This window comes from Abrus precatorius, unplaced genomic scaffold (genome assembly GCF_003935025.1).
Source record: "Abrus precatorius isolate BTA unplaced genomic scaffold, Abrus_2018 Scaffold7, whole genome shotgun sequence".
Taxonomy (NCBI): domain Eukaryota; kingdom Viridiplantae; phylum Streptophyta; class Magnoliopsida; order Fabales; family Fabaceae; genus Abrus; species Abrus precatorius.
This window is the reverse complement of record NW_020874417.1, coordinates 13,129,058-13,201,146: the sequence shown is the minus strand read 5'-3', so window position 1 is coordinate 13,201,146 and position 72,089 is coordinate 13,129,058. Positions and strand designations below refer to the sequence as shown.

Here is a 72,089-nt window from a genome sequence, read left to right as displayed (position 1 = left end):
GCAAGATCAATAGCTATAACGCCAACCCATGCCCCCAAGTTGAAGCTGCTTTGGATACTTGTTAACAATCATATTTCACTTTAAAAATGAGCAAGGTTTGTAACATGCAAAGTTCACCAAGTAGATGGATCTTGACTTCTTCGTGATGTAAACAGTGATTCTAAACACAAGATAGCGCAACAAATGACAACACATTGACTAGGTTGTTCAACAAATTGTATTGCATCACGTTGGAGGCTTTGAAAGATGATGAGGGCTGAGAGGAATCAAGCACAGAGTGAAGAAGTAGGAAATCAAATAATGGTATCAAGTTTTTATATACGTCATGTTCAGATTATGTAGGAAGTTAGGGAATCTGCGAGGGTGGTTGATGAGGAGGTCTTGGTTGTCATTGGCCTTCGTGGTGTTGGAAAGCATGGTGTATGTATGCTTATGAATGATGAATATGAATCATGATTGATCTTTGCTGCATAGCTTTTTATATCCTTTAACTGGCTAGCTAAGGAACAGAATTGAACTGCATGTGTCGTGAGTTTGGAGCTGATTTTTGGAATTTTGATCATTGCATGCACACGATTGAGCAAGTTACTCGTATAAATGGCCCCCAAATTTGAGATGCAATTCACTAGTTAACCACACAAACCAAATATGAGAGGATTAACTTGAACTTTTTGATTTAAGGGATTTGAACAGTGTTCTTGCTAATCACACTAACTTGCAATATGTTAAGTATGGACTTCCAAAACACATCTGACCACCTTGAACCTCTGCTTTATACATTGGTTATTGAAAAATGTTAAAGATATAAAAGTTTGTATAATTTCTGTTACAACTTAGAAAATAAAAAAAATATGATAAAGTAGTGATATAATAAAAATAAAAATAAAAGAATTTGTTATAAAACTTTACTATAAAAATATAGTAATTTCTTTTATTTTGTTTTTTTATTCTTATATTTATAATTTTTAATAAAATTTGTTTTGATAAAAGATAATCAGTAAGTACTATATTAAAATAGTTAAATAATATTTTTAATAAAAATTAAAATGCCAATAATTTTTAATTTTTGTGTAAATTTTCAAATGAAAAAAGATAATAAATAAATAAAATAAAAATTAGTAAAAAGTCATAATTTTAACACACTTATTTTTCATAAACACACTTTATTACTAATTAATATTAAACTTTGAATTAGTTGACCAATTTCTATGTAAACTAGCTAATTTAACCCACTTCTAATAATTATATTTATTAACTTATTATTGTTGGTGAGATAATAAATCAACTTTAACTTGAAATAAATTTTATATATAACATTAATAAATATGTTCGTGTGTTGAACGAGTTTTTTAATTAAAATAAATAAATAAGTTAATTTTAAAATATAAAATAATTTTAAATAATTTTTTATTAATTCAATAATAATAAAATAAAGATAATATTTTAAAATTTTAAAAGTGAAAAATTAAAATAATAATAGAATTAATAATATGTAGCATCTTAAAAAATACTAAAAAAATAAATAAGTGAATTTTAAATTTAATTTTTATTATGATATATATTATTAGGTATTTTAAAATAATATTAATAAATAAATGTTAAACGATAATAACTATAATAAATTTTAAAAGATAAATAAATATTAGCATATCTAGAATATTAATATTATTATATAAATTTTTAAAAAATTCTTTAAATTAATTAAAAAAATTTAATAATGACATTAATAAATATTTAATTTTATCAAAAACTGCTTTTATTATACATAATAATTACTCAAGACAACGATTTATAAAAAGTATCAAAGGTGGTTGCATGACACACTAGCAACCCAATACATTATAAATGCCTTTGACTGACTCGCTGAACGAGACATTGTTATTCTCTTATTACTCATAACAGAACTATGGAGCAACATCAATAGGGTACTTATCAATGCAATCATTCTAAGGTGGTGAGGGCTCCACATTGTTCAGGGCCTTCCAACCTGCACTATTCCACTTGAATCCATTGTCAAATACAATCTGCCAAACTGGGTTTTCCTTCTTCATTCTGCTTTTTGCTTCCATGTAAGCTAACTCAAACCAAATAGAGCTAGACGAAGTGTTCCCAAACTTGTGCAGAATCATTCTAGATCCCTCAACATGCTCACTCTTAAGGTATAGATTCTTCTTAAGCTCATCAATCACAACCCTATCACTAGCATGAATGCAAAAATGATCAAAAGCAAGTTTGAAATTTGGAATGTAAGGCTTAATTGCACAAAATATCTTCCTGATCATCAAATCATAAAATAAGATAAGCTGCTCCTTTGGGTAACACGAGGAGACCCAAAGTTGTAAGGTTAGTCTTGAGGCTCCACAAGCAATAACCATGAGATCCTTTGACAAGGACATGCCAATTTTTCCATCATCTAACTCCTGATAAACACACCTGAATGCCCACCTTTATGAGTCCTCATAGTATGAAGAAGCTCATATTTAGCTTGAAGCTTATCACAAGTCTTGTTAGAAAGCAGAATGTTGTCCCACCAACGAGAAACAGACAATTTGGTATCAAACATGTATTTCTTGTCTCCAAAGTACCGGCTTTGGGTGATGTATTCAGTGCTAACCATCACAACATAATTGTTCCCATAAAGTGAAGCAAGTCCTTAGCAAGATCAATAGCTATAACACCCGCACCTTAATCCATACCCCCAAGTTGAAGCTCCTGACATTGCACTCAGTACTTGTTGATAATTACAGAAGCTAGGGAAGGGGTGGGATTGAACAAGCTACAATTCACAACAAGGATCCCAATGTCCTTTGGATTGACCTTGGGGTTGGAAAAAAGTTCATCTCAACCTCATCTCTTGAAGCAGCCATGGATGGTGTTGGTGGGATGTCGTGCATTGCTTGAGGACATAAGGTTCCTCTCTGCAAGGCCAGAGCGAGAATCTTCCTTTCAAAACATAATTGAAGAATCGTTGAAGTCCCCTGTGTGATCCATGAATTGGTCATATTTCAGCAGGGGGTTTGTAACATGCAAAGTAAGTCACTAAGTAGATGGATCTTAGAGGTAAACATTGATTCCAAACACAATGACATTGTAACAAATGACATACCAAGTTGTCCCAGCAAGTTGACCTAAAGCTGGTGAATCTGAAAGGAACTGATTGTATTATAGAATTTAAAGAACAAACTCAAGAAATAACCCTGGTAGTTCAAACAAATAGAATTAGATAGCAGAAAGGAAACTAGCTGCTAGAGAATGAGATTCCTCCTATTGCAGCAGCCACCCTAAATAACCTCCTTGATAATCCCTGCCTCTGCCCTCTGTCCAGCCTCCATATATTCCCTCTCCTCAGTTGCCTCTCTCTTCCCTCTTTCTTTCCACGTATGCTAATTTGTTAGGCTGTTAGAATCTGGCCTAACAGCCTCCTTGCTCAACTTTCCCTTTTTACCCCTCCTTTGATATGTTTTTAATGGGGGTCCATTTGGCTTAGACCCAACAATACCGCCTCCATTGAGGGGAACCTTGTCCTCAAGGTTGAAATGTGGAAATATAGCCTGCAGCAATTCAAATTCCTCTCAAGTACTATCTTCCTTAGGTAAATTCCGCCATTTAATCAAAAGCTCCCAACATCCATTCACTAATTTCTTGGTATCTAGCACTTCTTCAGGCTCAACCTGTAGCTCCAATTCCTCTGTTAAAAATGGTGGTAATGTTTGGCTAGCTTGGTTGGTAGGGGGCCCTCTTAAGCTGTGATACATGAAAGATGGGGTGCAAACGAGATGATTATGGCAGCAACAGTTTATAAGCAATAGCTCATATCTTTTCTTCTACTCGGAAAGGGCCATAAAATCTGGGACTTAATTTTTCATTGATCCTCTTGGCCAGCGTTTTCAGTTTGTATGGGCGGGCCTTCAAATATACCATATCCCCAATCTAGAATTCCACTTCCCGTCGCTTTTTATCTGTCTGCTCCTTCATTCTCATTTGTGCTTTAATCAAATGTTGCTTGAGCCCCCCTATGATATTATCCCGGAGCTGGAGCAACTGATCCACCTCAGCAACAACAATGTTGTCTCGACAGTAGGGAATAACCATGGAAGGATCACGGCCATATAGTGCTTTGAAGGGGGTCATCTAAATGGAAGCATTGAATGATGAATTAAACCAAAACTCCCCCCACGGTAGCCATTTCACCCATTGACGAAGGTGGTCATTCACAAAACACCTTAAATATGACTCAATAGTGCGGTTGGTCACTTGGGTTTGGCCATCCGTTTGAGGATGGTAAGCAGAACTGAATTTCAGCCTTGTGCCGGAGAGACGAAATAGCTCCTTCTAGAATGAACTAATAAAAATTCTGTCTCGATCCGAAACTATGGAACTGGAAAATCCATGTAATCGCACAATTTCTTTCACGAACACCGCTGCTACCTCCTTTACTGAGTAGGGATGGAGTAGGGGAATGAAGTGGGCATATTTGCTTAATCTGTCCACTACTACCATAATGTTGTCTGCTACCTTTGCTTTTGGTAATCCGCCAATGAAATCCATTGAGATGTCTTCCCACATATGCACCGAAATTGGTAGAGGCTGAAGGAGCCCGACTGGCTTCCAGGTTTCGTGTTTATTCTATTGACACACCTGATAATTAGCCACAAACCTCTCTATATCTTGTTTCATCCCAGTCCAATAGAAAATCATAGCCAATCGCTTGTAAGTTCTTGTCACTCCCGAATGGCCACCCCAAGGTGATGCATGAAATTCTATCAGCAATAGGGGAATCCTGGCAGATCCCTTAGGTAGGACCAATCTCTACTTATACCACAAGCAGCCTTGAGACACTGAGTAGTGTGGGTAAGAATCAGGGTGTGTTACCACCTGTTGCATGATCCCCCTTAAAAGCTCATCTCCCAGAACCTATCCAGCTAGTTCTACTAAGTCAGAATTGGTGACCATAGATATGGCACTATAATTCATCACTCAGGACAATACATCTGCTGCCTTGTTCTCCAATCCAGGCTTATACTGAATTTCAAAATCCAATTCCATTAATTTAGTTACCCACTTCAGTTGGTCCCCCTCCAATACCCGTTGCTCTAACAGGAATTTCAGACTTTTTTGGTCAGTCCGAATGATAAAATGATGGCCTAGCAAATATTGTCGCCACTTTTGAACAGCAAAAACAATTGTCATTAATTCACGTTCATAAAACGATTTCACCTTGTTTCGGTCTGAAAGAGCTTGACTAATAAAGGCCAAGGGGTCTGCCCTGTTGCATTAAAACCGCCCCTAATCCATACCCTGAAACATCAGTTTTGACCATGAATGGAAAGTCAAAGTTTGGCATTGCTAAGGTTGGCAGCACCTTCATTTCCCGCTTGAGCTCCTCAAATGCTGCTTGTGCTTCCTCTGACCATTTGAAATTATTTTTCTTCAACAATTACGTTAGGGGTTTAGCAATAATTCCATAATTTTGTACAAAACGCCGGTAATACCCCGTCAAACCCAGGAAACCCCTCAAACTACAAAGGTCTTTAGGTTCTGGCCACTGTCTCATAGCAGAGATTGTTGTAGGTTCAGGTGAGATTCCAGCGGAGGAAATTATATGCCCCAGATATTCTAACTATGATTCTCCAAAACTGCACTTCTTGTCGTTGACCCACAACTCTTGGCTTCTCAGTTGTTGAAGAACCAGGCGTAGGTGACTAATGTGTGATGCATAATCTGCGCTATACACTAGAATGTCATCAAAAAACACTAACACAAATTTACGTAAATACGGCTTAAAAACCTGATTCATCAGCGCTTGGAAGGTAGAGGGAGCATTGGTTAGTCCGAAGGGCATGACCACATACTCGTAGTGCCTCTCGTGTGTCTGGAATGCAGTTTTGGGGATGTCTTCAGGTCTCATACGTATCTGGTGGTATCCAGATTTCAAGTCAAGCTTGGAAAAAATTGCTGCCCCTCCCAGCTCATCCAAAAGCTCCTCAATAACAGAGATTGGAAATTTATTTGGAATGGTGATGCTATTGAGAGCGCGATAGTCCACACAAAAACGCCAACTTCCATCTTTCTTTTTTACTAGAATAAGAGGACTAGAGTAGGGGCTGGTGCTTGCCTGATCATCCCTGCTACAAGCATGTCCTTTACAAATTTTTCAATCTCCTCTTTGTGATGATGCGGGTGTCGATAGGGCCGAATATTAGGGATGGTAGCTCCTTCCTTCAAGACTATGGCATGGTCTTTCTCCTCTTTGGTGGAAGAGAAGTTCCTTTCTTGAATAAGTCTCCAAACTCTCTTAATAACTTCCTCAAAGCCTCAGGTGCGGTATCCGAAAATGGAGTAAGCTTTTCAGTGCAGCCCACAATCATCATGCCCAATTCTACATAATAAGCTTCTGTTTCACCCCTCGACTCCTTTCTTATAACCTTGAGTGAGGCCACGGTTCGGGACAACCCCACATCCCCTTTGATCTCAATGATCCTTCCATCCTTCTGCACCTCAATCAAGTGCTGCCGCAAGTCAGCACTGAACTTCCCTGGACTTTTAAGCCATTCGTACCCCAAAATCATCTCTACCCCCACCAAATCAAACAGAAAAAAAATCTTGGATTACTTGAAGGTTTGGCAGTTCTAGTACAATGCCCCTGCACACTCCGTGACTTCCCAACCTTTGACCATCTCCTACCTCAACGAAATATCCCCTTGTAGCCTCTGTTTGTATTTTCAACTCCTTTACCAGTCCCGGGGACAAGAAATTATGGGAGGCGCCAAAATCAACCATGACTATCACTTTCTTACCCAAAATGGTGCCCTACAGCTTCAGAGAATTTTTGGAAGTCATTCCCGCGATGCTGCTCGCGTTCAGCTGCAAATTCATCTCCTCTACATCATTTTCCTCACCGGAATCTTCGGCCTGGACCACCACGTCCTCTCCCAGCAAGACCACATGAAGCTGCTTGTTGCGACACACATGTCCAGGGGTGAAACGCTCGTCGCAGCGGAAGCAAAGCCCTCTCCTCCTCTTATCATTTTCTTCCTCTTTAGTCAGTCACTTGAACCCTAACCCTCTCTAGTTTGAACTCGATGCAAATGAGTCTCGTGTGTTATTGCGGTTGCTTTGGGTCTCAACCCGATTCCCGTTAGGTAGGCGAGCTGGGATTCTAAACATTGCATATGGGTTGGGTTCATTTTTCCCAGCCCAATTTGTCTTACTCACTTCTTGGGCTCCTCCTCTTAAGGCCCAATTTGGCTTTAGACCCGTTGACCCACCAGCTCTTGCATTTGACCCATAAGTGAGGCCCAACACTCTATTCTTCTCCTCCACCTTCTGCGCCAATTCCATGATGGAACACAAGTCGCCGGAATCCCCTAGTCGTACCTCCGCCTTGATCTCCTCCCGAAGGTCGTTGAGGAATGCCCCTATCATAAACTCCTCGTTAGCAAAACGGAGTGGGGCTAAGTACAACTCGAACTGCTCCCTGTACTCGATCACGGTTCCTTGCTGCCTTAATCCCATCAAGGCTTTGTAGGGATTTTCTGATGACGACAAACGAAATCGGCCCAACAAAGCTTGTCGGAAGACAGGCCAGGTGGACGTTGGAACTCTTGGTTCCCACCATTGATACCAATTAAGTGCCTTCCCCTCTAAACAGACCACCGCTGTGTCCACCTTCTCCACCTCCGGTATGCCGTTGATCTCAAAGTATCTTTTTGCTCTGTACACCCATCCATAAGGGTCCTCTCCCGCAAAATAGGGCACCTCTACTCTCCTTACTCGTTCCTCCCTCCTCTAAGTGTCGCGCCTCCATTACCCCCTTCTTGGTTGATATTTTCCCCTTCCCTCTCCTCTCGTACTACCCGCAAGGCCGTCTCGAACCTCGCTGTCATCATCGTCAACACGTCATCCATCTGCCTCTGAAATTCTTCCTGAATGGCAGCTTGCATGCCCTCCAATCGACACTCCACACTTTCCAATCGATTCTCCATTCGCGTGGTTACCATCAAGCACTCCCAAGATCTGGAGCTCTGATACCAGCTTGATAGGAACTGATTGTATTATAGAATTTAAAGAACAAACGCAGGGAATAACCCTAGTAGTACAAACAAATAGAATTAGATAGCAGAAAGGAAACTAGTTGCTAGAGAATGAGATTCCTCCTATGGCAGCAGCCACCCTGAATAACCTCCTTGATAATCCCTGCCTCTGCCCTCTGTCCAGCCTCCATATATTCCCTCTCCTCAGCTGCCTCTCTCTTCCCTCTTTCCTTTCACGTATGTTAATTTGTTAGGCTGTTAGAATCTGGCCTAACAGCCTCCTTGCTCAAATTTCCCTTTTTACCCCTCCTTTGATATGTCTTTAATGGGGGTCCATTTGGCTTAGACCCAACAGAATCTCTTCTAGAGTCATGTTGGAGGGAGGATTCAAGCACAGAATGAAAAGATAGAAGATCAAGTTATGGTACCTAAGTTTTATATATTTCATGTTGAGGTTATGTAAGAAGTCAAGAAACAAGTGGTTGTTGAGGAGGTTGTCATTGGAGTTTATGGTATTAGAAGGACATGTGTATATTATGTGTATGAATTATGAACTATCAACTATGATTGATGTATTTGCTACACAACTTTATATATAGGAATTGAAAGAGTGAGAAACCAATATAATTGAACTGCATTTGTGTAATGAGTTTGGTGCTGAGTTTTCGAATTTTGATCCTTTCATTCATGATTCAGCAAATGACTGAGGCTCTAAATTTCAAAACAAGACACACTTTTACATTTTGTTGTTTATTATGCTGAGATTTATTTGTATGTATATGTCTTAACTCTTTGTGATGTCGTCCGTGCAAAACAAATAATAGAGAATTAATCGTGAACTAAGTAATGTTCTTGTTAATCAGCTAATTTGCAGAATGTTACAAATGAAGTTCAGTTCTGTTCCTTAGCTTGATACAATTACAAAGACATTATATGCCACCTTTTTGTTTGTCATTTTCTTCCCAATACTTTCTGTTAACTTGTGCAGCAAACTTATCAATCATTATTCATAATTCATAGACACTAAATTACGCCTTCTAATACCATAAATTTCAATGATAATAGGCCGATACCATTTTTTGGATCCACTTGCAGTATAACTTAGTCAGCATTGTCCTTTTTTGCATTATCATTGGGTTTGGTATCAACGTGGAAAGCATGAGGAGGCCAAGATCCATCATCACTTGGACAAGAGCCTTTATGTCCCTCCAACAATGCACGGACAGTGCACAGAAAATAACAAGTTTAAAATTAAAAGTGACTTGGACTAGTCTAATCCGTTCAAATAGAAATTCAATAACATTTATTAATTTTAATTAGGATATATATTATAATTAATAATAATAAATATTTTATTATTTAATAAATTTAAAAAATTAAATTATACAAAATTAAATTTTAAATTTATATTACTTTAAAAGTAAATATATAATATTAAAAAACACTTGACATAAAAAATAATTAATCTCTAACAATGTTCTCTATTTGAAAATACTCTAAAAATATTTTAACTTAAAAACAATGCTTAAAAATGCTATAGTACAACAATTAGTAATTTATATTGTATATAGAGGTTGATTTATAGTAAATATAAGCTAGTTAAAATGTTTTGCTCAACATATTATAAATTGTATACCTTAATGAAAAATAATATTAAATAATTTTATTTAAGAATAATAAATATGATTTATAATATAATAATATTTTACTTAATTATACTTTGTTTATTTAATAGTAATAAATAGAATAATATAGTAATAAATGATAAAAAAAAATAAGACAGATTATATATAAAATACATTTAAAGTAAATTAAAAAAAATTCATTACCTATTATTTATATTAAAAATAAAATATTTATTCATTTATATACATTTTAAATATTTAAATTTATTTTTTTTTTTAAATACCTCAACGAGATAAGATAAGAAGATTAATACTTTTATAAGAAATTACGATGACTTTAATTCAAAATTTTGATAAAATATTATTTGGGAAAAATTTTAAAAAAAAGAGAGGATGACATTTTTTAATTAAAATAGTTATATATATTAATATTATTTTACTTTAAAATATAAAAGTTTTATTCTCTTCTTTTTAAAAAAAAAAAAACCAAACAAAATGTGTTTGGAATGTGAATTCTAACTAATATTTTATTTTACTTATTTATTCTCTTTTAACTTAAGAAATTCATTCAACATATTTATTGTTGCACGATTCTTCTGGCTAATCACTTGTATTTAAGTCATAACATTTGCTATTGTGTTGATTTTCTGAGCTCTTTTTCTTTCATGTCAAAATTTTAAAAATAAAAATAAAAATTACTATTCTAAATTTTATAAAAAAATAATTACATATTTTTATTATATTTTCTATCTATTATATCAATTAATATATTACTTATTTATTATATTTTATAAAAATATTAATTATTAATTAACTAATTTTATAAGATAAAAAATTAAACATAATAAATTATAATATTTTTACAAAAATTATAACAATAATGCTTTTTTTCTTTTTTATTATATCACCTACTTTATCATTTTCTTTTATCTTCCTATTTTTTAAGTAATAAAAAAATTATACAAATTTTTATATAAATAGGATTTTCCAACAAATTTTTTGAATTATGAAAAGAAATTACAAAAGTAATATTAAGACTGATGAACCGGACTGACACAACTCAATTCAATTATAAATTAATGGATTAATATTTGAATAGATGGGTAAAGTTGGGTAAAAATATTTAAATTCAATTAAGTACGAGTTGATTTATGGATTGTTAATGTTAAAACTCAACCCAATCTAATAACCAAATATCCATTGCATTTGGTCTCATAATATTGAAGGCTCAATTACTTTTCAATCTTTTATTTGTGAACCAAAAGCCTAATTTTTATTTAGTAGGTGAATTGAAATCTTTATTTTTAATTTTTATTATTTACTTATTTTCTCATCTCACATTTTTAACTTTCCCTTTTCTGCATTCCATTATGGTATTGCAGCCGCCACCTATTAAATCCTCTAGTTCTAAGCTCCACCCCTACTCGACTCTGCATATGAGTGTGACCTTGCGTCTTTACATTGTTTTAATCTTACATTTTAATTATGTATTGTTAGATATATTTGACGTTTTGAGTCTCAAAGATATTGACATTAATCTTACTTTTCAGTCTTTCCAATGAAGTAATGATATAATTTAGTAATTACGTAATTTTGGTGATTTAAGAAGCGTTGTACTCTTAGCGTTTTCATTTAACTTCATTTATTTTTATAGAATGCATCCTCTTAGGCTTTCAGTTTTCAGACCTTTCAATTTATTTAAAATAAAGAATTAAAAATTGACAAATAATTTAAATTTTTTAAGTATAATTTATGATAAGTCTCAGAGTTTTTTTTTTACCTTATATTACTTTAACTTCTTATTCTTTATGAATATTAAACTGTTAGTACTATACTAGTGATTTCTTATTTTATTTGAATAAATTTACTATCCGGGATGTTAAGATTAATCTATAAATTATACACAAAATTTTAATTGTCAACTTAACTTTCTAACCGATCCTGTGATTGCGTCAGTTTAGGTTAGATTAAAACAAACAAATGTTAAAACTAACTCAACCTAAACCATAAAATTTTGATTGAGTCAAATAATCTTTTATACTAAAACCCATCTAACTCAACACACCAATAACCCTAATTAGTATAATGATATATTTTAAACAAAAGGTCAAATAGAAAGAGAGAGAGAAGAAAATAAAAAAGTAAAACAAATAAAGTGAAAAAGATGTGTTGCTTATATAAATTAAAATAAAATGAACTAGAATAAAAAATTTACTTGACTTATTTAAGTGCATAAAAAATTTAATAAAAATAGTTAAATTACACTGCAAACAATCATAAAAATTTTAAATTAATTTAAATAAATTACATATTTTATTGCAGTACTTTTTAATAAAAGATTAATAATCTTTGTATTTTATAAACATTATTTGATTATTTTAAATAAAAAATTAAGAAAAAAACTATGTCCCTTTCCCTTTTAATTTCCCTTAGAATTGAGGATTTTATCTTCATAATTCATGACTTTTTTTACTTTCTTAATTTCTTCTTTATTTCTTTTCATCTAACCTTCATTTCTTTTCTTTCTTTCTATTTATCTTTTTCTTATTCCTTTTCTCATAAATATCTGGCTTCAAAACCAAAAAAATTCCATAAATAATCGTTGATTGTAGTTATTAGGGGGCATTGCTTAGATGCAGGAGCAAGAATTCTTCGTAGATGTCTCATTGTTTTCTTTTTGGCATTAGAGGTTCATGTTGTGAACTGCAGCATGAGTGGTCATGAAAAAAAAGGACACATGTATACAAATATTGGAACACCACATCATATCCAGGTAGATGCAAGAAAGGCGTGTCTTATTCTAAGTTTTGACATCCGTTTGCTTGAGTCACTTGCTGATTCTTGTACAATTCAGCCCAACACCAAGGTGTGATTCAGCCCTCTAATTTTATTCACCTTGACATGTTTAAAAGTAACTAGAAGAGATTAGAATGCTTTGAAAGTGGTAACTCAGTGGTGGAAAAAAATTACTTAGTAAGTAGGTATTTTGACAAAATGCATGTTTAGTTTTAAAAGCTAAAAAATGATTATTTATATTATTATTATTATTATTGACAAATACACATTAAATTAATAATTTTATTAACTTTTTACTAACAAAAATATTTTAAAAATAGCTATAATATTAGAAAGTGTATAACATAAAACTAGATAAGATGTATCTGCCATAAAGAGAAATAAGGAAATTGTTGTAGTACTCTTATAATTTGAAGGATTTGGTCCTCATTCTATATAATAAAATAGATTAATAATATTAAATAATATAATTTTAATAAAAAATTATTAATTAATAAATTTTTGTAAAGCCATTCACTCATAAATTGATATCTTAGTAAAATTTATTAATTTTATAATAATTAATAAAAAAATTATATTTACACAATATTTTCATTTATTAATAGTATAAGGATTTTTATATTAATTGTATATTAAAAGTAAACTCATATATATATATATATAAGATAACTTGTGCGATATACAAATAAATTATTATGTTATAGTATAATATTATAATTAATAATTATAAAATAAAAATTAATTGTATAAAATATTTATGATAGTATTTAAATTATTTTAAAATTTAAAGTTAATTAATATATATTAATATTATTACTAATAAAATGATTTTATATATTATATAAAGATTTATAATATACTTTTAAATATTTTTAAATTAACTTTAAAAGTAAAAAGATTAAAATAAATATTATTTGAATTTATAAGATTATAAATTTAATTCTATAAAGTTTAAAAATACTCTTATAATTAAATTGTAATAATTTAACATGTATATATACATACCACAACACAATAATTTATAATAAAAAATAAATTTTAATATATTTAAAATATTTTAAGACAAAAATTATTGAAGGAATAAAATTATATATCTTATTTTATCTTACAAAATCATATAGCACACAATTTAAGGATAAAAAAATTCTTTTATTAAATAAGCTTATTTTGTGAAAAATATAAAAAATTAATTTTAAAAATATACCTTAATACCGTGCAATGACTTAAAATAGTTAATTAGATCAACATTATCAGTAAGTGCTCTTAACATTGTATGAAACTCAATTGACATCTAAATTTACTTGAATAATTTTAACTTTGAATAGAAAGAACTTGAATAACATTGTATCAATCTCAGGAAGAAATTCATTACTCACATTTGTCTATAAGAGTAGAAAATAATTTTAAAAATATAAAAAATTAAATAAAATCAATATCAACACAATCAACCTCAGTTATATCTGTTTTTAATTATTTTGCAGACTTTTCAATGAACTATAATAGGGAATTTTCAAATACTATAAAAAAAAATAGATAGAATTCATAACATTAACATGCAGCTTAAACTTAAAAAAAAGAATTGATCAAAGGTCCACTAAAAATTTAACTAAATTAGTTTTAAATTGAATATATAGTTTATAAGTAGTAATGTTTATACTTAGGGAGTAGGAATGATATATTTCTGACAATTTTCACAAAAAAAAAAACTTATGTCCATTTTTTTTCAGCTTATTGAAACACTTGTTACATGAGTCATATTGTCATCCCTTCTCATATTCAATTTCAATAACTTAGGCAAGAACAACAACAAATCCAACCTTTGCAAAGAGAAATTTCAAATTATGAATTTTATATATTTTTAAAATAATTATATGCATTTCACTTCATTATTTCAATACAAAATATACATAATTTGTCTAAATTATTTCATGTATGGTCATGCTTTGAGCTTGGAGCAAATCATCTCCCATTTAAACAGAAGAGTACCTAGACATCTGACTTAATACTTGACTTATACCTGCATCATTCATATTCATCTTGTACCACAAATTAGATAGCTTATAAGTTAACAAAAATACAAAACATTATGCAAAACATAATGATGTCTCTATAAACAAAAAATAATTAAAATACTTACTTATTTTTGTAATCAATAGCCTCTTTTATGTTAGGATTAATATACAACTTTGTTCCATTATAAGCACTTGATATGCTTAAAGTTCTTGAAACAACCATGAAATATAATTTGTTGATAATAATAAATATCACACAATTAAAAAGAGTTTAATATAAATAAAGAATCATACCACCAAATGTTTTCATTTTACATAATTGAATAATCACAATAGGTAAAGCTTTAGAATTTTCATTCTTTAGAAAATCAACCATTTGATCAGCAAACTCCTCTCATGAAGTGCAAATAATTTTCTGAATCCTATGAAATAAATTCAATATAATATAACCTTAATTAGTATAAAATAATGAAAGAGAAAAATATTATATGTTATAAAATAATATTCACTCCAAATCTTGGAGAATCAAATCAATATGTTTGCTTTTCTTTTCATTTTTTTCTATGTCTTTGAGATTATCTTTCTCAACCACATAACCAATTACATCTAATTGAGCATGTGTCAAACATTATTTTAAAATAATAAAGTAGCATACATAGACAAATATAAAAACGATTAAAATCAGAAAAAATAAAACTTACCAATTAGATATAGTTCATCTAGCCCACTTAAATTTTTTTGAGAATAGAACAAAATCAAAATAGTTAAAAGAAATGTTGTCACATTTGACTTCTGAAACTATGGTGGTTGCCATCAAATTTAATTTTCATTTATGTTTAGTGGTTCACATCTTCTTTTCAAGAGTAGTTACCATAAAATTTTCCATGATATACACATTGCCTTCATGGAATAATTTTTCATAATGTGACATAATATCCTTCCTAACAGTACAATGAATCATTGAACTCTGAAACAATAAGAGAACATGATGCAATTAAATAAATTAAATAAGAAGAAAATTTTATGCAATTCAACTAAAGAAATATAAAAGCTTCACTTGTTCATCGACTTGAATTTTATTTTGAAACTCATGAGAGAACCACGAATTAATGATTCGAACTACTATCTTCCAATCCACCTTCCTAGGTCGTATTTTCAGAAAGCATTGAAATAGTAGGCACTATTTTGTAAGAATTTTAGTTCAAAATTTTATTTTGAACAAACAACATGTACTTTCCCTTATATATATATATATATATATATATATATATATATACTTAATAAAATATAATTTCTTTTTCACTTGAAAATATTTTTTTTACTGATTTTTTGTTTTTATTTTTATAATAAACTTAATTTAAAGTTCAAGAGTTTTATGTAATTTTATCATTTATTAATTTTTAATAATAAAATTTAAAATAAACATTAATATTAAGATTCAAATATGCCGCAAATGATGCACCTTTTGAATATATAAAAAAGTGAAGGCAAATTTCTCTCCAAAACTCATTGCAAATATATATATATATATATATATATATATATAAACTGCTAATTAAAAATAAATAGATTTAATTGATTTGAATTAAATCATTCAAAACGACCTTAAAAGTAAAGATATATTAAAACTGTTAATTAGAAATGAATGAATTTAATTGATTTGAATTAAACAATTCAAGATGGCCTTAAATAGTAATTATTAATTATTATATAAAGATTATTATGTTAAAGAGTGAAGAAAAATTTTCCTCCAAAACTTATCTACTTTTATACTTTATATATATATATATATATATATATATATATATATATGTAAATACAAGAGTTAACAATACTGATGGTCATATGTCATAAGGATGAAAATGGGAACAATACAAAAGTAACAAAATGCATTGAAAATATTTGTTAGATTTTGAAAAAAAAATTATACTTTATGTGATAATAAATCTGGAGGAATAATTATTACTAGTATGAGCTAGAAATAATTATCAATGCATTCATATGAAATAGAGGTACCAAAATTTTCTAAATTTAAGAGGTACAAGAAAAAAAAAAAAATCTTAATACTCACTTTGATGTTTATACGAGTTCTAAATTTTATCATTAATTCAAAAGAAATAATAAATATAGTACTATAATAAAAACAAAAGGTACACATGGTAGATGAAAACAAAAAAGTCTTATGTTCAATTTTAATTATTTAATCTAAATCATTTATTTTGATCCTAAAACTATTATTTAATTTTCTTATTTCTCAAAATAACATAATCATTTTACCTAATATGTTAATCTACTCATAAATATGTAGAAGTTATATATCTCGACATTATAATTGTCTTAAAATATGTAGTTTGTTAAGTTGATTCATGATTTAGGTTCATAGCAGCACTTCCACAAGATTAAGAAGTAAGAACATGTTCAACATAGTTTAGGTTGATATATATTGCGGTGATTAGCACAAAGAATGTTGGTCAAAATTAAGGAAAATAAATAAGAGATATTTGAGATTTGTTTATTATTATATTATTTATTGTGTATTAAGGTGACTTGTTGTAAACTGTAAAGAAAGTAAAAAAGATTTGTAATTTAGGACTCTAGAATGGAATTATGAGAAAAAATGGTAATAATTTTTAGAATGGTGTTGTCAACATTTAAAACTTTTAATATTTTATGTATAAATCATTTCAAGTTCCAGATGATTTCTATTTTCACTAACAATAGTAAGTTAATAATTATATCTATTAAAAGTGGACTAATATAAGCCATTTCTTAGGAAAATACTCACTGATTTATAGTGTTAACTAGTGACATTGCACTCATATTATAAAATTAAATAATAATAATAATTAATTAAAAATTTATAATATAAATCTTTTTAAATTTATTAATTTTATAAATTTTAGAAAGTAAATATATTCAAATTATGAATAATAAATATTTTATTATATTAAATAAAATTAAAAATAAATTATAAAAAATTTAATTAACATTAAACTAAAAAATAAATACATAATATACAAAAAATTCATTTAACATAATGAGAAAAAAAATTAATAATTATAGTCATTAAAAATGAGCTAGATTAGTTAGTTCACATAGAAATTGGTCAACTAACTCAAAGTTTAATACTAACTAGTAATGAAGTGTGTGCTTATGAAAATTAAGTGTGTTAAAATTATGGCTTTTTACTCATATTTGTTTTATTTATTTATTATCTTTTTTCATTTAAAAAATTGCACAAAAATTAAAAATGATTGGTATTTTAATTTTTATTAAAAAATATTATTTAAATATTTTAATATATCACTTAAATAATAATTATCTTTTATAAAAAAAATTAATCATTAAAAAATTATAAAAACAAAAATAAACAAAACAAAATAAATTATCATATTTTTACAATAAGTTTTTACGACAAATTCTTTTATCCTTTTTTATTATAACATATTTTTTCTTAATTTTTTAAACTATGAAAAAAATTATACAAACTTTTATATCATTATTCTCCGACAACTTTACTAAAAAAAGTATAAGACCAATTAGAAAGAACCAATGCATAAAACACAAGTTTAAGCTACTCAAACGTGCTTTGGAAACCGCAACGTTCATACTTAACATCATGCAAACTAGCATGGTTAATAAGAACATTGTTCAAATCTCCATGAAACAAGAAGTTCACTATTAATCCTTCATTGTTTGCTTTGTACCAGTGGTTGACGTTCTATACTTAATATTCTTATGATTAATAAGAACATTGTTCAAATTTCCATAAAACAAGAAGTTTACAATTTTTCATTATTTGTTTTATACTTAACATTCTCGTGATTAATAAGAACATTGTTGAAATCCCATAAAACAAAAAGTTTACTATCCTTCATTATTTGTTTTGTAACAGTGGTTAAGAAAAAATCCATAAAACAAGAACTTTACTATCCTTCATTATTTGTTTTGTAGTTTTATACTTAACAATTTGTAAATTAGCCTGATTAATAAGAACATTGCTTAAAATTTCCATAAAACAAAAAATTTACGTTAATTTTACATTGTTTGTCCTGTAAATTGCATCATAAGTAAGTAATGACGGAAAAAAGTAGAAACATATACATATAATAAAAACCCAGCATAATAAACACTACAACGTCAGAAAGGTGTGTCTAAAAGTTGAAGCTTTTTGTGCTAGTCATCTGCAAATCATGTGCAATCAAAATTCCAAAACTCTCACCTTTTTACTCTGTGCCTAATTCCTCTCACTACTCTCATCATCTTTCAAACCTTCAACATGACTCCAGAAGAGATTCATCAACTTTGGCTCAAATTCCAATGCAACTTATTGGACAACTTGTTCAGTTTTGTCCTTTGTTGCACTATCCTTATGTTTGGAATCACTGTTTACATTGTGAGAAAGCTAAGGTCTGCGTATGTTGCATGTTACAAACCCCCTGCTCATCTTAAGGTAAAATAATATGATCAATTCATGTATCACATCGTTCAGTTCTCAATAAGGACTTCAATGATTCTTCACTTGAGTTTTAAAGGAAGATTCTCGAGCACTTTGGCCTTGGAGAGAAAACTTATATCTCTCAAGCAATACACAACATCCCACCAACACCAATGTTTTAGAAAGATTGATGAAAGATGGATGAGTGATGGTCGTAACGAATAAAAGGGAGAGAGGAAAATTTTGTTAGGAAGAAAGAAAAACTAAAGGGCAAAGGAACTAGAAATGAAGGAAGATTGAGAGTTGTAATCTCTAATATAAGTTTTGTTGAATAAAAAAATGGCTCTTTAGCTCAACATTTATATTTCGTAAGACATGCAGATAAACAAAATATTTTATAGTGTTTGATAAGGTTTTTTTACGATAAAATTGGTTCAGATCAAACTGATCTATAATATTTTGAAATTGGTTACTTTTATTTACCAATAATATGAATTAAAATATTTTATAAATATATTCAATTTAAATTAATAATAAATAAATACTTATTTTCTACATTGGAACTAAATGTATATGCAATAATAAAAAATACACTACTTCTCTCTCATTAAAATAAAATAAAATTTAGAGAAAAAAATTAAATTCACCCAATACATAATAATTCCACCGTCAAATAAATTTATAAAAGTTATTGTTATGTTTTTCATATTAAATTATTTTAAATAGCTAAAAGAATAGAAGAACTATTTTATATCCTACATAAATGACAATGTAATATTTTTAAATGTATAAATTAAATTATAAAATAATATCACGTATAGAAATTAAGTATATATTTTGATTAAAATTTATAAATGTATTAAAATAATAAAATATATTCTTAAAAATAATATGAGATATAATTTTATAAATATATACATATATAAATAAAAATTTAATTTAAAGTATGTGCATTAATACATGCGTGTGTGTATATATATATATAATTTATTGTTGTTGATTTAAAGAATTTTTTAAGTAAATTAATTTAAAATTTTTATACATAACTAAAATTAACAAATACTTCATCACATTAATATATTTTAATGAATATTATATTTTAAAATATAAATAAATATTAAATTTTAAATAATATTTTCTTAAGTATTAGAATTATATAAAATTTGATATATAGAATTATAAGAATAAAATAGAATGATAAAATGGTTGAATTAGTTAATTTGATATTTTATAAAAAATTATTAAAAAAATGTTAAAATTTGACTATTAATATATTATATATATATCTTTTTTAAACAAATCTAAAAAATTTAAATTTCTTATTTTAATTTTCAGTTAGTTCATCTTTTTATTTTTCAGTTGGATTTTTGTGAACCCCCAAAGATTGCATTGCAACAGAGTGGAATGGAAAAACAGTTTCGTTATAACACATACAGTGTTACAAACACAATATTTCAGAATTTTATTTATATTCAAAAGCAAAAGCCTCCATCCTGAAGTGGGAGCAAGAGGTTTTGGAAAGAAGGAGGAAACATCTTGGGATAAAACCCTACAAACGTTAGGAACCAGAATCGCAGGTTTTAAGATTTAGAAAGTCATCGATGGCTGAAACAAAAGAAGGTTCAGGTTCGGAGATGTCTCTGAAAGATCAGGGCAACGAGTTTTTCAAGTCAGGAAAGTATCTCAAAGCTGCTGCACTCTACACTCAAGCCATCAAGCAAGACCCTTCTAATCCCACTCTCTATAGGTACTCTTTTTCTTCCAAATTTCTCATCTTTTTTCCTTTGGGTGTCGTTTTCCACTTTATTCAATTCCTGGGCCTCATCCATTATTCTGGTTTTCTCTTTGGTTTATCTTGTGCTCTTGTTCTGAAAACTAAATCACAGAAGGGAACTTTTTATTTATTTGATGAGTGCTCGCTATTATTTTATATTAGTTTCAGTTATTATAGACTTTGAGGTGTTAATTCAGAATTGGAATTTTAGTGACAGTTTGGTAAAGCCATGTGTTTTTTGGGTTGGAGTTAGATCGGTGTACCGTCTAAGTCACTAAGCTTGTAATTGTAAGTACAACACATTGTAAAAAGCAATGTGGCCCCTGTATTTTGGGTAAGCAGCTCAATTAAGTGCTTATTCAAGAAGCTCTTTTTACGCGAGGGCTTATGACAAGAATTTGATCATGAAACTTATTGGAATAAGCTAAGAGCCTACCTGGATTAGCTAAACCAAGAAGCTAGTTGAAATAATCTGAAAAGAGCTTATGAAAGTCATAAGCTATTTTCATATATAATGCGAGATGCTTGATTGATTACTGAGAAAATAATTTCGTACATGCTTATCTTGGTAGATCAGTTGGAACGTGGTGGTATCTTTGAATGGTTAACTATTGCATGGTATCTTTTTTATGCTTAATTTTCATGTGATAGTTGTATTTGCAAACAGTTCAGGTAAGCTTCTGATCATATCTAGTTGGCACTTAGAAGTTACTTGCTTGTTCCTTAGGCAAATGGAGTTGTTTGGATTAATGTTTTTCAAGTGTGAGATATGCTACATGCACTCAATCCATAAACATCTTGTCCTGATGTAGTTTCTGTTCATTCTTTGTGTGCCAGCAACCGTGCTGCAGCGTTGCTGCAACTAGACAAGCTTAATAAAGCTCTTGATGATGCTGAGATGACAATCAAATTAAAACCCCAATGGGAAAAGGTAAATGTTTATCAAATTATGTTAATATTTCAATGTTTGAACCCTTTAGTGATGTTGCTTGAATGCACTTGCAGGGATATTTCAGGAAGGGAAGCATATTGGAGGCCATGAAACGATATGAAGATGTATGTTATGTATATAATAGCCTTTTGCTTAACAATTAATTGGAAGCTAAGGCTAGTATTCTGCTACATTTTTGGGTTTTTGCTCCTAATGCATCTGTTTGTGTGAATATTTGTAGGCTCTCGCTGCCTTTCTGATTGCATTGCAATATAACTCACAAAGTCAAGAAGTTTCAAAAAAGATAAAGAAGATAAATCAACTAGTGAGAGATAACAAGCGAGCTCAAGAAGTGGAGAATATGAGATCCAATGTTGACATGGCCAAACATTTAGATACATTGAAACCTGAAATGGTTAGTATACATGTATATCTGTTCCATTCCTATGAGTGATCAACCAGCATGTGCTTTGTTAGATTTTCTACTGTATTAATTAATATATGATGTATAAAGGGTAAGGGAAAAAGAGAAGAGAAGAAGGTATTTAGAGAGAGAGAGAGAGAGAAAGGAGGGAGAAATACAGAAAAAAAAGGAGAAACAAGTGCAAGGAGGGAGAAACGGAAGTTTAGGAACAATATATATTTTTAAATTGAATCTAAAGTATCTAATTCAGTACATATATCTCTAACTATATAGGCTAATCACATAGTTATCAATCCCAAATAACAATGTAGAGTGGCCGATCCCAAAACTGCTATTATAGTGGGATATTTAGCATAAAGCTGCTATTTTAAATATTCTAAATTAGATAAATATTTTATGCTACATATATAAATGCTAAAAAAACACCTCCACATTTAAGATATATTCATAATTAATTAGTATTAAATATCATAGTCTTAAAAAACTAAATACCCAAAATCATTTGATAACTAAAGTCAAGGAATCAAATAAGTTTAAGCCTCTAGGGCTAAAAATAAAGTAGTAAACTCAAAACTAGAGAGGAGACGATGAGCAACACTGCAACAAATCTGAGGCAGACCAAAGGAAAGACCTGACTGAGAATGAAAATGCATGTGTGAAAACTGAGTTGTGCTGAAGAGGACATGCAGAACAGAGCTATGGGTTGGATGGCTTGGTTGAGCAGCGAGTCAAAGTGCATTGTAATAGAGAAGGCTGTGGTTGTTTGCGGGAAAGAGTTTCAAACAAATCAAAGCAATTACCCTACTAATAGAAAAGAGAGTTGTGAAATTACCCTCCAAAAGCAGGTATGGAAACACAAAATTGTGGGGCTGGGGGGGGGGGGAGTGGATAATATTTGCTGTCTACACTTCCTGTCGTAAAAACCACAAATATCTTTTGGGCACAAAAGCGGCCTCAACATGTGAAAAGCCAAATAGCTACACGAAATGCCACAATTGTGGCACTATCACACTCTATGTTAACTATCGATAATCCAGCTTGATAACCAAGCTATCCAAAATTATTATAACAATAACAATCAAACACTATCCCATTAGGCAAGATTTGCTACATGGATCACATGATGTCATTGAGTTCGGTCAATATTCAAATTCTCTGGTATATTTTATTACAAAATCTCCTTTAACAATTTCTTCTGAAGTTCTTTTGGCATTTTTCTACTCCTTTTTACAGGATTAAAAGTCATATCATACACTATTCTCACAAGTGCTTCCAATTGTCCTTTTTGTACACGTTCAAACTGCCTTATCAGTTTTACTCTAATATTCTTAAGTATATAATAATTTTTTATCTTGTCCTTTTTAGTATAACCACTTGTCCGTCTTAACATTTTTATTTCTGTTGCTCTCATTTTTTGTGTGTAATATTTCTTTAAAGCTCAACATTTGCTACTTTATAGGATAATTAGTTGTATAATAGTACAATAAAACTTTACTTTCAACTTGATAAGTATTTTACAATTATAAATAATTCTCGATAAAAATTTATTTGTAGTTTGTATTTTATGAGTAACACTTTCATTAATTTTTCATCATTCTGTAAAATTAATCTTAAGTACCTAAATTTAGAGATTCATGGTATCTTGTCATCTCTAACTTTAACCAATGTTATCAATGGCATATGTCAAGTCATGGTAGACAGCAGAAAAACTGTCACAAAATTATGGCAGATGCCATGGTGGCTTATGGAGGAAGCATGGCAGTCACAATAAAATAATATTATTCTAAATTTTACTTTTCATGATTTATTATAGGCTTAATTATGTTTTTGGTCATTATAAATATTAGGTATTTTATGATAAGTCTTTATAAAGATTTAGTCTCTGAAATGTTAAGAAATTGGGATTTAGTTCCTATCATCAACTTTTTATTAAGTGCTGAACTGGCTAACAAAGAGTTACCTCAGTATTCTTACATGGCACTATGTGGTATGCTATGTTATTTAATTTTTTAATATTTAATTCTTAAAATTAATATTTGCAAATAAGCTCTTACACATATTTTATGTAATTGCAAATAAATTTCTTTCCCTTTCCCCTTCTCCTTCTCTGCTATCTCACTCCCACCCACAACCCTAAGCCCAACCCCTCTTGACACCTACCCCTTCCCTTCCCCACAATTGTGTTTTTGGCACTTTGGGGAAAACTTTGAGAAGTGGAGTTAGCCATTCAGTCCATTCAATTTCCATGACACTCTTACTTTCCCCACACAGAATTGTAGCCTCTTATTGCTTTGTGCTCAGCTTGGATAAACACCAATAAATTGAGACATCAGCAACCAGGTAGACTTCAGAACTTGAAAAAGGTTAAAATACAATACAAACCATTTGTCATTCAATAGTAACTAGTACATGTGTCCCTGCAACTAAGTGAATGTTTGTCCTCTATCAACCTCCTCACACGTAAACAATACCTATCCAAAGATTGCTATGACTAGATCAAATCTTTATTTACTTGTTGCCATGATCACCCAACTATCAAAATTTACTACTCTAACCATTTTTTTGTACTAATTCAAGCGACACCCATTTACATTGTATACCGTGAATTCATCTCCCTAACAACATTGTTATCCCTGAAAAAATAAAAGCTGTTCTTTTTGCAAGCTTCTCTCACCTGCTTAAATTTTGATTTATCAACCGTTAGGGCAAGGAAGGAATTTTATAATGGATGGGATGCATTACAAGTACATACTTAGAGGTCAAAAAGCGTGAAGGAAGTGGAGGAAGTGGAGGAAGCAGTAGAGAATTGGTTAAACACATCGTTCATGACTTGAAGTTGCATCTCAAGCGCAGATATATAATCAATGGCTTCTTCTAGAATAATCGGTAAAAGTTGTTTTTGACAACCAGGTTTGAGATAAGAGATGATGATGGGGTGGGGTAAAAGAGTGGGGGTTGGGGTTGGGATTAGGGTTGGGGTTAGGGTTGGGGTGGGAGTGAGACAGCGGAGAAGGAGAAAGAGAAAGAGAAAGGGAAAGGGATTTATTGGCAATTATGTAAAATATTTTTAAAGGCTTATTTGCAAATATTAATTTTAAAAAATTAAAAAAATTAAAAAACTAAATAACATGGCACACCATGTGGTGCCATGTAGGAAGCAGAGACTAAATCCTAACAAAAAAATTTATAAAGATTTATTGCAAAGTGTCCAATATTTATAAGGACAAAAAACATAATTAAGCCTTTATTATAATCAATACTATTTATTCAACAAATTTGATTGATTCATGTGGCTTGATTTTTTGTTACGATAAATTGAGGAAACAGTAGCTGATCCCAGCGTAGTCAAAATCGCGATCTTACTCGTAAGATCGGACGATTTCACGAGCTTTTGCAGCGCCTCCGATCCCGTTCTTGCCCTGCGACGCGATTTTTCAAGATCGTTGGGATCGCACGATCTTCCTCGTGAAATCGTGGAAGCGTGCGATCCTGGACGAGTTTGGTGGAGCCCCATATTCTTTAAAAAACCCGATTACCCGATTTGACCCAGCCTTTTTTTTTTACCCGACTTATTTAATCTTAGATGTTAGGGTTTTTTTTTTTTCGTTCTTCCCTTTTCGCTGCCCCTTTCTCCACGACGCAGTGTTTTCTTCCTCAACACAGGCAACGACGACCCAAAGTTTTCTTCCTCAACACTGCTGCCGACTGCGACCCAAAGTTCGTCAGCACCGCCGACCGCGACCCAAAGTTCCTCAGCACCGCCGACCGCGACCCAAAGTCTTCTTCCTCAGTTCCCAACCCACACTCTCTTCTTCTTCAGCACACTTCCCTTCTTCCTTAGACTCACGACGCACATTTCTCTTCTTCTCCAATACAGCGAATCTGTTTTCCCCATTCTCTGTCCTGTTTGAAGATGTTTGCACGTGGAAAAAGTATACCTGCAATCCAGAGAGGGCAACCAGAAAGTAGGAGAGTGGTTGCAAGTCCTACCATTGGTCACACTTCTATTGGCTCAGTGAGCTGCTCTGTTGGTGCAGTTGTGGCCGGTTCTTTGCGAAAAAATGCTCCTGGAAACAGGAGTGATGTGGCATGGCAACATGGATCATCTGTGGATGGAGATGCACGAAAAATTCAGTGTAACTATTGTCGAAAATTAATAACTGGTGGAGTTTACCGATTAAAACATCATCTGGCTGGAACACAAAAAGATGTGGGTGCTTGCTCTTCGGTTAGTGATGAAGTGAGGAGAGAAATGTGGCTCGTTGTGTCCTCCTTACAAGAGAAATTAATGAAGAAATCAAATAGCAAACTCAACGAACTTCTTGGAGAAGGTGATGGTGGGAGTGATTCTGGTGAAAAAAGAAAAGGGGGTGAAGTTGAGGGCAGTGAGAACATTTTCAAGAAGAGAGGAGTAAGTAATCAAGTCACTCTCAATAACATATTCAAAAAAAAATTGAGAGAAGAAGTGTGTCAAGATATTGCTTCTTTTTTTTACAACAATGCCATACCATTCAATGTGGCAAGGAGTGAAGAATTTCATAAGATGTTGGAATCGGTGACAAAATATGGGCTTGGATTCAAGCCACCTTCCTATCATGAAATCAGAGTCAAGTATTTGAAACATCATGTTAATTTGACCACGCAAGCTATTGAAGCACATAGAGAAGAATGGAAAAAAACAGGATGCACAATAATGACGGATGGCTGGACCGACAAGAAAAGGAGAACTATATTGAATTTTTTAGTTAATAGCCCTATGGGTACAGTATTTTTGACTTCAATTGATGCATCTCATATATCTAAAACAGCTGATAAATTGTTTAAAATGATGGATGACATTGTAGAGGAGGTTGGTGAAGAAAACGTGGTTCAAATTGTAACTGACAATGCAGCAAATTATAAGGCTGCGGGTGAATTGTTGATGGAGAAAAGGAAGAAATTGTATTGGACATCATGTGCTGCTCACTGTATAGATTTGATATTGGAAGATCTGAAGAAGAAGTTACCTATTCATTAAGAGACAATCTCAAAGGGGAAAAAAATTATGACTTATATTTATTCAAGGACTTCCCTAATTTCTTTATTGCAATTCTTCACAAAGGGAAGGGATTTGGTGAGACCAGCTATGACTTGCTTTGCTACGTCTTATCTTACTTTGGGATGTCTTCAAGAGCATAAGGGAGCATTGGTTAGAATGTTCACATCTGATCAATGGAAGACTAGCCGGTTTGCTAAATCAACAGACGGAAAGTTTGTTGAAGATGTGATTATGGATAAAACTTTTTGGAAAGGTGTTGTTGTTTGCTTAAGAGGTGCATATCCTATAATCAAAGTTCTTCGTTTGGTTGATTCGGATGAGATTCCAGCTATGGGATTCCTTTATGAGGAAATGGACCGAGCTAAAGAGAAGATAGCAAAGGCCTTCAATGAGAGTAAAAAAAGGTAAATAAATTATTAAATTTAATTAAAAATTTTAGTTATTTTTTTTGAAAATTAATTTAATTTTTTTCATATATTAGTTATCTCCCTCTATGGAATGTCATTGATGAAAGATGGGACAATCAACTCCATTGCATGCTGCAGCTTATTACCTCAACCCTTTTTTACACTACAGTCCTGGTTTTAAAGTAGATTTTGAAGTTAAACGTGGATTATATGATTGTATAGAAAGGATGGTAGAAAATGATGAAGAAATGACTAAAATTGATGCTCAACTTGAAGATTTCAAGGCAAAAAAGAAATTTTTTGGTGGCAAGGCAGCCCTAAATGCACTTAAAACTAATATCAAAACTCCAGCACAATGGTGGGAATCTTATGGAGATGGACATCCAGAGCTTCAAAGATTTGCTATTCGTATATTGAGCTTGATATGTAGCTCCTCTGGATGTGAGCGTAATTGGAGTGCTTTTGAGATGGTAAGATTTTAAAACTATGATAAATTACATTCTTTTTCTTTACCTATTAAAAACTAGCAAATAATCAATTGTATTTATATATTTTTTAGGTCCACACAAAGAGACGAAATCGTTTGAAACAACAAACTATGAATGATGTTGTTTATGTGATGGCTAACTCAAAATTGGCCAAGAAAAAGACATCCAGAAAAGCTATGGAGTTTAATCTTGATGATCTTTCATCTGATGATGAATGGATTATGGCCAATGAAAGTTCATCCAATGGTGATGATTTAGAAGTTGATGACTTATTGGACTTGGATTTGAATCCAAATGAACACTTGGGTCAAGTTGGAAATGATTCCAATGATGTTGATGATGATCCTATAAATTTAGATGATTTAGAGATTCCTCCTTTTGATGATGATCTTGATGGAGTTGGAGATGAAGAAAATGAAGACCTAATAGAAGATGATTATTATGATCAAAACTTGAATGATTTGTTAGAGTAAAAAATACCAATGTTGGACACTTTGACTAGTTTGTTTTTACTTTAGTACTATTGAGTTTTATGTGTAATTTGACTTGAGAATATATTTATTGTCATTAATGTTTGAGTTGTGATTGTCTTTTATGAATTTAAGACTATTGGTTCCTTATTTATCTTCTTTTTTGTATGCATTTGTATGTTTAAATATAGTTTTATACATTAGGTAGGATCTTACGATCCACTCTACGATCCTACGAGTTACGTGTTTTCCTTTCCCTTCCGATCCTAAGTAGGATCTCGATTTTGACTACCTTGGCTGATCCGGTAGCTGCTTCAGCAGCTGCAACAACTATAACAAAAATTGAATTTTTTTTTTTTTCAATTGGCGACTATCAAAAAAATCAGAAAAGGTTACAAAATTTAGATATTAACTGCATTCATAATAAGTTCAAGACACATAAGGGACTATATATATGTGTGTGTGTAATTTATATCTACAAAAGTATATTAAAAAAACACTACAGTTTTCTGGGGTATATGTGAAAAAGGATAATAACATGGCTGGATAATGATGGAAAAGCGAACACAGCCTTTAGAGAAGATGCAGACTGAGTGAGAAACAGTGCTTTGTTTGAAGAAGAAAACAGAACACCAGAAGAAGCAAAATAGATGCAGAGAGAGTGACAAATAGAGCCTGTATGAAGCAGAAAAACAGAGCATCGAGAAGCAAAATGGAAAATAGATGCCAAATAACAGGGCCCTCCACTTATAGTTGCTGGAAAACAGCTAGAAAGGATGTCTTCTCCGGCAAAAATGGTGAAAAAGGAGATGAAGAAGTTTGCTTTAGAGAAGAAGGAAGAAGAAAAATAGAGCATGACAGAACATTAGTCAGCTTGCTCGGGAAGTTTTAGTGGGACAAAAAGTCCATTTTGCCTTAAAAGAAACCCAAATTGACACTGTAGCAGGGGAAAAATTGGACTTTTGCTCCCTTTCTCCATGATGCTACGCAAATGCACACCCCACTGAGAATTCATCTGCGATTAGGGCTCCACTTCTGCAATGGAAGAAACAGTCCATGATAGCAAGTACTTTGGGGCTGATCGCCACTCCATGGTGGCATGATAGCGCTGCTATCGGTAAGTATGGTTTTGGGTTCTTGGATCAGTTTCAACCGGGTCAGGTCAGAGGCCCATTTTGTTTTTTTCCTCAAAAGATGACATTTTCTGCCATGGCTACCATTTCTGCCATGGTACTGCCATCGTAAATCCATCATCTTCCACCATGGTTGTGGCAGTTTGGGTGATAATCACCACTGACATCCGTGGCGCCATGGCCGTTATTTGACGACCCTGATTTTAATTTTTAACATATGATCCTTATTTTGTTTTTTTGCTAAAATTGTAGTGCACATATTCTATTTTATTTCTATTCAAGTGAAAATCCTTATATTCCAAATTATTCTTCCATAACTCAAGTCTAGAGTTAACCTTTTCTTTTGATTCCTCAATTAGAAGAACTATGTCATCTATAAAGAGCATGTACTCAAGGATAATTTTTTGTATGTTATTTGTAAACATATCTAAGAATAGGTTTTACATGTAAGGATTCAAAACGGATCTTTGTAATATAAACTTATCCCTATAGGAAAATCTTTAGATATTCTATAAGAGTTTTCATACTTGTAGTCATCGTACATGTTTTGTATAGCACAAATATATGTTATTGGAACTCCTTTTCTTTCCAAGGCCTTCCTCAATATTTTTCTTGGTCCATGGTATATGTCTTTTCCAAGTCAATAAAAACTCCAAATAACCTGAATTATTAAAAATACCTTAATAAAACCAAAATGATTAATCAACAGATAGCAATATATCCAATTAATACAAATCTATCCTTTGAATTCCTAATCTACACACTTTGCTAATATTCCTATTTCTCCATCATTCTCCCATTTTTATTTAAAACATGTTCCCTCTAGTTTGGAAGTGTTGCAACAGCAAAAAGTTCTCATCAAAGGTTCAATGCAGCCAATTGGTGGTATTGGAAGAAATATTAGTTGTGACAGGCTTGGATATTATACTTCCCCATGAGTACCAAATAAAAATGAAGGATGGTAAATGTTTGAACTTCCATAGGTTTTCATCAACATTTATAGTGTTTTTGTCTTGTCAATTGTGTTATACACTCATGCCTGCATGTGTGTGCTAACCTTGACCTTTCAACCAAAATGGATGGTCAAGATTAGATTTAAGTAAACTAATGGCCATTTATGTATGGTTGTATGATCAAGTTAACTCCTCTTGCCTCTCACCCTCCTACAAGATTAACTACATCTTGAGTTTTGATCTTACGTTTTATCATTACATTTCTATCTCTCATGTCTAAACCAAGGTGGGATTTGCAATTTTGACATCCTTGGTGCTGCCAGTCATTATATGGCAATATGATGTAGGGTATCAACACATTCAAAACTCACTAATGCATTTATTCATCCAAAATCAACTGAATCAACACCAGAGAGTCCAATTCACAAAAAATGGAGGAAAAAACATGAAAAATGAACCCAGAATCTCAGAAAAATATCTTACCCCTTTTTCCGTATTTGGTTCTGAGATGTTTTGTTTTACTTGCTTTCTTTAACTTTGGAATCCTTGTTAATTTGTTATTGATATTTATTCAAGGTATTTAAAGAATTCACTTTTCTATACAATCATGCATCAATTTAAAAAATTCTGAAATGAGGATTGAAATGATCTCCCTCTTGCAGACTGGAAAGTATGGATCTGAAGAATGTTGGAAAGAGATGTTCTCATTCCTTGTGGAGACTATGGAGACTGCTGTCAAATCATGGCATGAAACTTCTTCTGTGGATGCCAGAGTTTACTTTCTTCTTGATAAGGAAAAGACACAGACTGATAAATATGCCCCAGTTGTGAATATTGATAAGGTATATATTTCTTGTTAAATCTATGTACAATTTTCATTGTGGTTTCCCTGCTTTATGTTCTTGGATGTTTGGTTTTACAACTTTATGCTTAATATGCATGTTTATTGAGCATTTCTCTGTTGTTGGCTTATGACTATTAGCCCCTGAAAAACTTCCCTGTATTATTTTCTTAGTTTTAATCTTTTTATTGTCTTGTGACTCTGGTCTCCTTTGTCAGGCATTTGAATCACCACATACACACAGCAGCTGCTTTTCATTTCTTAGGCAGTATGCTGACGAATCTTTTGCCAAAGCAGCCTGCTTGGTGACTCCCAAAAGCACCATTGCTTATCCACAGGTAACTTTTGATTACTGAAGGCATTAAATATTAGGGGGCAAAACTTCCACCGCAGAAAATGTAGATGTTTAAGATATTTCTCAGTAAATTGGAAATTGTATTAGAAGGTTTGGGGGTATTTTTGAGGCAGATCACAGTAAATTGGGGAAATTACACAGGTAACTAGAAAGGAAGAGAAGTGATATTTGCACACCTAGTGTGCAAGTGTGTAAAATTTGAATGTACAATAAATGTTTAAGCTGACCCAATTATCAGTTTAGGTGGGCCCAATAGTATAGGTGTGAATTTCATAGTATAATTTACATGCAAAGAAAATTGGAAGAGGTCTGTAGCATCATTCTTATAGTAAAATATTGTGGCATTTGATACCATTTATTTTTATACATTATGTACTCCAGCAGTTGGGATGTTTAAAGAGCGAATGAAGGGAAATGTTAAAACTGGGTCCATTGAAATCAGTGGCAGATGTGTGTGCCACTGGACTGCCACTGGTTTAATATTCCAAGTGGCAATAACTCACTTAAATTTGTACTTCGATAAAGTTGATCTTTGTAACCAAAAACAGATTGTCAAAAACTTCTAAAGTCTGACCTGGTCTTGGTCAGAAAAAGGGTTCTAGGTTCCTGACTGGCTCATTGTGGTGATGATGTACACGTAGTAACTCATAAAGATTGCATGGATTTAATAAAAGGCAAAATAGGTAAAAGAAATCAAAATAGAGGTCTTTTGCCTTTCCATCCTCTCTTCTCCTTTCCCTTTGATTCTTTCAATCTAAATAATTAGTTTTTTTTTTTTACCCCTTTTTGGGCTGGTCAGGTTAATACAACAATAAAAAAACTTGTTATTGCTAGGTGGAGTCAACTACGTGGAATCATGGACTGAGTGATCCATTGTTTTTGTTAGAAAACCAAGCTTTTTTATGGCCATTTATATCTAGGTCCCTTATATCTACAAAATGATGGAGAAATTAAAGAAAATGTTATTCATAAAATACAAGTTAGGTGATTAAAGCAGAAAAGAAAATATCAAGGGTTGTGTTGTGAGTGTAAAGTACCTATAAAATTGAAAGGAAAGTATTATTGTACTGCTATATAATCAACTATCCTATCTAATAGTTAATGCTTGACTTTAAAAGAACAACACAATAAAGTAACAGGACTTACAAAAATGAGAATGCTTAGATGGATGAGTGGTTACATGAGAAAGAACATTAAAGAAATGAATATATACAAGAAAATATTAAAGTAACACTTACTGTAGAAAAAATGGTAGAAAATTGATTAAAGTAGTGAATGACATGATTTTAAGTGTGGTGAAAAGGGGCAGATAGAGATCTAGAAAACTTTTAGAGGAAATTATTAAAATAGATCTAATAATAGATAGTATTTTAGAGAATTTGGTTTTTGATTGAACATAATGGTGTCATGTGATCTACACAGCCGACCTTACCTAGTGGGATAAAAATTGATTTTTGTTGTTATCTTTATATCTAGGTCCTTTCTTAGTTGTTTCTTTTAAATTTTGCCTTGGGGATATCCTCCATCCTATCAATTCTTCCTTTTGGGACCTATACAGGTGCATTACTTGGCCAAGGATAAGTTAATATAATACCTTCATCAGTTGTTCTTTCGAACATGTATAAATCGACATATGTGGTCAATGTTCATATTCAACAGATCTATCTATGAACTAGGTTTTTTTCTTAATTAATTGTGTGGTTCAGATTGCCTGCTTTCTACTCATTCAATTAGAATTGCAAAGTCTGAATCTCTGCAAAATCTATTAATGACATTTTATACCTGCAGGTCTGGAAAGGTCAAGGATCAAGAAAGTGGAAACATGCGCAGAGTGATGGTTTCTTTGTTCAATTTGAATCTCCTTCTTTGCGAAAGCTGTGGTTTATACCCAGTTCAAATGAAAAGGGACAAACATTATGCAGGTTTCTTACCCACTATCTCTCATATGCACTTTTTTACTGAATATAAGTTTTGTTTATGGCAGGTAATATTGCGATGATAAATTGTTCTTTTTTCTGAACAAAAAAAAGGAGTATACATGCTTATAGTAATGTTTTCTAGTGTAGTTAGTATCGGATGAATCTAGATACAATTCATGCTCCTCCCAATTCGAATTGCATGGTGTCCTGTTTTGGTGCTTGAATTGCATTGCGAATTGCAGGAATCGTTGGGCTGAATTGCACTGAACCGTGCAATTCTGTCCAAGTGGGTCACTCACCCAGCTGGATTGGGTCATCTGTGATCCGGTTTGAAAAACTCCTAATAAAAAGCTTTTTATTTTTTTTCAAAAAAAGGACAAAAGGGAGGGAAATTGCCAATAACTTCCCCCCTATTCAGATCCATGTCATTTTGAAGGCAAATGAATTTTTATTTTGGTGTTCTCTTCTTTGCTTCTCCCATGCACAAGATTTAGTTGACCTCCCCAACGCATGACATGTATTTGACCTGTGGTCCCCATCTCCCACTACACTCTTGTTGCTTAAGTGGTCCATTGTAGTGGCCAGCTTGTGCTTCTGCTTTATCCTTATATTAACTTCTTGTGTCTTGACATTTTTTGTTTTTTTTTTTTTTTGTGGTGGGGGGTGGGAGGGGCGAACAATCTGATTGTCCTTGTGATTGTTTTAATTGAATACTTAATCATTTTGCAATGTATATGTCAATTTGTTATATATATATATATAGGGGCAGAATTTTCTTATACTAGTATAAGTCTAAAAACTCTTATACTCGATCTGAGCCTTTCATTTAACTTACATTTAACAAGTTATAATTTATTACTTCACTGACCGTTAGATATAAGTTAAATGAAAGGTTCAGATCAAGTGTAAGAGAAGATCCTTCCCCATATATATATATATATATAGGGATTCAACATGTGAATCCGAAGGTCCATTTTCCAAATCGTGAACAAATTGTACCATGAATCATAAGATTTGTGATCAATATAAAAAATAACATACAACTAACAAAGGCATATAAAACCTCTGATTCATCATCAATAATTAAAGAACATAATATATATATATATATATAATGGACTTTCGGATTCACATGTTGAATCCCAATTTGATAACCGTGACAGTTTCTATAGTCAGCTTTATATCCTTTTTTCTGTTATTTACTAATTCCTGTCCACCCTTATGTTAAGTTAGAGTCTGTTTTCTTGAGAGTGGTCAAATCTTTTAGTCTATCTTGCCTTGAATCATTACATCTCATTCTTAACTTCTAACTTTTAAATTTTGATTCTTTTGAATTAATTATGCATATCTTTACATTTTATTATTTTTGGTGTTTTAACTAGGGATGCTTATAAATTAATCAAATCTAATGTCACCTGCAAAACCCAAACTAAAAACTAAAATGTCAAAAAAACTGATTTTTTTTTTATTGGGTTAGATTGGTTTTTGGAGCCAATTAATCAATCCAATCCAATTTAAATCAAACTTATACTCTTGTAATTTTATCCATGAATGTATTAATAGATAATTATGAAATCATGATACAGTCTTGTTTTCTCCATGGTCTTATTCACTAAAGAATTTGATTCCTCTAAAATGAGAGGTTCACTTTAGAGAATAAAATGAGGAGTTATTGTCTTTGATCAGAAAATCAACAGCTGAGGTTGGGATAAAATACATGTACATATGTAACAAACCTTGAAGTTATTAATATTTACTCCATTGATACTTGATTAAAGTGTAAATTGCATTCACACTCTGTAGTTTAACAAAATGTTATTCGGTACTCCTTCTTTTGACATTACTTTAACCTTCATATTCATATAGCTGCATAAGAAATCAAAGATGGTATGTGTAATTGAGAAAGATATATGGTGTTATATTACATGCTCCTTTTGACATTACTTTAACCCTTCATATTCATATAGCTGCATAAGAAATCAAAGATGGTATGTGTGATTGAGAAGGGTATAGGGTGTTATATTACATAAATCAAGAGAGATTTGTGTATTGTCCAAAAAAGGAAGGGTATCGGATAAAATTTCATTAAACTCAGGGAGTATTAGTGTATAAATGTTATATAACTTCCCATTCCACATTAAAGCTTTTGTTGTTGTTTAAAGTACACTTTAAACTTTAGAAGAGTCAAATCCTTCTCTAAATTATGTCCTATTATTTTAATGTTCTTTATAACTTTAGAAGGGTATCGCATAATTTCTTTGTTTTAATATTTCTGAAAGTTTGGTTTTTGTTCGAGTTCAATGATGTCGTGTGATTCATTTTAGTGGGATAAAGGTTGGTTGTTGTTGCATAAGTGTTGAGTAACTTTGGAACATCTGCTTCTAGAGTATGGGCTCCTTGCTAAGTCTTTCAACTAGTGATTCTTGATGTCAACAGAATAATTTGGTTTTGCTTTGATATGACTTTATGGTGTGTAGATTTGATGAATATATTTTTGCCTAAAATATATTGTTGAATGCCTATTCTAAGGATCCTAACATGTACTTGATGAGAAAGCTTGCTAGGCTAGCTTTGTTGACATGATTTCTCTTCCGAATTATTTGGATGATGACATCAGGCATTCCTTGTTCTCAACTTTTGGTTGTATAGACTTAATTTGAGATTAAAAATTTAAAACTATTATATTGTTATTTTCAGGGATCCAGAGGTTTTGGACATTGGCGCTCATGAAGTTCTTCCTTGGTTATTTAAAGAAAAGCTATCCCATTCTTAGTGTACTTTACTAGTGTTTGGTGTACATTTGTTTCACTAGGTAAAAATGGCAGGCTCACAGTAAGGTTTGGATGTTCAAGAAACATGGACACAGTTTGGTGCCGATGTTGTCTACTTGGTATATGACAAATGCTGGCTGGATGTGCTTTTTATTTTTGTTAGATCCCTTTATTTATTTATTTATTTCAAAATTATCCAAGCTCTCCAGGAGTTGCATTTTTCCCAATATTGTTTTATAACATGTTTGCTCTGTCTATTCATGCTACTGGAAGACTTATAGCCTTTCCAGATATGACACTTGTATGATGCCAGGGCCAGTATCGAAGTTGAATTTGGCGGTTAATATTCAAGTTTGATCAACAATTTATTTTTGTATTCTCTTTTGTTTTTACATTGCAAGAATTTTCTGATGATGTTTGGATAAACTTAATGTATCTGTAGTTCATTTGATATACCCCTGGAAGGTGCTAGCTTTTAATTCCTTGAAATTAATTAAGCTGTTAAGTTCTTACTTTTGAATGATTAGTTCGTATTCATATCCAGAATTGGTCAATGAGTTTTCTGTGCTCTAATGACCACAATGCAAGAGTTGCACGAGAGCTTCTTGAAGTTCATGACCTCAGGTAATGCTAAGGGATTTGTCATTTTAACAACCTGAATTGCTTTCTTTGATAGTGGAATTTAAACTAAGGTGCAAAGTAAAAAGGATTGACAATATCTGTTATGTTCTACCACTGTGTCTGTACTGAAGTTGTAATATGAAAAGGAAAAAGTAATCATAGGGTACTGTTTACCATGAGATAAGGGTCAAATTATCCCCTCATTGTGTCGAAATTTGAATAGATATGTGTTTATCTGGTATTTCATTTAAAATAATAGTGATAAAAGAGTTCCTCTAATTGTCCTCATATAAGCGATTTAAATCAGCAGCATTGCAAAGAACATCGTAGAGATGTCTGGTCCATCATTCGATGTATTTGGAAGCAGTCGAAAAAGAGAGACAACGGGGAAATTTTAATGCAGTTTATTACTAGATGAAATAATTTTCATTACATATGAGATATAATCTACATTATTTGTGATTTACGTGTTTTTTATTTGATAATTGAGACCGATGGAAAGAATTTTAAAAATATATTATCACGTAAATTTACGCTAGAAAATGTGTTATTATGGGAAGAAAAAAACAGGTGTTTGTTATTATTCCTTTCGACGCAACTCAGCTTTATTTCCATAACTCGTTTGTTCAGAACAGATCAGAGAGAAAATTATGTAGTATTAATTGACGAGCTTTTGAAAAATTGAGATCCAAGCTAAATTAGCCATTTATCTACTATTATGTTATACACAACAGAGAGAGATCAGGAAAAGATAGTCCTCCATAGACAAACAGTAGGCATGGCATTGGTGGGAATACTTTTGTTAGGAAATATTCCACTTTGCAAAATTTACAGTTCATAAACCGTTTAAATGCATTCTGATAGAGTAATTCACAAAAAGAAAAGTACAAAGAAACTCTTATAAAATTGGACTTCAATTAAACCCCTTGCTAAGACTCTGAATTTGTTAAGGCAGAGTTTGTTATTTGTTTTGAAGTCTGAAAAGAGAAGGAACTCTGGATCCTGCAAAATGGGTACCCTTGGTTGTAGTGGAAAGTGCATTGTCAGTACCTATGTCCATGAGACTGCAACCAAAACAAGCAATGGTAAGACCTGATAACTTTAAATAATATTACCAAACTAAGTGTGTGTTTGGTATAACTTTTTTTTTGTCAGCTTTTTTTTACACAAATTATGAAAAATAATCGATTATTTCTTTTAAGATAATTGTTCCAAACATCCACTACGTGGCTTGACTTAGCCTTTTTTCATAACTAAGAAACATGATTCCTTTGAGTTGTTACTTGTTTTAAAATATCATTAGCATGTTTGGATTCATGTTTCAATGGATATGAATCCATGTGTACTTCAACCCTATTAGTTATACTTGTGTGTTGGATCCACACATATACGCGTTTTAAAGTGTTTCGAAAAACAAATTTTATTGGCAAAAACATGTTACAGAAACGGTATGTAGCATTACTCACCTCATATGCAGCAAGATATCTGCAGTAATTAGAGTTTGTGAGCACTGTACTTGTAGAGCCACATTCACTTACTGTGGACCTGTCAAGCTTAATTGACCATGGATATTGGTAGTTTTGGGCAGTGACACCCACATGTGAAGATGACCTCTGCATCCTCACTGGTCTTGGGACATTTCTTCCTTCCATTGAGGCTCTTCGCCGGCTTGGTTGCCTCTCATATGAATCTGGCCTTGCCTTTGGTGCACTTTGTGATCTGACTTTGGCCCTTGATGATTCTGTGTTAGCCATGTAATTTGGAAATAAAGGGTAGTCATAGGACATAGATTCTGTGTAAGCTGGTCTAGGGAAAGCAAAGGGAAGCTTTGAATCCTCTACTCTTGACACAGCTGAATAGTAATGGGGACTGCTTTGTGCTGTACTGAAGGAACATTCCTCAAAATGCCCACTGCATGCTCTTGGACTTAGTTCTGTCAGTGTTGATGGTGCAGGTGATACATTGTAGTTTTCATCCTTTGAGTATGAACCATTTGATGAATAATATGTAGAAAATCTATGCTCAAATGATTCGCGATAACCATGATTTGCAGTGCTGTTTCTGTCTCTCGAGTTACCTTTGGATTCACAAACATCGATCTCCACAATCTTGGTGTTCTCTTCCAAACTCCTCTCCATTTCCTAGATAAACAAAAATCACATTCTATATCAATGAACAGAACTTACTGTTGTTTTCCATGTTTGTTTGGCCAGACTAAATTGTTTTGTGTTTTCAAATTCAACACTTTTTTTCCTATTACTTTTGCAGGATATTCACCTAAAAGAAGTAACTCTCTCACATTATTTGAATAGTACCAAGTCTGTTTTCATTTAAATGCGTGTCTTCATATTTATAAAATTCTCCCCCTATTAATTTAAAATGAAAGTTTATCATTTTCTTTCCCTACTTAGCTTCTACATTAGACTAAAAAGACTAATGCTTACCATTCTTCAGATGATTAACTATAATCTATACGGACAGAAAATCAGAAAAATTTCAACCATCATTCTATACAATTTGAAAGGTAGTTGGCAGCAGTAATTGAACTCACACTATACATATGCATGAAGAAGTTGTCCTCTGTGGTTATTCTGTAGGGTGATTGTTTTTTGTTGGCCTTTCCTTCTGATGCCACTCTAGACCTCTGAGCACGAGCCCTGGCTTGTGCTATGACCAAAGCTTGCATGCATCTTAGAGTCTCCCTAGCTTGTTTTCTCACCAAGTGACCTCTTACTAGTGCCTGCAACTTCACTAATCCTCTAAGAGCACACAATGCCTTTCTTGCCTGTTACACACACATTGAAAATTTTCACACATACCAACGTTAGTCCAATAAGAATGGAAGAGTGAAAACTAGCTTCCCATAATGTCACATACCAAATAGGACCGAAAAACCGATTGAATTTTAATGGCTGCAGCCTCTTCAATACTTGTTGTTTCATTGGAACAAGGAGTCAAGCAGATCATGGCATCAGGTGAAACTGCTGAGGCAATAGCCACGCCCACGGCCATCGCCATCACGGCTTGTTTCCTTTGATCATTCTCAGCATCTGCGTTAGTATGCAATATTGAAGTAGTGACACTTGATTCTGCGAGATTCATTTCCTTGGAAGCTGATGATCGCCGGAAACTCCATCTTCTTTTCTCCTTTGGGATTGTTGAAATTGGAGTGGTTGGATTTTCTGAGCCATTTGACAAACACAGGTTGGTAGCACATTTTTCCTTCTCCTTTTCCTTGTCTTTCTTCCCTGTCAACAAGTTTTTAAGCCACTTGCTTGTTTTCCCCATCTCTTTCAAAACATGGCTGGTATCATTCAACAACTTAGAAAAAAGTAACAAAATGAAATGTAAGATCTCTTCATATCTGTGTTTGATAAGTTGCTTTCAATACTATGGCCCTCATATTAAAATTGGCTAAGCCCTTTGACAGCCTCTAAACTTATGTCGTTATATATTTTCCCTAGTAACTGTCACTTTCAAAGTATGTTTGGGTCCCTGTGCCATGTAATTAGGAATAGTTTTGCTTGTGTAAGAAGAAGCATACAAGCAACTTCCCATAAGCCAATTATTAGAGAAAGAATGACCTAACTCACTCTTAAATCTAGCTCAAGAGAGGAAGATTGTTCAAGCCTTAAAAGGAGTAATCTAATCATATTTATGATCTATATAGGATATCTTTAACACATCTCTTGGAACCCAAAATTGAACATAAATTGATCATTTGGTGCGTGAAGTTTATAAATATTGAATACTTCTGAGCAATCCAACGTTAAAAGTGAATAGGAACTAAAAAGTGGTCCTAATTCACATTCAAAAACTATCTTACATAAGAAAAATTGTCCAAACTTTATGAGAGATATTTTGATGATATTTCTAATCGATATAAAACATCTTCAACTCCAATTGCCTTGTCGTGGAACATTAGTGATACAGATCTATTGCCTCTATAGAAAATATATGTACACGTTTTTTTGTTGTGTTTCCATGGTGCCCCCACAGGTAAATAGCAAACTTCCTTGGTTGACAAGGATGTTTTGGTGATTTCAGTTGTCGGTTAACGTGAAATGGGTTGGATCAGAAACCATGTGAAAAGTACGTCAACAACAACTGGCAGAATCCCTCTAAAATACTCATATTTGGGTAGGAGAGTTTATCTAGTTCCGGTCCATTGTAGGGGCCATATGAACCACTCACTAATCATAAGCGTTTTGATTAGGGGTCATGCGGGTTTGCACGTGCCAATATTGTCCATGAAGTTAAGACCTGGTTGTATCATGTGTTTGTTTTTGGTTAACATCATTTTTTTCTCCATTTGTTTCTTCTTAACTGTACCAAAGCTTTGTTAGAAGTGTAATCCAACTTTTTCTTCACATTTCCAAAATCCAATAAGGCTGCATAGATTCAAGAGCATTTATGCTCTCTGTTGAGCAGAATGTGTTACAAGTTTCCTGGAACATTGCTTAATGCACGTCTAGTAAAGATTAAGCTACAGAAACGAATTGTTTATTTTCAAAAATTCTCTTAGGAAGTTAGTAAAAATAAGTATTTTTTTTCAAATAAATTGAAACCAAACACACACGAGGAGTAATGACCTTGGAGTACTAGGAGTTTACTTATATCATTTTTTATCCTTTTTAAATTACTTCAAGGGTTTTATTCTATTTGTGGTTAAGTTCTTATGGTTATGTGAACTCTTCATATTATTTAATAATGCAGCTATAATTTAATATTTGGCACTTCAAAAAAGAAAAAAAATGTCAATGGCAAATTATTACTCCTTATCCTCTAAACATGAAACCCCCTTGACTTCCTCTTGTTGGCTCCCAACTACCCACAAATCACTTGCAAGTTGCAAGTGATTTTGTCAACATTCAGTTAGCTTATGTTACAATTTCATGATATGTTAGAACCCATGAGTGAGGGCCACCATCATTACCAAAGTTTTTAAATAGCTTGATTAGTTAGCTTAAGTGATGACAAAAATGTACCCATATTAAGTGCCCCATTCTCCATGTACTTAAACTCCCTTGAGTGGACAAAGAAAAAGGTAACATTTCGGGTGTAATGAGTGGACTTTTCAACTTTCAGAAAATGATAGAAGAAATTGCAAACTTGGCATCCTATAGTGCAAAGATGGAGCGTTGCATCTTCATTGCTATGTGACTAGCCCTTCTCTGTTAGTTTACCTCAAGGGACGGTTATTAAACCCTTTTACCCAAAAACTAGAGGTTGGCTTAGGATTTGTGAAGGAAACAAATAGACCCATCTCTTGTATTACGTGCATTACATAAAAGAAGTTGAAATTACAGTCGGTGGATAATAACATGCATGCAAATGATGTATTCAGCAAATTTTGATCAAGAAAAGGACAAGTGTGTTGAAGTAGAAGTTGTTTATATATGGCCATCAATTTAATAGAACTAGGGCCCATCATTCCTATCATAGAGTTGTGCTTTGTTTTGTTATATGAAGGATATATTTGCTTAAACAAACAATCAGTTGGCATTCACATGGCATGTTTATAAGTTTCCCATTGTATTCTATTGGGCAAACGGCACTTTGGGATTTGGCCCCTTCACTTCTCTTATTCTTATTCTCTTCTTAGAGTGTTTGGCAAGTTAAAGTAGTCCAGAACCTTATTTCACCAAAATATAATTGTTTGATAAAGTTAACTTCATTAATTTGTAACATTTTAAAAATATAGTTCATGTAAAATTTCAGCTCATAAGTTCTTAACCTTTTTCTTTATCTTTAATATCTTGTTAAATCTCTTTTATCTTTTTCACATATTAGAAACTTTTATTGTGCACATACATACACATAATTTTTCTCATTTTCATCAAATTATATATTTTTATAATATAAAATCATCAAAATTATAATATAAATATATTTATTAAATATTAAAAATAGAGTAAAATTAAAAATATTATCTTACTTTTTAAAAAATAAATTATTTGAAATAATATAAAATAATAAAAATAAATTATTGCCAAATTTTAGCTTAATCAAATCTGTAATTAAATTTGTATCGTAATTTCTTATGAAATATAAATTTATTGAATAAGTATTTAATTAAAATAATTTTCTAAATTTATCCAAATTAACCAAATGTTAAATTTGAAAAGAAAAATGCATGTCAAAGTTTCGATATAAAAAAATGAAGTAAATTGAAAGAAACCATGATTATCTTATTGGTTTTAAGCAAAAACAAAACTGAAGTTAGTTTCAGAATTTTATTTTTTTATTATAAAATTATCACATTATTTCCAATTTTTATTTATTCAAAATTATAAAATTAATTTTTTATTCTTTCCCTTTTTCTTGCACAAATTATTAAAAATAGAGACTGTATTAAAAAAATATAATATTTTATATTAGACATAAAAAGAAAAACAGAAAAATTTATAGAAACTAAACAATCTTAACTTTGTTTTTCCTAAATCGAGAAAGGTGAGATATCTTTTTTAAAAGATCATGAGGGCTTTCTCCACTTGTGAGGGTATATTTTTGGCCCAGTCAAATGGCAAAATATTATTGGCTCCTCAGAAATCCAAAACATGTGATATGGACATATCAGTTGTATTCTCAGCTGGGAACATGCCATGTCTGCCTTTAAAGGTAGCATCAAAATGATGGTATTGGAGGATGTAATATAAAGCTAAGGGTATGTGCAAGTTTCTACATCCAAACAATGTGTTTGGGCTTTGTGGTCCATCACACTCTGCTATAATGCTAATTGCTTTGTCAAGGGGTGCTTCAGCCAATTACCTACATATGGACCCCAATGACACTGAGGTTTTTAAATTCATTAAAATGTAGACTATTTAGACTTCAAAAAAAATATTATTCATGATTGTTGATAAAAAAAAATCAATTTAAAATTTTAATAATTTCATAATTTAGTTATATACACATGTGGACTTGATTAAGACTTTTTTTCCAAAAAATTTAAAAAATTAAATTTATTCGTAAACTAATATTAAATTTTTTTATTGTTTGAGACTTTTTTTTTTATCACATCTTACAATACAAAATGTTTATTATTTTAAATAAACATGATACTTAAGTTTTTATTATTTATTTAAAACTATCTCCTACATCTCTTGCCCACGACCAAGCACCCAGTTTCACCTTGATAACAAGCCTTACCCAACCTGTTTATATAGATCACAAAATGAGTAGTTTTTTTTTTTTTTAAGTATCTGTCCTTTCAGAGCAATATTTTAAAAAAAATTAAATATTGTACCTGCAGGTGTAATATTTTTAAAAAATTAAATATTGTGTTGCAGAAAGCGATAACTGTTTAAAAAATAATCAAAAATTTATATTGTTCCTACCAATGTGATACTTAATATGATATGACAAAAAAATTTCAAATAAAAAAAGTTTAGACTTATTATTAATTTAGGGATTAATTTTTTTTAATTTTTTGACAAAGAAGTTCTTGTTTAATGGATATGATAGAAGATATAAAATTAAATAAAAAAAGGATAAGAATAAAAAATATAATGTTTGTTAGTTTCATGTTTTTAAAAAATTTAATTTTAAATATTTTAAAAAAATTTAAAAAAATATAAGTAAAAGTTACTTTTTTTTTGAAAGACTTCTGCAATGTAAAAAGCTAAAAACGTGTGTTTGGATATTGTTATATTTTCGTTTTTTTAAGTTATTCAAAACAGCTTCTTTAAAAGTGTTAAAATCAGATTATTTTTATTTTTTTTAATATAATTTTAACCAAACAATTAAAAAACTAAAAATTGATTATTTTAAAAAAAGTATTTTTCATAAAAAACATCTCAAACAAATGAACTTATAAATTTTTATTTTATTTTATATTCGATATATACTAAAATAATAAATTAGATGTATTATATCATTTTATCTGTCTTTTTTTAACTCAGGTCTTTAAAAAAAAAATTAAAATAAAGAAAAGGCTAAATAAAATTGTAAGATAAACTTATTATATTCTATCACTTCAACAAATGTTTAAAATAAATTAATATAAAAAATATTTTATTTTATTTTCTTATTATATCTATTAATGGAACCGAAATATATTATATGTTTAACTTTTAAAAAAATTCTTTATTTTTAAATTGCATTTAATACTTTTGGTGAGTCACATTCGGCTAAGTCCTAAGATTGTTTATGGTGGTTTCATCTTCTTCGTGGCCCAATAACTGTCAAAATAAAAAATTCAGATGTTATTAGTTATTAGATTGTAGGTTGCAGCACTAAATCGGGTTACCTGTGTGTATATATAATGACATATCATTGTGCAAACTATCTTAAACGCATTACATAGAATTTCAACTGCCTTATTATCTTAACAGTATTTTTAGTTTTATTATACGTTCTTTTTAATCTATTTGAGCTAATGGTTTTTTTTTTTAATAAGAAGACTTATTTTTTATTAATTTTATTTTACTTAAAGTCTTTAAATTATTATTTTTATCATTGTACATAAATTAACTAGTAAATATAATTATGTTAAATATTTTGAAAAAAAATTTTGTTGTCACAAATCACAATGATTGTCGTCTTTGATAGATAATATATATTATTTATAATTTAAAATAATTTAAAATATTTAAAAATACAATATTTAATAAAATTTTGATAGAATTTGAAATATTTTATAAAATCTAAAATTAGGCTTTACAAAAGAAAATTTAAAATTTAAAATTTGATTATAAATTGAGATATTTTATATTTATTTGATTCTAAAAATTATAATGGTAGTTTTAGAATAGTAATATATTTTTGTATGATATTAAGTAAATTGATTTAATTGTAAGATATTATTTAATATTATTCTCAAAACATCCTTAGTTTAAGTATTAACATTAGAATGATTGTTAGGGGTTTTAGCAAGTGTATCAAGTTTTTGATATAGTATAAGAGGTTGTCATGTTCACATGGAGTGTTAATACTTAAGCAATTTTTAAAATCTAAATTAAAATTAACAAATTCTATATATTCACAAATTTATAACTAACTGTGAACTTTGCTTCTCTTCTTTTCACTCTTTATTCTATCACGCCTTGCCTTTAATATTTAACACAAGAAAAGATGATCAAATGCCTTCATATAATTACAAAAATAAAGGTAAAAAGCTATTAAATTTAAGTGGTTAGACTTAAATTAGTATAGATGGTAGATTGTATCAAATTTAAAGGAGCTTTAAGTATAAACTAGTAAAAAAGAAATCAAATAAGTGCCAAAATGTGTACCAAAAACTACTATGAAATAACACTTATCAACTCTTCCAAACTTAAACTCTTGCTTATCCCCAAGTAAGGTATTCACATCTTTGTAAAATAAAGATTGAAACAAGACTTTATTTCAAAAGAATTAATTGACAAAATTCAGTATGCTGAGTTTGTCTATCATGGTTAAACATTTCACATGAGCAATCCTAACAAATTTTCAATGGTGTCCTACAACTACAGTCAACAAGATGCTATTACACTTAACACTTTCAGAAAGTAACAAGAATAGTTCAGTGACTATGATCAGGAAAATTTCACTCATCAAAATATCAATCAAGGGAAAGTGTTTCACTCATCCAATCACATCTTGCCAAGTAAGCCATAATTGCTTTTCATCTCAATAATAATAATCATCAAAGTGACTCTAAGATCACAAAAGTCTTTTTAGGTTTATAATGAGGTTGGGTTAAGAAGGAACTTAGTTTTTCTGGATAACGGCAAGTCATTCAAAACATAAAGAAAGCATATAATAACTCAAGACATGTGCCATCATTTTCCTTTAACTCACGCAATCCAAATTATTGCTTCAACTAAAACATTCTTCTCTAGTTCAAAGACTTCATCTTTCTTTTTCTCTTTTGTTCTTTTTCTCCTAACTTCTTTACATTTTTATTTTGCAATGATATTTTCACTTTAACAAAGGAGAGGAACAATTTTTACATTACTAGTTTATGCTTTAACTAGAATACATTAAATCCTTTGAAAAATTTATCTGTTTTTTTCACAATTTTGAATGAAAGGGAATGAGAATGCTTTTCTTTTAAGGTATTGGGAAGGAATTTTCAAAATAACATCAATCTCTTTTAGGCTCAAATAAGGTGTAAGTGATAATTAAATTTAAAAGTTAGCTTTTTTGCCCTAGCTTGAGTCACAAAGATAGCCTTAATCATTTCAGAAACTTGCCAACAAGATGATGAACAAAGATTTAAGCAATAATTGTAGCAATTCAGAAGTGATGACACTCAATTAACTGTATAGGATGTATACAACTCACCAACCAAAGGCTCAATCCCCCAAATAAAGTCAATTCACTATTCCAATTACAAAATTTAAAACCAAATCATGCAAAGCACTGTCTAACACATCCTGAGTTCAACCATACTTTTTACAAATTAGACTCTCAATGAATTATTTCATGCTCATAATCAAACATCAAGCATCAATTTTTGGCAATTCAAATGTAAATTCGCAAAAACCTTTTAGTGAAAATTGCACAAAAAAATTTTGTTTCAAATTGTAAAGGGTATATTTCCTTTCATCCATAGTATTTTCTATAAAAATAAATAAATTTACACACTGTACTATTTCAAAATAAATAAATCCAAAAAGTTGTTTTCTCTTTTCAAAATAAGATTCATTGTGCAATATTAACAATTATCCACAAGTCATGCAATCGACTTGAATTTAAATGAAATTGAAAATTTAAGCTCAAAATCAAAATCCTAACCAATTGCCAAGATCTACACCAACACACCAAAATCAGTCTCAAAATGTAAAAAGCTGTAAATAAACGAAAGCTACAAACAATGAAATGAATTGTAAATATAAAATACTAAAACATAAAACTAATGAAACCTAATGCCTGTGGTAGTGTATCAAAGTTCTCCCACTATTCTGTCTATGACTCGCTGCAAGTCTCTCTCCATCTGTTGCACCTCCTTTATAGTGTGAACATTTGCAGTGTCAACATCAGCTCCAGCTCCCTCTGCAGGCTGGTCATCCTTTCTTTCTTTCTCTATACTCAGCATCTTTGTACTGTCTAGCTTTAGCTGCTCCCCCCTATGGAATAGGCCTGTCCCCAAGCCATGCAATCAAAGCTACGAATTACTCTGGGGTGCTGAAAGAGCTGATCTTTTATGGGTGAGTGACCATCTGGTATAGGTCAGACTGTAACTACTACTGGCCTTTATGGTTGACAACCTGCTGCTCATGCAAGTGCTAAAAGTGGGCCATATACAGTGCATGCTAGTCCTATGGAGCTGCATCCTCATGCTGTGGTGGCTGAGCTGCATTTCGAGGAGGTGATGGTGGAGGTACATCATGCTCTGGTGCCTCAGTTGCCTCATTGGCAATACAATTCTTCTCAATGAATCTTTTATCAATGGGTGACCAGATGCTCTTGGAGGGGTTTACCTCTACACCTTGGCTTCTGCACAATACTATAATAAAAGCAAGGTATCCAAGAGCCCTCTTTGAGTTGTCCAAATTTGACATTATATAAACAAACTATTTGATATCTTCCAAGACAATTGTAGCTAGGTCTACTGACAAGCCAGCTAAAATGCAATATAGAAGATGACATTTGGGCATATTCAAATCTGAAACATGCCCACTAGGGATGATGTTGGTCAGCATGAATTGGTCTCCCATTCCTAGCTCTTTAATAAGTGTGGTAGAGGAGGCATATGAGAGTTGTTGTCATGTTATTGTTAAAACCCTGGGTTGTCCTCTTCATTCTATGGTAAGTGTCTAGCTCTCCTTCTCCTAGGACTAGAGGATCCCTAAGAAATATGCTGATAGCAGCTCGATCATAACAAACCCATTTACCTCTAACCTAGGAGCTCATCTCAAGCCTTCTCCCTGACTCAATGAGGCATGCATTGGCATAAAACTTTCACACTACTTTTGGATCGAATTTGAGCATGAGTTCAGCAATTAACCTCCATCTTCTTTAATCAATTTCATCATTAAATTCTGGGTATTCCCCTGGTTGAAGTTGCACTCTTCTCTCCTCAATGAAGGTCCACTGTTTGATGATTTCATATCTCTCAACTCTCACATCCCTGAACCTCTCTTTGTCAAAACTTGGTTCAGATCTGCTTGGTCCTATCTTTTGCTTCTTAGCTTTGGGTCTATGGTTGATTCCAGTAGTTTGTTTAGTCCTCACCATCCTTAAATTTCAGCCAAAATAACATAAAAAAAATCTCATTCAACTTCCAGTTTGACATGCAAAATTGGATAAACTATGCTAGAATTCATGTGAGTATTTACTAAATACTAGGAATAAATGAGTGAGTTTGACTATGCAAAATTAAGCGAACCACTTCTTGCTCAAGCGAGATTCATACAGAGGCGCTTGACAGTTCTAGGAGTTTCTCTTCTTGATTAGGAGAGATTCTCACTCAAGCGAGAATAGCTCGCTCAGGCGAATCTTGCAGGTTTTGTGGACTTTGCTTCTCTTCTTTTCACTCTTCATTCTATCACGTCTTGCCCTTAATATTTAACACAAGAAAAGATGATCAAATGCTTTCATATAATCATAAAATTTGGTCTCCTTCTATAGCCCATTGCCTTGATTTAGTTATAGAGGATATTAGAGAGCTTCCAATTTTCTATGCTACCATTATCCATTTGAACTAAGTAACAAAAATCTTAAGGATGATGAATGATCATACATTATCCATTTGAACTTTTGCTACAATAATTTACTGTCTTTTTTTGTTTATCTTTTTGAAATGTTATATGTTGAATTTGAGTCATTATTATTTTTTTGTTAATATGAGTAATTATTATGATTTGGATCTAACTTACTTACAAGTGTATGTTATATTGTAAGCTATATACTATTTAACTTTAAAATGTTAATACATAGATGTTTTAATGTTTCTTTATGTTAAAATGTTCTTATATTTATATTTTTTATGTTTTAAATTATTGATATGAATTATATAATTCAATTTAAGATTCAAAAAATAGGTCTTACAGATTCATAATTTGAATCCTAATTTAACTACCTTGATATTGACCCATTTATTACCCAGCTTTAATTCCACATATGCCTTAATATTTTTTAATTTAAGTGTTCTTTTATTAATCATTGGTGAGTTAATTAATCCATAATTATTCAATCTAAACACGGTTATATTCTTACTTTAACAAACGGATTTAACTTCTCTTCTTTTTATTTTTATAAATTTTTAATATTAATTAATAATATTGATAATATTGAATATTATAATTTTTAATAAAACTTTATTATTTGTTAAATTTTTATTGTATTTTTTGAATATATTAAATATTTATTATTATTTTGTATTTTCAAGATAATGTATATTTTATTTTAAAAAAATTATTAATATTAAATCCTTTAATTCAGTTCTATTAATAAATCCATAATTTTTAACAAATATTTTTCACTAGTGATTCCTTAAGGATCGCGATTACCCTTAACATTTTACTACAGGTACAAGAAAAACTAAAGACCCTTTGATTCCTAAAAAAAATTAACTATTTAAACTCTTCAAATTATAAAATGAGACATTTTTTTTATCTAATAAATGAAAGAATTAAAATACCTCGTTGGTCATTCGATTTTTTTTTAAAATTTTTTGGTGGCGAGTCATTCGATTTTGATTGTGCCCAGGAAAAAGGCATTAATGAAGGATGGTTGATATCAAGTCTATCATGTTTTGGGTCTTTAGGCAAGAGTATAGTCATGGACGCCCATTTTTTCCCCACTCATCATTAATAAGAGGGTATGAAAATCAAAGATGAAATGACGGACATCAATTCACGAAGGATGCAAATTGAATTTCCTTAAAGATGTTCTGAGAATCTCAATGAGCTATGACATATGGTTTTAGCAATCAATTCAGGAATTAATAACTGTAACTCATTTATTCTTGTTTTATACGGAGAATGTTAATAAATATCTACACATCAAAGATAGATTTCTTTTGGAATAGTGTTATTATTCCACCTTTTTTAATTTTTAATTCAATCATGTCATATTTTTAATAAAACAATTTATCTATTCATTTTTTAACTAATAAAATACTCTTGGAATATTTTTTTTAACAATGTTCAAAAATAAGGTATCGTTTTATAATAAGTTATAAAGTTGTAAGAATATTAATTAATCTCTATTTGATCTCAATTATAAACTAAGATATGATGGCATAACATATAAGTAAATTTTAATTAATTTCACACTATTTAATAATATCATTTTAAAAATATTTTTATTAATTTAAAATATTTTTAATGACTTTTTTAATTTTCAAGATATGAAAATGATTATATAAAACTTTCAAAATGAAAAGAAAAAATTTTGCATGAAAAAAGTTCCCATTATTTAAATCTCTTTCCAAAAATTATTTTTCACTTTTGACATTGACATTTAGCATAAAAACTTATTAAATCATCAACTAAAATAATTTAATGCTAATAAAGAGGTTAGATTATTTTTAAATAACTTATTTTTTGTGTGTAATAAATATTATGAATGATGTAATAAAAACAAAGTTTATTTTACAGATAAAATTAAGAATATTAAATAAGATTAATTAATTCTTTTGATAAATATAATTTAGTTATTTTTTGCTTATATGGTAGACCGAGAGTATTAGCTTATATTTATTTATTTTCTTTTATATATTTACATATGTCACGACAAATAAAAAAAAAGAAAAGAAAGTGAACGAAAAATACAAGGAAAGAAAACGGGGTTGACTTTTTGCAATGTGTATCCATGCTTATTGCTGAAACATCCTTCAGATATTCACATTGGGCGGTTGCATGACCAAAAAATCTTAATGGATGAGATTACGTGGAATATCACAACTGGTAAGAGGGAACATGAAGATTAGGCAAATACTCAACTTCCAACGACCCACACTGCCATTTCCGTTGTAGCCACGTTCCACATTTATTTCTTAGTATATTCAAAATTGTTTCATTTTCAACCTATGTCCATGTCTCACTTATATAAACGCAACAAGTACCCATGTATCACACCCTTGTTTCCTCTCTTTTGACTGTTAGAAATGGCCTTTGCAAGTGTTGTGCCTCTTGTTGCACTTCTTCTTCTTCATCCCCTTTTAGCTACAAGTGACCTCCTCTCACCTATTCTTTCACCCATCTTTGGTTTGTAACTCTTTCCTCTTTAATCTCTTTTGTTGGATTTCTTTGTTGTGATTCATTCTGTTTGTTGATTTTCGTTCCCAGCTTGAGATTTCTTGTGTGTTCATCTAAGGATTTGGGTCTCTCTTGTTCTTAAATACAAGATAATAGATTTGTCTCTTGCATGGGGTAAAAAATGTGTTGATCCAAATCCTTTACTAGATAGAGGGTCTTCACAAGTTTTGTTTTTTCTATTACCGATCTTATTAACATTAACTCTTAATTTATTAAAAAATATTTATTATATTTTTATATTCTTAATAATTAATATTTATTCCAATAAAAATGTTTTAAGTAATCTTTATTGTATGTGGAATTCTGAATTGCTTTTGCTTTTATGTTTTCATGTGAGATGAGTTCAGATGATGTCTGCAAAGAAGTGGAATGTGGAAAAGGAACATGCAAAGCCTCTAAGAACAGCACTTTCTTCTTTGAATGCGAGTGTGATCAGGGTTGGAAGCAATCTCTTTCCAAGGATGAGGATGGCTTGACCTTTCTCCCTTGCATAGTTCCCAATTGTAAGAAAATAACACTCTATTTGTCCCAAAAACAATTTAAAAATTGAGTTATTATTCCGTTCTCTGTTGATTTAATCTTGTCACTGCCTTATAATAGGAAAAATAATTTTTTAATGAAATGCTAGCACTATACTAACATACATGTTCATTTTCCAAGGCTCAAAACATTTGCTTCTGGGTGTCTCTTTAGTCTACGGTATTTTGTGGAATTTTCTGCTGTGTGGAAGTGTCTAAATCACACAAGATTATTAAGATTTGAATTATGATTATATTGAAAAGCTCATAATTTTCTTTGTGACTATTTAAAAGTATTTCATTTTCTCAGATGCTGAAAGATTTGCATGACATCATTTGTAGGCACATTGGACTACTCTTGCTCCAAAGCCCCTGCCCCTATTCAAGAAAAAGCAGCAAAATCCAATGAGTCGATCTTTGATGGTAATTGAAAGATATAGCTATAAGCATCTCATATTTCAAATTGATGTTTTTTGAGATATATAACATTTTGTTGGTGTGTTCTTGTAGCTTGCCATTGGATTGATTGTGGCGGTGGCTCATGTAACAAGACATCCATGTTCTCCTATAAGTGTGAATGTGATGCTGGCTATTACAACATCCTTAATGTCACTGCCTTCCCTTGCTTCAAAGAATGTAAGATTACAAACCTTACTCAATAGTTAATGTCATTTGTTTTAAGGTTGATGTTAGATGTAAGCAAATGTTATGATCTATTTTCACATTGTGCGCCGAAGTAGCTAGTTGAAGATAACTACTTATTTGAGATTTGAAATTTGTGTTCAAGGTTCTCTTGGCATGGGTTGCTCTGAACTTGGAATATCAATGAGCAACTCATCTACATCTGCACCACCATCATTGAATGACGACAGTAAGAATGAGGGTAAGGCACAACTCTATGGCTAACTCAGCATTTGGTGTTGTTCTTATCTTTGATCATCAAACTAGTTTTAGTTGCACAAGTTGGTCTTCATTTAGAACTTGTTATATGTGGTTACTTGTTATTACTAAAATCTCGAGAAACTGGACTGGGATTCAATAATAAATCTACCTAACAGCTGGGAAGATAATTTTTATTTTATTTTGAATTTAATATTAATGTAAATTTTTTTACCATATCAATCAATTTGAAATTACTCTAGATGTAACATTTAAAGCAATTATTATAAAACTAAATAATTTTTAGTAACATTTGTTCCTATTTATTTCTTCGAGAGAGAGAAGGAAATTTGTTTCTATTTATCTATGTAGATTAACTATTGTTATTCTTCCATTAATAAAATTTCCATTATTTGAGTAGTTTCAGCGTCGAAAAAAAAATTATTAATAAATTTAGCAATTAATTTCAACAAAATAATTGAATTCTTTTCGTGTATGTAATTTCTTCTTTCTCTCAATAAATAGATAGATAAAAAGTAACAAAGATAGTATATTGATTTAAGGACAGTATAAATTTTTTTTTACCATGGCAGTGTATTCTAGCCAAATTGCAATCAGGACATTTTTTTAAAAAATTAATTAACCTTTCAAGCTATTTATTGTAGATTGTTGTAGGCATGTTATAAAAGTATATAATCTTAATCATAACACCTTGTTTGTGTAATAATTCCTTTCTCTTATTTGTTATTTAATATTTTGGGTTTATCAGCTAGCTCGATTCTACATGGAAGTTCACTTTGGCTGGTCATGGTGATTATGTTCATGGCAAAGCTACTGTTGCAATAGGATAGTTGCTAGATGGTTTTAGCAGTATCTCATTCTGTTTATTAATTTGATGAGGTGGTGATCATATAAATAAGGGATCAAGGTTTAATCACATCACAGTTTTAATTATTATAGGTATCTAGTACACGAGAGATCATGGTTCAATTTCCTTGTTATTTTTTGCCCTTTCTTTTTTTCATTCTTCTTTGTACAATTATTCCAGAACATATCTTAATGTCATGATTGAGGGGCTTCTAACTTTTTGTACTTCCCAAAGTGCCTTCAATTTATTTGTTTCGTTTTATTTTCATGCAACTTGCCGTGGTTAATGTAAAGTTCCATCTTCTTTGTTCAACAAAGAAGAAAAACTTGTCTCTTTTCCATTTTTAGGTATATTTTAAAAATGTTTGTATACATATAAATTTTTTTTTTCAAATGTATGTCTAACGGTAAGTTTAGAAATTAATTATTAGTATAATATATATATAACAGTTAATGTTATCAATATATTAAATTTTTTAATAAAAAGATATTATAAACTTTTATTGTGCGTCCACCAAAGACACACTTATAAAAACTTAAAAAATAGAAAAGTAAAAGATAAATATAATTATATTAAATATTATATTTTATGATAGTTTTTTGTTTAAATAATATTATCTTTGGTGCTATCGCATATTTTTTTTTCATATTCTATGTTAAACTTTTACAAGGAAAAAAGTAATTTATCATGATAATAAAAAATATTTATATATCCTAAATTTATATTATATTTTAAAAAATTTACACTATTAAATGATTAATTTTTCTATTTTTATATTAAATAAAGGAAAAGTGTATTTTACTTCCTTTTTATTTTTGGTTATATACAATCTAAACTCTTACTTTTAAAAGTGTGCATTGCGATACTTTATCACATTTAAAAATATGAAAAAAAAATTTAGAAATCTAATTTCTTTATTTTTTAAATAAAAATATTCTTAAAATATAAAAATTGCAAAAATATCTTATATTAAATTATTAATTAAAAATATAATTTATTTATTTATTTAGAAAACATTACTTGCACACTCCTTTTTGTCATTTTTAATTAAAAAATTCAATTTTAATTCTTTACAAAATTGTCAAAATCAAATAACCATGCCATCACCTACTGACTTTAATGCTATTCACGGAATATGTCAGGACTCGATAACCTAAACAGCAAAATAGTGAAGCGTGTATTATGAAGTGTCGACTATTGTGCTCCACCTAAACTAGCCGTTTCATTTCCCTTTCTCTGTCCAACATCACATTAATTGCTGAAATTTCTTTTGCTTAAATATTAAGTGTTTAGTAGTATGGATGAGTTTCGTAGCCTCAAATTCTGGATCACGAATATGATGCTTCTGAAGCATTGCTTCAGATTAGTTGGGGTTACACATTTATTTGTCCAACTTATGAGTTGTTGAGGTAGTTAATGAGTGTCCGGGTAACTTGACCAAGGTCTATTGCAGTTTCCGAGAGTCATAATCCTTCCATTTTAAAAACAAAAATTCAAGATATATAAATCTGCATTTGAAGATTTGATATTCGACCCAACTAGCTTAGTAAAAGAAACAAGGACAACCCCGGTAGGGGAATTTCGGGAAGGGAATAGTTGTGATGTTCAATTACACTGTTAATTCTCTATTCGAACCTGTTCTCCTTGAACATCTAACAATATAGCCCGGTACAATTATAGCAAATAACACTAAAGCTTTAAGAGAATAACTGCGCATGTGACAACAAACTATGATCTTTATTGCCCATAAAATGAAAATGAGTACAAAACGCTACCTAGCTCTAGGTAGATACATATCTACAGAAAAGTCTTGGAAGGTTAGGGCATGGAAGGGGGAAAATTTAACAGGCTAAAACAACAATCATTCCAATGACTTGAGAAGCCTAAATAATGCAGCTGCCTCTCTAATCCGCGAAAACTCGATGCAAAACGCTTGAACTTCAATGAAGAGATCTTTAACTGCAAGTTGGGGTCATTTGCTAAATATCAGTGAACATGCTGCCGTATTTACTTTCCTCCTTTTATATGGAAGTAAATATACAAAATTATATCCATAGCCGGCCAAAGTACACAATAAGTAGACCGATAATTCTGAACTAGTAGTTGGAACACAACCTCCCCTCTCCCACCCCCCCCCCCCCCACCCCCACCCCAACACCAAGCAAAACCATCTCTCAATATATTTTTTTTGCAATTAACAGAATTTATAAAAAAAGGAGATTCGAAAAAGAAATCCTCTAAAGAACTAATCCATGTAAAAAGACAAAATATAGAACATGAAAAATGTAAGACTGCACGGCAGTCTCTCTCTAGACACAGACACAGGGAACACACATGTAAATGTCTGCCTGAAATAGTAAAATATCTGTGAACACAGACACAGGGAACACACATGTAGTTGCAAATTGTGATCCAATAAAACGATTTTCTAATAATGGCTCATCAGTTAGCCATATGTACTATTTGAATGTGATAAGCAGGTAGCTCAAACAAAACCTCATTGGAGATTCATCACCCAATTAATTTTATACTAGCTTACATATTCAGGAGTGCATTAAAGGTAATTTAACAGAAATATTTCTAGGTATGTTCACAAAAGAATGCAAAATCATAAAACCTTCAATTATGTGCCTTCAACAAAGAACTTATGTACAATATTGTCTATACACTTCAAACAAATTCTGAACACGTTCCACTATGCTATTTCCACACCTTCATACTTGTCACCACTCATAATTTGTCCAGAGCAAAACCAGCTCTTTACCAATTACCTACAATTCAACTTATTTTCTTCCCTTTTCTAGTGACCCAAATTCTTTTGAGACAATAACGTTACAAGCAGCAAAATTATGTTATACAAGTTATACACATTCAAGTTCAACAAGGTCTAAACTGGCTTGTAATATGTCAAATACAAAATGAAATACTTGATATGAGATGATAATTATAACCAGTCTGCCTCAATGGATAAAAATGATAATGATGGACATGAATGCAACTTCTCCTCTCTTTCTGTAATAGATGCACTAAGACAAAAATACAACAGTTTTTAAGCTACAGCAGAAACTAGGTAAACTCACCATTAATAATGTTGTTCCGAATTAGGCTTTGCAGAAAAACACAAACAAGTCTCACAAGCCTGTTCTGCATGTATTTATCCTGAAAAAAAAAGGTAGAAGTTTAAATGTTAATTATGAAAAAGAGCATAGTCATCATGTGAAGTGCAAAGAGAGAAATAGTTACCAATACCATTTTGAATTTACATTTTTCTATAGCCATATTATTTGTATGGATATATGCACATGCACACACACATATATGTATGTGTTGAGATCCTACATAGATTACAGATATGACCAATATAGAGCTTATAATGGCTAAGGCAATTCTCTCTTACAAACTAGCTTTTGATATTGAATTAGGCCCAAGCCCAAATTTATGATGGTGTCAGTCAGAGCTTATTGTAAATCTAATATTGGGTCACCCTTAACTACAAAAAGAAAATCCTGTCCCTACAGATTTTCTTAGTGCAATTTACATGGCCGTAACTTTTCTGGTGCAATGAAAAAAATTCAGTCATAATTTTCACAATTCAGATGTCAATCTTGAGTGTGAGGTGTGTATTGAGACCTCACATCAGCTACAGATATGACCAAAGTTAAGGTTATAAAAGCTAAGGCAATTATTTCCTTACAAGCTAACTTCTGGAGTTGAATTAGGCCTTAGGCACAAGCCAAAGTTTAAGAGCATACGTAAAGCAACCATAAACCTTAGCAGTAGAAAAACATCAGCAATGAGCTATGTTCAAACAGAAAATATACACTGGCAACTTTTACCAGGTGATATAAACCTCCACACAGGTCCAGCTTTTCAAGTGCCATATGAAAACAAGGTAGAGCTCTCAAAACATCTTAACAAAGGATCTGGTATATGTTATAAAAAAGAGAATAAGATGCCATGTCTAGGTAAAGCACTTAAAACCTAAAAGTGTCAGATAATGTAAAATATAACTTGTTTTTGTGGAGTTTGGACCATTATTGGCATCATTTAATCCCCAATAGTAACATGGATATAAAATCCAACAACCAAATTAATATCCATTATTGCAATCATTGCCTTGGAATGACTTTTTGGATTTGTGGAAAAAGATGGTACTCTAGCATACATATGCAGGTTATTAGATAAAGGCACAATTACACCTATAAGCGCAAATGTATGTGCATGTATGCATCATGCATTCACATGGACACATTACCATCCAGTGCAAAGAATGTTGCAGTGATTTGCATCAAAGAATGTTGTAGTGAAGTCAAAGTGCTATTTAGAAAGCACTTTATGATTCCGCAAGATTATTGGTCATTGTAGTCAAATTTCAGAGATAACACCCTCCCTTAAGATCAAATAATCTTTTTCTTTTTGGTCATTAGATCAAATAATCTTATTGTCTTTATGTTTACCATGCCACCTCCATACATGAATGAAATATCACACAGTATATGAATTTATCTACAGTATATGTAATGGGACAGCAGTAACTATTAATACAGAAGCATAATCTTTTGGTGAAAAACACTTGTTTATAAGAAAATAAAAGCTTGTGGCAAAAAAAGGTAAAGTACCTTGATGTTCACGCAGGATGTTATACAATTATTTATGTACAGATGAATGAATTCTGACGGGAGTTCAACTGCTGTTGTAAGCCTGTTCACAACTTCCATTGAATGTAGACTCATGTCCATGTTGACAAGTACTGTAAAGTATCTGTATCCATAAATAAGCAAATAGAAATAAAGAAAATAACAGCAATTGAGTAATTTATATGCTAAATGACAGAAAAATATAAAAGAGGTAAAATGCATACTCTGCTATTTCCTGAGAATTTATCAACTTAGTGAGAACATCAACTGCAATAAGGGGATTGTTTTCTACCAGTTCCTGATAAAAAAAAATGAGAATGAAACATCAAGACCCAACATGGTCAATGATCCATCAAAAAGATTACAAAAACACGTACTGGCAGCTTTCTTGGTGTCAATCCACAGTGATACACAAGCTTTGAATCATTTGCCAGCTCATACAGGACTTGCTGGATTAAAAGAGAATCACACACATTATATTCTTCAGTAAAATTTATAAAATAAGAACTAAGGTATAGCTATCACTTTTCATACTGCAACGTTATGCAATTTGTATTAACTAAAAAGGAATCTATACAGCAGATCATCTATGCTATTACTGAAAGAAGAGTCTTCCTGTCAGTTTTTAGCCTTCCTTATATAGTCCAACCTAAAAGAAGGAACTGCAGGTTTGGATGACTTACAACCTTCTTTCCCTTGATATGTATGTCATGGTGTCGAACTTATTCATAATTAGTTCCTCATCTGTCCCAACTCACCACACTGTTATGCTGCTGTCTCTTAAAACAAAAATTTAACTAGCTTTAACGGTTTTGGTCATGGTAAAGAGGCTACATTTGCACTGTGCAATCTGCATGGTGCACTATTATTTGGTTCATTTGGTTATTGTAACACTCATATTTTAAGATGTTTCATTGATTGAACAAATCATTTGAGATAAGACTAAGAATTGGGCTTTTATTTAGCATAAAGCAACATTGAGAAAATCACACCAACAAATTAGATAGCACAATTCAATGTTTGTTTTTGGTCCCCAGTGAATCATTCACCATTCTGAGTAGCTTCCCTGGGTGGATCACTCTAGATTGAAATACCAAAGTGCTGAATCATCAGAATGGTGCTCCAAAAATGTGCCAGGCCAGGTCGCACCCCTGTTAAAAAAAATATTTTTCCATTTGGGGCGGACAAATGCTGCACAACTCCTTCTCAGCACTCGAGAAACCCTTCGACTCTGGTTCACCTCCCTTTCTACACTAACTGACAGGACCCTCTCTTCCATATCTCTTCCCTGTTGTTGTGTGCTATGTTCTCCAGACTATGGGGTACTTTGAGTTGCTGTGTGCTTTGTTGCTCTTTGTTCCCTCTCAGTTGACCTTTGCTGCTTCTCTTTCTTCTCCAGTTCTCTGTTAGCTTGTTGATACATGTTCTATTGTTGGATAATTGAGTTTTAGTAACCAGTTTCTGTTATGCATTTTTCTTATGTTACCTATGTGTTGTCAAAAAATGTGAAATGTGATTGTGCATTTAAGTTGGAAATTAAGATTCATGTTATGATCCTACAACCTCCTTCCATTCCAACATTAAAGCAAACAATATGTTCAAGGGTTATCCACTTATCCTTCATAGAGATGCATAGAGACCGGGCATCCTCCTGTGATGTTTAATTCTTCTATCAAGTAGTAGTAGTAATAATAATAATAATAATAATAATCACCTCTTGCTGTGCAGGTGCAAGGGCACCCTTCAGAGCTTTTGCAATTAGGTCCTTCACTGCAGCTCCTCTGCTGGTATCAACGCACATACCATAGTCCCACATAAGTTCATGATTGTCATCAGGGTTGAGCCAAACTAGCTGAAAAGGGTTTCCCAGAATAAATAGTTTTGAATAATTAAGCCTCAAGAAGCAAAAAGTGCAGGTACAAATATGAAATACCTCCCCATCAAGTATCGGCAGCCTTGGTGGAAGGGGTCTGATCCAGTGAGGACTTAATCCTTCCAGTGAAATATTAGACAATAAACCAGCTACTGCCTCATCTTTATCTCCGGCACCAAGTTTAGATTTTGCTCCAGATTGCAAATCAAACCTTTAAATATATGAACTTTTAATTGTCATTCTACGATCACTATGGCAAAAAACTATTAATGGGGAAAAAAATTAAAATTTCATAGAAAGCCTTTTTATAAAATAATTAATCCACTGCATAGGGCCATACTCTGGTGAATCTGCATCACAACTTGGGGGAACATCTGGGTCTGGGACAACATTTTTAACAGAACCATCTTTAAATAAGCAATGATATGATTCTAGATGAACCTTATCTGAAAACTGCTGCTTCAATTGATCTAGTGGAGGAAACTCCTGTAATCAGAGAGGATAATAAGTATAGAAAACTAAAGGACGTGAAGGACTATCCTGAGATATCTGAAAACACAGGGATGCATCTCAGATAAGTTAGACATTAAGGAAGAACAATCTTGGATATATTATGAATGAGTACTTTCCACATCTATAACTATAAGTAACTTACATGCAAGGACTGATCAAATCCTTTCACATAATCTGATGCAGACAGTTTAAGAAACTGCAAACATCCAGCAGAAGAAAAGCACCTCAGAAATTACAAAACAATGAAGATAAACATATAAGGAAATAGATAAAGAAGACCAAGAGTAAATATGTAGATTCAAGTTGAAGGTGAAATATGTGACAGAATCTAATGATGATGAGATTCTGAAAATGTCAGAAACATGTTTGGCCTACAAACAACATTCCATTAACAAAATATAAGGACCAATAAGAGGATTGATTATGTCAAGGAACTTTCTAGGAGAGAATAAGGCAAAGGCCACGTGGAAGGAGAATAATAACACCCAACAAACAAAAATGAGAGCAAAGGGAAACAAGCTGAAAGGAAAAATTATTAGAGAAATCAAATCAGCAATCTCTTATAATCTGAGCCAGCAACAGGTCAAATAATAGACCCCTTTAAGAAAATGATTTCCTGTATCATACATCTTCTGATTAAAATTTCTACTTTCCAACTAAATACATCCAAATTAGAAGAAAACAGAGCACGATTCTGTAAAATCTTGCTCTGCCTTTTCCACACTTGATTAAGCGTGGTTATTGCAGGGTAAATAACAGTATCACATATAAAAACTTGACATTCCTCAAAACAAGATCTATAAATCTCTCTTCCCAGACTATGAGTGCAACAAAATTGTAGCTAATAGATAACAAGAAATGAAATTTAACTATATAAAAGTTATGTTGAACACAAAGCAACATCACTATGGAGGATAAATAAAGAGATAACAATGTATAATATATCACTGGTGTTAGACAATAAAACAGAATATAACCTCTTTGCCACTGTTGGAGCTACCAACACCTAGTAGCTGCAGAATAAATGCCCTTTCAACTTTTTCTGACCCTTCCTGACAGGAAGCCTGTAACCAAGATATTATCTTTATCCTAAACAGTCTTATAATATAATAACAAATAATTGTAGAGGGGGGAAACAGCACAACATAACTTAGTAGTATAGAGATACAAAACGTTATGATACTACTTGCTTATCAATAACCTTTCATAATTGTTTCAGCTCAGATTTTCATTAGCCTTTCCCACTGTTCTGAAAGGCAATTGGATAAAGAAAAGCCTACAACAGCAGTCACTTAACATATTCAGCAGGCAGGGTTGGCTGAACCAACTAACTACTTAGCACTGTCAATATCCAAATTTCAATAATACCAGTTGTGCAAGTTTTCTTTTCAATGGTTTATCCAATGTTTTCTAAATTAGTCCTTCTACCCTCTAATTGGACCATCTTCCATTCCCTCCACTTTTCTTACTCACATGGTTGTCAAATTAGAATTTTAAATCATAAATATTTTTCAAAGTCACAACTGTGTTAACTCACAATAAACTCACTATCTGGTAGATTTATGGTAAACATGGTTCAAATTCAACTTGCATAAACTCAAGTTTAAGGATGAGTTTGCAAGTTCAATTTATACACTTTAGATTGCATATTTGTAAATAACTCATTTCTAATGTAGATGAAATATAGTTTGTTCTAATTTGGTAGGATTTCATATTTGAGAAACAGGAAACGGTGGCAATCACTTGATTCACTCTGCATAAAGAATGTTAGCTTTCCATTTGTACAAGATTTCAGCCATAAACTTTTTATTTATTTATATATGAAGTACAAAGAGGGGAAGAGGATTGGCTGGCAAAAATGCACTGCAGTATAGACGCATTTCTAATGAGCAGTTTTTCCCATTATGTTTAGCCATTTACAGTCTCATACAGACTTCCGAAGAAAAAGCCTTATTTAACATCTCTTCCCATCTTTCTTATGTTCGCCGTCATGTATTGGTTAAGAAGTCATATCCTTCCCTTGCATTGTATTTGTACTTTTTCTTCTTCCCTATAGCCTATAATTTAAAATCTGGTTCTAACTTCTAATTTCGAAAAATTTGAAAACCCATGTAGTAATTAAACGAAAAGATACAGCAACAACGATAAAAAGTGCTTACATTAACAATAAAGTTTATAAAGGGATTTGAAGCAGGTTTCTGGGATGAATAAGCCTCAACTAGCAGAGCAAAACCTATTAACCGCTCAGTGGTGCTGAGCACCTTATTGTCCTGATCAGAAAAGATTTCAATTAGATAACATTCAACAACATTTCCAATCAAATAGCAGAAAATTTAAAAAAGGAAAGAAAAGAAAAACAGACACTAAAATCCTAATTGGAAAAAAAAATTCTCTCAAATCAACTCCATCATTTTATTTCAACACCATTTCCAGTTAATTATCTTGAAATTAAATGGACGGTCAAAAATAAAAGAAAACCCTAAAGAAAGGGATTGAAGTATAAGTAAGGGATTGGATACCTGTAAGAGAATGAGGAGATATGAAGAGAGAGTGAAATGGCGCGTGGGGGAGAAGGTGGAGTTGAATTCGCCGAGGATCTCATGGAGTGGCCGATGTTCTGCTTTGAGGAGAGAGTAAAGTGATTGCGATTCTTCGCCACTCAACCTTCGAATGCTCATTTTTTTTCAGATTGAGTTTTCTTCGTTAGGGTTTCTTTCACAATTTGGATTTCCAATTTGGATTTGGAACACTGTAATAGTTAGTGGTCAGCTCAAAACGCGAGTTTAGGTTTCCCTTCTCGCTGTCCTTTTCTACTGTTACCACCATGAACAAGCTAAATGAAATTCATTAACATCATTTTTTTATTTGTTTATCGTCCACTCCTAGATTTATTATTATATTGTCTTAAATATATTTTTAATATTTTTAATCTGAATTGGGTGTAATTTAGTCCTCCAATTTTTTTAACTAACTAGTTCATTATTTTAGGATAAACATACATACAATACATTATTTTAGGATATACATACATACATATATATATATATATATATATAATAATAATAATAATAATATTTTATATTTACAGATAATTATATATAATAAAATTATTTTAAATAATAACTTTTAAAAGATATTTTTCTTTAACTTTATAACGTACGCATTAAAATAATAAAAATTTAATAAATTGACATAATTATTTTATATTTTTATCGTTTTAAAAAACTTAATTTAATTTAAATAATTATTATATATTTTAATAATCATAAATTTAAAAGATTAGATTTAAAAAATAAATTTTAAATTTGATAAAATAAAAAAATGATAATTTTATCATATAAAATAAATATCAATGAAAAATATAAAATTTATAAAAGATAATAAAAGAAAAGTTAAATAATTATCTTAATATAAAAATTTAGAATAAAATTATTTCAACAGTAAAAATTATAATTTATACATAGTTTTTTTAATTTTAATATTAAAATATGCGCATACAAATTATTAAAAAAAATAACTTTACTTTTCAAATAATAAATTTTTATTTATATTTATATTATATAAATTGATTAAGTTTTTTTATTTTTAAGATTGTTAACAATTAAACTAATTAAAATATTATTAAATAATATTTTTTTAAAATCATATAAAAGAATTAAAGAAATATGGAATGAGTACATTTTTCTAAAAAAATATATTCTATTTTTTTAATACTGATTACATTTTTCTATTTTAAAATATAATTAATTTTATTTATTGATTATATAATTTTAAAATAAAATATAATTTATTGAAAATAAAATATAAATTTAAATCAAATTATATTAATTTCATAAAAATATAAAACAACAATAAAGATTATAATATCAATAAACAAATAAAAAAGGTAAGCAAGCAAATAAAATTAGGAGATTAAAATAATATAATAATTATAACAAATATTTTTATTTTATATTTAACAAAACTTACAAGTCTAAAAACACAACAAACAACTTAGAAAATAATTTTACGATACTCAAGACTCAGGAAATCAGCCTTTGAATTAAAAAGAAAGGTATTTGATCTAAAATATAGTAATCACAATTTACAAAAAATCAAACCAGCTAAATAATTAGTAGATTCATTAGCTTTCATAAAAATATAATTCAAATTAATAGATTTACATTCTTAATATAATTAATAATTAGAACAAACTAAGAAAAAATAAATAAAAAATATCATTTTTATATAAAATATATTAAATGCCCTTTTTAAAATAAATTAATTTCTTTAGAAGCCAACTATAACCATGCTCACTCCTTTAAGGATGGAACATGTAGAAGATAAAGAAGAAGTACAATTTGTCAAAGCAAAAATTTAATTAAGCAAACAAAAAAGGGGTACAATTAAAACCAAAAACAAAAAAAATTCTTTTTAACTAACATAATATCTATTATTAATTACATGAGAACTTTCTAATACTTACCTAATTAAAGATTATGACAAAATTTAAAGTTATATTAAGCTTTCAAAATTTGATCCCCAAAACTTAAAAGGGAAGGTAAAAACTCTCCAAATATTTCAACATATATGCATAATTCAACTTAGAAATATTTTTAATGCATAATTCAACTTAGAAATATTTTTAAAACCAAGTTATTCATTCTCCTTAGGCGTACAAATTTTATCCTAAACCACTAAATGACATTTTCTACTATATATATTCAAATTAGCATGTTTTGCAAGTATACTAAAGTATCATTAATCTACTACAAAATATTTTGCAAACCTAAATTAGGATAATCATCTTCAAAATAAGCATATTTATCTATATTATCCATATTAACTCATCATCATCATTAGTAAGGAAAGGTCCAAATCATCCATAGATGTACTTGCACTATCAACACAATTACTTGCTTCTCCAATTTGAATCAAGTTTTCATCTAAATCCATATTTGATATTAGCTCGTTCTTCCCCCCTCCAGTCTAATCATCATTAAGAAGCAACACCCTCAATTCTAAAGATAGACTTTTTTCTCCTCTTGATACTCTTGCCCAATTTTGAATTAGTCATCACAAACACAACATCTTCCATTATCTTTTGATTTAAACAATTTCGTTTAGAAATTCCATTTCTTGCTTCACCATTTGTTGTCTTTTGATTAGTTGCTTTACCATTTATTGATTCCCTTGTTAATTTTTTTTGTATTAAAAGTTGTCAATTTAGAAATTACCACTATATAAGTATTCCTTATCTCACCTATAATTTCATTCAATGACATTTTGTTATTGTTTCTTAATTCGTCCAGAATAACCTTTATCACCCATCTTGCATTAGTATTCTTCTTGTCAAATATCTTTACACATGTATGCTTTGACACATAGGTCTTTAACCTATAGATACTTGTGTTGCCAACTTTGTAATAAATATCCATGGATTGTTGCACCTAACCCTGCCTTTATTGTCATCATTCTTCAAAAATTTAATTGATTGACCATTCAAAATAGATTACTCCATAATTGCATTCTTAAATTGGTACACTGAAATTGTAACATCCTTTATTTATTCAAATAATTTTCTTCTAAAGAAAAATAGAAATATCAATATAATGTGATGAAAATAAGTAAAAGATAAATAAATAAAAAGGATTTTCATGTGTAAAATCAGAATCACTGAAAATGAGCAAAACTTTAAAACTTCATACATATAAATCTTGTTCGAAATAGAATTAAGGATATAATTTTGAGATTATCAATTTACAATTACAGGAAAGCTAAAATTTCTATATTAACAATTAATTACTAAATATTAGGCATATGCTTTAAATTGTCATTTACAATAGATTTATTAAAATACTTCAAGCTCTCATTAAAAACTTAATTAATGTAATTACATTTTTTAAAATAATCGATCCTAATAGAGTAGTTCCTTTCCTACCATCCCCTTGCAAGTATGATCTTAGAATAGATCAATCCTCTTTTATCACTTCATTACCTGAAAAAGTTTGTAAGGGTGAGCATCCCTCACTCCACTAAAATTCTTATTTTATAAAATAATAAATAATAATACAAAAATATTTTCAAATACAACATGTAATAGAGTAGCAATATTTCATACTCCAGACAAAATTATTCATATACATCTTTCATCATTTTATTTACTGATACGTATTCCATTTCTTATTTAATCAACCCATTCAAATTCAATGTCTAAACTAATGCCACTTTACTTAATCATATAATTTTAATCAAACAAAAATTATCTATGAATATTACTCCACATTTAACCAATTATCATTATTCAATCTATATCTTCGTGCCACTTTATTCATCTCAAGTCTAAACATCTCATTAATTAATAGTACTCTAGGTAATCTCAGGCCCCTAAATCGTTGCCAACACACTCTTCTTAGTTACGAAGAACTTACGCAGCATGAATAGTCACTAGTTAGCTAAACCACACATGGATACAATGTGTGCGTTCACTGCCCTCCAGTCAAAGGTATAGTTAGAAGTTTGGTTAAGAAATGAGTGTGAGACCTACAATTGCATTCCATTTTTACATCGTGTACACATCAATTAACTGTATTTACCACTCTGATTTATCTCATATGTTCATAATCAACTCCAGACCTTATACCTCCAGTGTATCCCTGAACTATCCATACAGTATCTTAATAGTGACACATCAAGTTATACTATTCTAATATATATGTTGCAAATACACTAATCGGTGTACTACAACATGTGTGTTATTATCTCATCCATCGGTGTATTATATTGCATATATCATAATGGCACCAATCAGTATATTTGTAACACACGTACTAGTGTCCCTTTCTCTTTTCTCCATACATTTTCATTACTTTTCAATTTTCACAATTTCCCTTTCTCTTATAATCAATTGCATACTTTCTTAGAGATACTCAAACATTCGTACTTATTCAAACTTAACCCAACTCACACATATAGGATACGATACCTTTTATATCACTTTCACACAACAATAAACTTCTTAATTATGTATATAATCACAAGGCAGACAAATATCATCACACAATTCCATACAATATGCCGAGAGTCAGACACCCTCGGACTCAGCCCAATTCGTGCAATCTAGAATATATTGCCGGAGATCACATTCTCTTGGTCTTAATAAAATCTTCTAGCTTAAAGTTAAACATATTTCACCTTTTCCCATTCAACACATATTAAAAATATAGTAACTTATCCATAAAATTGTTTAACTCATTCTTACTTGTGACTATTTAAGATAAACTTCATCTCAAGAGATTTTAAACGGATCAAAAACCTCTTTTATACTAAAAATCCATTTCAAACTTATATAGTTTCAAGAAAACTTTATGAATTTACTTTTTAAAATAAGATATCCCTCTTCTCTCAAGATTAATAAACATATTTAGGTAGAACCTTGTGTGCAGGAGTAAGTCCCCTTACCTGGAAATAGATCTCAATAGCTAAGTTTTTTGTGGGCTCTAGAGAGAAACTCCATGTCTCGACTAAAAACACTACCTAAAGACTAGAGTTCTTCCTAACATCATAAGGTAGATTACTATTATAAAAGAGAGAAAAGAGAAATAGGAACAAGATTCAAGGGATGAGCTTTGGAAACTTACTTAGATTCGAGTGGAATGGGTGTTTAAGCTTAGATCCAAGGGAGATCTAGAGTTATTGGAGGTTTTCTCTAGGAAGGGAGAGGGAGAGAACGAAGAGGATGGAGAGAGAAAAGATGATTTGGTTGAAAATGAAGTTTTTAGGATGAAAGTTCTTTAAATATCTCTCAAACTCGCGACTTTCTTGCTACAGCGAAAAAATCAGAAAGTTTTCTTCCTTTGCTGTCTATCATTCTAGCTACAGCGAGAGATCCTTGCTACAGCAAAAATGCTGTTGGGTCATCCTTGTCCACTTCTTGCTACAGCGAGAGGGCTCTAGAGAGTCTGATTCTGGATGACTTGTCTCGCTACAGCGAGACATTTCGCTATAACGAGATATCTTGCAGTTGACATCAATTAAACACTCCTAATTTTAAATAACATGCACAAACAACTAACATAAATTGTAGTAATAATAATTAACAAAATGAGGGTGTTACATAATACATTTCATTCCTAGTTGAAACTCAAAGTCTTTATACATTTTTTCATATTGAAATGGTTCATATTGAGGTTTGTCATCAACTTCACTGTTTGAACCAACATCACTATGCAATTGATTCCTCTAGTAATCTTCATATATGTCATGCTCACTAGCCCCTAACCCCTCACACAATTCATCATCAACTCCTTCATCACACTCAACAGGCCTAAAATCTGGCACATATTCATTTTGCCCAATTCTACCCTTTACATTAGCCATTGTTTCAGCTTCACACTCATTATTAGGCCAAATTCCACCCTTTACATCAGGCATTGCTTCAAGTCTAGACTCACCATGCACCCCACATCCCCTGTCAAGTATGTCTCAAAAACCCAAACTCTGTGTTTAGGTATTGACTTCTTTCTACCCTTCTTCTTTGGCAATGCTTCACTCTCATTATTCCCACACTATGATTCAGGTATTGCATTCTCCTCATTCATCAATTCAAGTATTACATTACGTTTTGAAACTATATGCTTTACATATAGGTGCACTTCACAATTTTCCTTTAAGGCATAATTAGCCATTTCTAAAGCATGATCATTCTATGTTATTCCTATAAAATTATCATCAAATGATATTTCAAACATCTTCCACCACATCAAATACTCTCCTTTGTACCCTAATTTTTTCAAAATCAACAAAATCTGCCATATGTCAATGTCTATATTATGCATGACATCAACATCTCCTATATAAGTCACCTACGGTTGATCAAAAAATTTACCACCATGGTGTATTACCAAATTAAAAGTTATCCTTACAAATGTAAGATAAGCAACATTCAAATTACTCATAAATTTTAACCTATTTAAAAAAGTTAAACAAAAATACAATGTCATGTTTGCTACCTACCCCACCAACACATTCAATAATGCTACAATAAATAGAATTTTGGAAGGACACGTTACCTAAGACATGTTGTCCACATTCTCACTTTTTGGCACAATCTTCATAGCTTCCACACACACCTTCTGATCTGGATGCAAATGCTAGCTTGCATAATGAATGTCTTTCATTCAATCAAACCCTTTGCCTGAAAAAGATGTGCTGAGCACGTGTATCCCTTCCTATTTAAGCCCTACAACACTTGAACATATGTTTAGCACATGCTTTTTCTCTAACTTATCTTGTTTTTCAACTAAAGCATTTTTTTTCCCCAGCTAACTTGTGTCATGTATTAGAGACTCTCATGTGCAGTTATGAACCAAATTTTCATTATCTATCTCATCACTTAATAGAGAAGAGTTAATAGTAAAGACTAAATCTATACATTTTAAAAAGGTCAATGATTAAATCCTAACAATATTTTTAAGGACTTATTATAAAGAATGCTACTTTTATAGAGACCAAAAATATAACTAAGTCTTTACAAAATAAATTAATTAAATGTTTATTTTATTTAATTAAAATTATTAACTTACCTGCCTAACCTGAAATGTGCATAACTCAAAACTTGATCGACCTAATAGTTCATTCAGATAAAATTGGTGTATAATTTTATATAATTAGGTTGTAACAATTTTTAGTTTTTTAAGCTTAGTCCTACTCTTAGCAATCATATACGATCTTACTAAGAATTCTTAGAAGAAACATATAAACATTTAGTAGGATTGGATAGTAAGTTTGTATCAACTTACTAAGATATCACTATTTCTAACAAAATAATATTTTATTTATTTATTTGTTTTTTATTTAAAATTTTCTTAATAGTTTATAATAAAGAACTAATAAGAATAATTTTTTTCTTAGTGGATTTATAAAAGATTCACTACAAAAATTATTTTTTTCATTGCTTTTAACATAATAGCTAAGAAATTTTTTATTTTTTTAATAATATTTTATATTTTTAATTTGCTCAAATTTCAATTTTATAGCACCTTATGATATACAACAACTAAATACAAAAAAAATTAATTATATATTCAAATTCATAAACAAAAATTAAGAGCTTAACAAAACTATCTTGATATTAATAAATATCAAAATAAATTTAAATTACATATTCTAATTCAACTATATACAAATTACAAATATCCTAAATCGACGATTGACAATTCCAAAAATACAGTGTTAACTCTTTTTTACTTCATTTAACTATTATGCATTATAATGTTAGTCTTTCAAGTTAGAAAGGTAACGTATTGCATAGTAAAAACAAAAAGTTAGAAAAGTAACGTATTGCATAGCAAAAACAAAATAAATATGTATTAGTTCACAAGAATATTTAAGCATAATGGATATTAAATATGTGACTTACTATATTTGCGATCAAACATTCTTTAATTGTAAGTATTTTTTTCAACTATTTCAAGACATAATGTACACAATCTATAATTCTAATTTGGCAAGGACATTGCATAAAAACCAATAAAATTTCAAATTATAGAAACATATATTTGTAGTAATATATAAATAAATAAGTGGTAGTTGTAATTAAAA

At 31.0% G+C, this 72,089-nt stretch overlaps 4 protein-coding genes and 2 pseudogenes across 7 annotated transcripts; 2 read left to right on the top strand and 4 right to left on the bottom strand.

Moving 5' to 3' along the window:
- Window positions 1–195, bottom strand: part of LOC113871499 — an 884-nt pseudogene extending 689 nt beyond the window's left edge.
- A 1,709-nt stretch (window positions 196–1,904) lies between these two features.
- On the bottom strand, window positions 1,905–3,332 carry LOC113871498 (annotated as a pseudogene).
- A 16,957-nt stretch (window positions 3,333–20,289) lies between these two features.
- On the top strand, window positions 20,290–36,857 carry LOC113872816 (U-box domain-containing protein 70). The gene is made up of 8 exons (XM_027510647.1): window positions 20,290–20,651; window positions 21,516–21,609; window positions 21,684–21,734; window positions 21,851–22,024; window positions 31,185–31,364; window positions 31,582–31,701; window positions 33,507–33,640; window positions 36,335–36,857. The coding sequence occupies exons 1-8, from the start codon at window positions 20,506–20,508 to the stop codon at window positions 36,408–36,410; spliced, it is 975 nt and encodes a 324-aa protein (XP_027366448.1). The 5' UTR covers window positions 20,290–20,505; the 3' UTR covers window positions 36,411–36,857.
- A 1,215-nt stretch (window positions 36,858–38,072) lies between these two features.
- On the bottom strand, window positions 38,073–40,317 carry LOC113871496 (protein IQ-DOMAIN 14-like). The gene is made up of 4 exons (XM_027508592.1): window positions 39,907–40,317; window positions 39,581–39,814; window positions 38,496–39,170; window positions 38,073–38,093 (listed from the first exon to the last, which is right to left on the bottom strand). Exons 1-4 carry the CDS (start codon window positions 40,315–40,317, stop codon window positions 38,073–38,075), a joined length of 1,341 nt encoding a protein of 446 aa, XP_027364393.1.
- Window positions 40,318–51,913: 11,596 nt separating this feature from the next.
- LOC113873324 lies at window positions 51,914–54,793 on the top strand. Its single transcript, XM_027511395.1, has 6 exons — window positions 51,914–52,169; window positions 52,568–52,723; window positions 53,081–53,161; window positions 53,249–53,374; window positions 53,526–53,621; window positions 54,387–54,793. Exons 1-6 carry the CDS (start codon window positions 52,070–52,072, stop codon window positions 54,461–54,463), a joined length of 636 nt encoding a protein of 211 aa, XP_027367196.1. The 5' UTR covers window positions 51,914–52,069; the 3' UTR covers window positions 54,464–54,793.
- Window positions 54,794–56,131: 1,338 nt separating this feature from the next.
- On the bottom strand, window positions 56,132–64,327 carry LOC113872476 (CCR4-NOT transcription complex subunit 11). 4 transcript variants are annotated; one of them, XR_003505878.1, is made up of 12 exons: window positions 64,028–64,327; window positions 63,668–63,778; window positions 62,486–62,572; window positions 61,651–61,704; window positions 61,336–61,481; window positions 61,056–61,206; window positions 60,837–60,974; window positions 59,500–59,571; window positions 59,347–59,420; window positions 59,105–59,235; window positions 57,566–57,644; window positions 56,132–56,444 (listed from the first exon to the last, which is right to left on the bottom strand). XR_003505878.1 is itself a non-coding variant. In XM_027510054.1 (12 exons), the coding sequence occupies exons 1-12, from the start codon at window positions 64,184–64,186 to the stop codon at window positions 56,347–56,349; spliced, it is 1,311 nt and encodes a 436-aa protein (XP_027365855.1). In that variant the 5' UTR covers window positions 64,187–64,327; the 3' UTR covers window positions 56,132–56,346. The 4 variants fall into 4 exon arrangements, 3 of the variants coding, with proteins under 3 accessions (XP_027365855.1, XP_027365857.1, XP_027365856.1); XM_027510054.1 differs by having other exon boundaries at window positions 59,105–59,246; XM_027510056.1 differs by lacking the exon at window positions 59,500–59,571 and having other exon boundaries at window positions 59,105–59,246.
- Between the last annotated feature and the right edge of the window lie 7,762 nt (window positions 64,328–72,089).

What these genes read in the sequence shown, in the direction of transcription:
- LOC113872816 (XM_027510647.1), top strand. Translation starts at nt 20,506, where the DNA reads ATGGCTGAAACAAAAGAAGGTTCAGGTTCGGAGATGTCTCTGAAAGAT. An exon ending in ATACATTGAAACCTGAAATG is followed by an intron (nt 22,025 to 31,184) that starts GTTAGTATACAT and finishes TCCCTCTTGCAG; the next exon opens with ACTGGAAAGTATGGATCTGA. An exon ending in CAGTTGTGAATATTGATAAG is followed by an intron (nt 31,365 to 31,581) that starts GTATATATTTCT and finishes CTCCTTTGTCAG; the next exon opens with GCATTTGAATCACCACATAC.
- LOC113872476 (XM_027510054.1), bottom strand. Translation starts at nt 64,186, where the DNA reads ATGAGCATTCGAAGGTTGAGTGGCGAAGAATCGCAATCACTTTACTCT. An exon ending in ATCTCCTCATTCTCTTACAG is followed by an intron (nt 63,779 to 64,027) that starts GTATCCAATCCC and finishes TTTTCTGATCAG; the next exon opens with GACAATAAGGTGCTCAGCAC. An exon ending in TGACACCAAGAAAGCTGCCA is followed by an intron (nt 59,421 to 59,499) that starts GTACGTGTTTTT and finishes TTTTTTTATCAG; the next exon opens with GAACTGGTAGAAAACAATCC.
- LOC113871496 (XM_027508592.1), bottom strand. Translation starts at nt 40,317, where the DNA reads ATGGGGAAAACAAGCAAGTGGCTTAAAAACTTGTTGACAGGGAAGAAA. An exon ending in CGGTTTTTCGGTCCTATTTG is followed by an intron (nt 39,815 to 39,906) that starts GTATGTGACATT and finishes TGTGTGTAACAG; the next exon opens with GCAAGAAAGGCATTGTGTGC. An exon ending in TCTTCATGCATATGTATAGT is followed by an intron (nt 39,171 to 39,580) that starts GTGAGTTCAATT and finishes TTGTTTATCTAG; the next exon opens with GAAATGGAGAGGAGTTTGGA.
- LOC113873324 (XM_027511395.1), top strand. Translation starts at nt 52,070, where the DNA reads ATGGCCTTTGCAAGTGTTGTGCCTCTTGTTGCACTTCTTCTTCTTCAT. An exon ending in TATTCTTTCACCCATCTTTG is followed by an intron (nt 52,170 to 52,567) that starts GTTTGTAACTCT and finishes AGATGAGTTCAG; the next exon opens with ATGATGTCTGCAAAGAAGTG. An exon ending in CCCTTGCATAGTTCCCAATT is followed by an intron (nt 52,724 to 53,080) that starts GTAAGAAAATAA and finishes CATCATTTGTAG; the next exon opens with GCACATTGGACTACTCTTGC.